Below are 60948 nucleotides of genomic sequence, written 5' to 3' on the forward strand. Positions count from 1 at the left end.
AAGGACTTATTGAAGTGACGAGATTAGATGTGAGTGATCCAATTAGTATGTGAGTGAGTAAGGCAAGGATATAGGGAAACATGTGTGTAAAGGATAAGAAATCTAAGATACAACACATGCTGAGGAGGTTAAGTTCATACCCTGATAGATCAAGCGAGGAAAAACCGACAGAAACGACACAAATTGTCTTAGAGACAATCTGTCGAACACCTTAAGTGCAGATGAGCACAAGGTGGAAGGGGCACTGTGCGCTTGGTTCCCTGTGCTCTAGGAGATCCAGAGGAGGAAGGAGGTGCACGGCGTGGAGCGGCGTGGTGCTACTGGTGCTGGTGCTGGTGGCGGCGGCGCTGGGGATTGTGGACGGCGGCGGCGCGCGGAGCAGGGCAGCGCAGGGCAACGCAGTCGTGGCACAGGCGCAAGCGCGGCGCGTGAGTGGGCGCGGCGGCGTTAGAGGAGCAGTGCGCAGGCGGTGCGTGAGCGGCGGCGGAGGGGCGGCGCAGGAGTGGCGGCGGCGGAGCGGCGTACGGGCGCGGGTGTAGGGTGGGAGGAAGAAAAACCGTGTGAAGATGACGCATGGGGCCCGCGGAAGGGTTAAGTGAAAACAGAACGAGCGGGCCCGCCAACCCTAAGCACCGGAAGATCCGATGGTTCAGAGAAAAGAGCATCGGTGTAATCACCGGTGTAACTTTGACTAGATCTGACTGAGATGAAAACGTGGTCAACAGTGGCACCGGAAGATCCGCTAATGAGGCACCGGAACATCCGACGGGCCCGCCAACCCTAAGCACCGGAAGATCCGATGGTTCAGAGAAAAGAGCATCGGTGTAATCACCGGTGTAACTTTGACCAGATCTGACTGAGATGAAAACGTGGTCAACAGTGGCACCGGAAGATCCGCTAATGAGGCACCGGAACATCCGACGGGCGTCGGTGCATTGGCAGGAGTAAGGTCCAGAGACGCTGCAAGGGCCAAGACTCCACGCAGTAGCACCGGTTGAACCGATGCAAAGGCGTCGGTTCATCCGCCAACCATCGGATGCACCGGTGACCATCGGTGTAATGGACGGAGGTTGTTCCAGAGATGATGCAGAAACCGAGCCATGAAGACTTTAAGCACCGGTTGAACCGATGCAAGGTAAAAACAGGGCATCGGTTTAACCGGTGGTTAAGGAAAATTTCTGCTGAACTACAAACTCTACTTCTGATCCAAAATTTTAAAACCAAAGCCATAAACACTCAATTTGGACCATTTTCGAGAGACAACCTCACCCCTCAAACACTCATACTAAGTGCTCGCAAGCTTTTACATAAACATAGGCAAAAAAAAAGATCCAAGCGAGGTTTAAACACAAAAAACCAAATGTATGAGCCACTTTGCCTATGAACTTAGAGATTGAAACTTTAAGTTCGATAGGACGTGGCTCAATAGGCATGAAAGCACAATATTGATCTTATCACTCTTGTGGAGATGATATATCATATTTAGCATGAATATCTTTCTCGAAGTGTGATTTGCTCCCTTGTGATGCTACTAACGTGATGCAATGCCAATGTAAAGCTAGAAATTAAACATGGATGCATTCTATATGACAAGCACATGCATTGCAAAAATTTAAATCTATCTCATTCTATATGACAAGCACATGCATTGCAAAAATTTAAATCTATCTTGTCAAGTTTGAACCCTCGGCAAGCTTCTTCATGATGAACCATTCTTCATGCCATGAGCGAAACCAAGACCACCGGCTCATGCAAGACCCATGTTCATCACTATCTTGACAAGGTTAGACAAGCCCCTAGCACATGTACATATTAAATGCATCTATATGACAAGGCAATTATATGACGTTAGAAGCATCTAAAATGTTAAGCTCACTTCGCAACCTACAAAAGGTGCTCTCATCTAGAGGTTTGGTGAAGATATCCGCCAATTGATCTTCGGAGCGAACACCACAAAGTAGTATATCATTCCTTGCCACATGATCTCTTAGAAAGTGATGGCGAATATCTATGTGCTTGGTACGAGAGTGTTGAACCGGGTTATTAGCAATTTTAACGGCACTCTCGTTATCACAAAGGAGCGGGATCCTATCTAATACTACACCATAGTCCAAGAGGCTTTGCTTCATGTAGAGGATTTGAGCACAACAAGCCCCGGCGGCAATATATTCCGCCTCCGCGGTTGACAAGGCCACAGAATTTTGTTTCTTTGAAGACCAAGAGACTAAGGAACGCCCTAGCAAGTGGCACCCACCCGATGTACTTTTGCGATCCACACGGCATCCGGCAAAGTCCGAATCCGAGTATCCCAAAAGTGTAAAACTAGCGCCTTTGGGGTACCACAAGCCTATGCTAGGCGTATGCTTGAGATTTCTAAGGATCCTCTTAACGGCACTAATGTGTGATTCCTTAGGATTAGCTTGAAAGCGGGCACACATGCATACGCTAAACATGATATCGGGCCTAGATGCGGTTAGGTAAAGAAGCGACCCAATCATAGAACGATAGAGAGTTTGGTCAACCGATTTACCTCCCTCATCCAAGTCAAGATGTCTATTAGTTGGCATTGGAGTCTTGATCAGCTTGCAATCATCCATCTTGAATTTCTTGAGAATATCCTTTGTATACTTTTCTTGATGGATGAAGGTCCCTTCCTTTAATTGCTTGATTTGAAATCCAAGGAAGAAATTGAGCTCACCGATCATGGACATCTCAAATTCCCTAGCCATCATTTCTCTAAATTCTTTGCAAAGAGTGGGGTTAGTTGAACCAAAAATGATATCATCAACATAAATTTGACATACGAATAGCTCTTCATTGATGATTCTTGTGAATAGAGTTGTATCCACCCTCCCGATCTTGAAGCCCTTGTTGAGAAGGAAGTCACGAAGGCGTTCATACCAAGCCCTTGGCGCTTGCTTGAGCCCGTAGAGCGCCTTGTACAACCTATAGACATGATTAGGATATCTAGGGTCCTCAAACCCGGGAGGTTGTTCAACAATCACCAACTCATTAATAAAGCCATTTAAGAACGCACTCTTCACATCCATTTGAAAGAGTTTCATGTTATGATGTGAAGCGTACGCTAAAAGGATACGAATGGCTTCAAGTCTTGCAACGGGGGCGAATGTTTCACCAAAGTCCAACCCTTCAACTTGTGCAAAGCCCTTTGCCACAAGTCTTGCCTTGTTGCGAATCACTACACCATGCTCATCTTGTTTGTTGCGGAAGACCCACTTAGTACCAATGATATTCTTGTCTTGAGGACGTTCTTCAAGAACCCAAACTTCATTGCGGATGAAGTTGTTGAGCTCTTCTTGCATGGCTATCACCCAATCCGGGTCCTCAAGAGCTTCATCTATATTTGTGGGTTCCAAGTAAGAAACAAACGAGTAATGTTCACAAAAAGAGGCATATTGACGTCTTTGAGTTCTTACTCCACTAGAGGGGTTACCCATGACCAAGTCAATGGGATGATTTCTTGAAGTTCTTGTAAGCCTCTCTTGTGCTTGAGACGTTGATTCTTCTAGTGATTCGTCATCTTGATCTTGAGCTTGGGCTTGTTCACTTGTGATGTGCGTGTCATCAAATGGAAGTTGTTCTTCAACCACTTGTTCATCTTGCGCATCATGGAAAGGAGGTGAGGCATCATCTTCTTCATCGGATGACTCATCATGGTGATGTGATGGTGTAGACTTGTCTTCATCCTTTGAGTCATCCTTGGAAGTGCCTTCAACTTGAGTGGATGAGGTTTGTAGCTCTTCTACTTCCTCCTTTGGCTTGACTTGCCCAATAGTGATGTTCTTCATGACTCGAAGTGGTTCATCACCTACATCATCACAAGAGAAAACTTCCCCTTGGGAGCCATTAGTCTCATCAAACTCCACATCACAAGTTTCTTCAATCTTGCTTGTAGCACTATTGAATACTCGATATGCTTTGGAGTTTGATGAATAACCAATAAGAAAACCAACATCACATCTACTTTCAAACTTGCCTAGGTGCTTCCTTTTCTTGAAGATGTAGCATTTGCAACCAAACACCTGGAAGTAGGAGATGTTGGGCTTCCTCCCAATGAGAAGCTCATAGGGTGTCTTTCCCAAGAAGCGGTGAAGATAAACTCGGTTGGATGTATGGCATGCGGTGTTGATGGCTTCCGCCCAAAATCTTTGTGAGATGCCATAGTCATCCAACATTGCTCTTGCAAGAGTGATCAATGTCTTGTTCTTCCTCTCCACCACTCCATTTTGTTGGGGTGTGTATGTTGATGAAAATTCATGCTTGATCCCCAAGTCGTTGCAAAGCTCTTCTACTTGAGTGTTCCTAAACTCCGTGCCATTGTCACTCCGGACCTTCACAACACTTGACTCAAATTCATTTTGAGCTTGCTTGACAAAAATCTTGAAGATCCCCATAGTCTTGCTCTTGTCCTCTAAAAAGAAAGTCTAAGTATATCTAGAATAATCATCAACAATTACAAGACAATAGAGATTACAGCCAAGACTTTTGTAGGTGGTTGGCCCAAAGAGATCCATGTGTAGTAGCTCCAAGCTTCTTGATGTTGACAAATAAGCCTTCATGGGATGTGATGATGCAAATTGCTTCCCGGCTTGACAAGCACTACACAATTTGTTTTTGTCAAATGTAACATCTTTAACACCAACCACCATACCTCGTTTGAAGGCCTTCTTGAGTTGGCTCATGCCAATATGAGCAATGCGGCGATGCCAAAGCCAACCCATGGAGTTCTTGGAGAAGAGACATGTCGCCAAGCTTGCATCATTAGATGAGAAGTCAACAAGGTAAATGTTACCATGTCGAAATCCTTTGAATATTAAACTCTTGTCCTCCTTGCTTGTCACTATAACCTCACTATCACTAAAGGTGCATATTAGTCCTAAATCACAAAGTTGAGCAATAGATAACAAATTGAAACTAACCGACTCAACAAGCAACACATTAGAAATAGAGAGATCCTTGGTAATGGCTACCTTACCCAAACCTACCACTTTTCCTTTTGAGTTGTCACCAAATGTGACATGTTCATAATCGCCCACATCTTCATCTAGTGAGGTGAACATCTTTACATAGCCGGCCATGTGTTGTGTATATCCGCTATCAAGCACCCAATGCTTGCCACCGGCTTTGTAGTTCACCTACACACAAATGAATCACTTTTGAGGTTTGGGAACCCATGCAAGTTTGGGTCCTTTGACATGAGTTACTAAAGCTTTAGGAACCCATAGTTGGCGTGGTAGCTTTCCCTTAATTTGAGTGCCAATAAACTTTGCCTTAACCTTGCCACTTTTAAGCTTGCTTAACAAGAAATGATTTTCATTGAATTGAGACTTGTAATTAGGAGGCAAGGTAGGAGGTGGACGAGTAAGAATTGGACACTCCCTTGTGTGATGCCCGGTGACTTGACAATGTTGACAATATGAGCCAACTTCCTTGTTGAAACATGCCATGAGCTCCGGCGACTTGGGACAATTTTCCGGAGGGTTGGGAAATGATCCAAGTCCATTTGTCCCAAAGTGCCTTGCATTGTGGAAGAGAATCTCCTTGTGCAAGTATTCTCCTCTTGTCACATTGAACATGCATTTGGTCATGCTTTCAAGCTCCTCCTCAAGTCGTTTCTCCCTATCATGGTTAGTCTTTGAACAAGAAGGAGAAGCATGATGACAAGTAGTAGGGTGAGGCAACTCCACAAGATCATCACAAGAAGTAGCTATATTGACTTTGATGACTTTCTTTTGAGATTCTTTAAGTTCTTCATCCAAAGCATCAAAGGCAAGGTCAAGTTCTTGATATTTCATATTTAGGTTAGCATAATCAAGCTTGAGCTTCTTGTTGCATGAAGTAAGTGACTTGTTAAGCACAACTACTTCCTCATATTTAACATTTAATTCATCATGCTTAACAAGTAGCTTGTCATGCTCCTCTTTAAGTTGCTTGCTAGGAATAATACTTGTATCATGAGTTTCTACTACCTCATTGTTGACGTTCACTAACGCCCCCGATTTGTATACCGCAAGCGCATGGTTCATGGTAGCTTTTCCCTTAGAGTATTCCCCCAAGGTTTATCAATCCGTGGATCGACAATGAACTTACTAGGGTTTTCCATCTAATCTAACGGATCTATCCTAACATGAAGCATTAATTGCATATAAAAGGTGAACCTTTGATAGATATGAGTGATGTACGAAGGTTGATCTCATCCATGAACATCGGTAAGGATAAAGCATGACCGAAGGCATGACTAAACCTATCACACGCATTCTAGTTGTAGTTCTAGCTAAACGAGTAAGATCAACATGCATCTCATCCAAAGCCTCTTTAAATCAAAACCTCCAATCCGATCCCTCGATACCCAACCTACTTAGTGGCAACGGCCTGTCACGACGCCACCCCTTTCAACGGGATACCCTGAAGCAAGTCGAACCCCCTTTGGGTAGATCCGGTATGAACTCCTAGCCACCATAGCTACAAGAACACCCCATGCAATCTATCTCGAGAATAGATCTAGGAATAAGCGCACCCAAAGCAAGAACGAAATCGAAAGAGGAGAGACATGATCGCTAAATAGATCGGATGACATGAAGACATTACTCACATAATAGATTCGTTTGGATCGCCACCACCGCGTATACACCATTGACGACTCCAACTAGCTCATGAACTCCACCATGACACAACCACGTAGGGAGGCCATGGCGGCTAGGGATGGCCTAAGCCATCTCCTAAACAACTTCGAAGACTTGCAGCGGCCGTCGTCTCCCTCCGGTCTTGGCCCTAGGTTTTCGTCGAGTTCTGGTTGGATGGATGCCTCGAGTTGAATAAGGTGCGAGCTATTTATAAGCCGAGGAAGCCACCGGACGAAGGGGAAGGCAAACCGCCTCAGAAAAGGGCTGGGCCGGCCGGCCCCATGTGCCTAGGCCGGCCGGCCTACCCCTTTTCGGGTTCGCCTCGGTCTCATTTTTGGCGTGTAGACTCCTCGCATCTTCTAGAGTTTCTGTCCTTCACGATTGCACCCCTTTGGACGTTGTTATCTTAGAGATATCTTCGAGGAAAGGATAGGGAATCCTTCCTTAAATCTTCATTTGCTTTGCTTAATCCCGAAGTATCTTGATCTCATCTTCGTGGGCTTGGTCCTTTGGGCTCTCTTGGAGGATGGATGTGCATGAATGTGCTTCGAATCAACATGGGCTTTGGTCCTTCCTTTGGGCTTTGGCCTTCGTCTTTCTCCGTGTTAGCGCTCGATCATGGGCCTCGTCATTTCATGCTCCAAAATAGGCCAAAAACCTACAAAAACGAAGTTCCTCCAAAACATATGTGCATATGTGAAAATGACCAATAATTAGGCCGGGGTTAGGACGGTTAGTGATTTTGATATTGAATTCATACCATTATCAAGGATAAACAAGGGATAAAATGGGTACTTAAGGAGCGCCAACATTCCCCCCATGCTTAAACCTTTCTCGTCCTCGAGTAAGTCCAGGAGCTTTGCTTATAAAGAAATCAGCATTGCCCCTCAATGTCCTCTCTGCACTTAGTCATATATAACAAGACATATTGCTCTCTCAAGTATTTAGCATTTAAGTTCATGTTTTGACCGGCTACTTTTTCATTATGGAAGATAGACTAGCAATTAATGAACAAGCCACAATAATTAATAAATGCAATGCTCTCAAACTTAAGCGAACTTCAAACCTTTACCTTGTTTCATCGTGAAGAGTTTTCAAAAGAATGCATATCAAACATAAGTGAGGTTCTCTTGCAAAAGATCATGGAAATACTCATCTCATCAAGTCGCTCAAGCCTACATTAGATTGTTTTCAACCTATTCTACTCATATATAAAAGTGGAATGCTTATGTGGAGCTTGGTAGGTAAAAATAATCCTAGCAAAACATTATATCTAAAATATTGTCAAACTAAGAGAGAGATCTATTGGATTTACTGAGACTCGTCAAAAAGGCCATTGGAAAATAATGTTGGAGAGGGGGAAAGATGAAACACACACATTTAGATAGGTGGACATGTGCAAGTGGCAAATGGATGATCCTGAGACACAAATGAAGTTCTCGTTATCGGATTGCACATGGTTGGAAGATTTGAGTATGGAATAATTCTTCAAAGTAACTTGGAAAATTAATGAAACCAAAAAGAACTAAGGAGCATTTTATTCTTCTCTTTTTTTTCTTTTCTCCCCTTTTTTCATTTTTCTTTTTTTTCTTTCTTTCTTTTTGCTCCTTAGAACTTTTGATAACATAGAATACTTACCCAGCCATCCCCCCATGCTTGAACGAATGCTCGTCCTCGAGTATGAATAGTGGGAGAACCAACTAGCTAGGGTAAGTATCTCAAATTCACCTTCTTCGTAAAACCGCTTGAAGGTGTGTTCCAGGATCAAAACCTTTCCCTCCCGCATACTGTCACTACACGAGGATAATCGGTAACGAACAACAAGAACACGATAGTTGATGTACTCTAGGTAAACCATGCAAGAGCAAAGCAAACCCAAAGCCAAGTCGCGATTCTATTAGGCATCAAAGTATCTCCGGGGAGCCTTGTCTCCCAAAACTTTTCTTTATATGGTGCCCTTGATTCTTTTGATTCCGTCGAAATGATAACCCATACTCAAATTGGGTTGTGGTCAAGGAGGTAATCACAAAAAGATATTTTTGGTTTAGGGTGGATATCCAGCGAGGTTTGCAAAATTCCCGAAGTGGAAACTCACAATGCATGGATAGATAGGCTAGCAGAAAGAAGGTTACACAAAAAAACGGAATGACCAGCTTCTTAGTCTCATACCAAAGAAATCAATCTTAATCCAACTCATCAAAATATAAGTTTACAATCTAAAGATTTCATCATGAAAGAATGTGTATGTATAGGCTTTGGTAGGTAGAACTTTGCAAGAGATTCACAAATGTAGATAGCATAGGAATTAAGTTTTCAAATTAAACAACACAAGGTGTAAGGTCATCGGTAGACTTAAATCAAAGAGCAACATATAATATGTGGGTTTAGAATTTAGTTATTTAACCTCCACAAATAAAAGAGCCGGTATTTAATCATTTTAATTCCATTTAATTGAGAGCAAATGGTCAAGTCATATACAACATAGCGTAGGTAAAACAAAGCAGCAACTTTCATCATTTTTCCATAAGCATAAGGCATTGCCAAAATGTATCATTGTGGTGAGCACAAAGTGATGGTGATCCTACACTTATTGAAAACAAAAATGAAACTAGGTTGTCCTCCTAGAAGCCATGTGATAGGTTGAGAGATATATACAAAGGTTGCATCTTTGGTTGAAGGCATATATGTACAATCATTTAGAAAAAGAGAGAGTTGAGGAAGAATTACCGTCCTTCTCGATGCTCGTAATGAAGTGTAGCGCGGCCTCCCCCATACTTAAGCATTGTGCTAAGCATGGAAGAAGAATCATAAGCATCTTGTGGCAACCGTGATTATCTTACTCCATGAGATCTTTCTTCCTTGTCCACGAAATCCTCCCCCATGCTTAGCATGATGTTAGGCGTGGAAGGAGAAGATGGACCATCTTGAAATTCTTGAAGTCCTTCCCTCATGTGTATGAATATCATCTTCAATGTGTCTTCACCTTTGTTGCCTCAATTTCCTTCAACTTCTTCTTGTACTAAGTCATGGTCCCAATCATTGCTTCTCATCGTCGTCGCCACCTTCAATTCCTCGTTGTCTCATTGCTGCCTCATCTTCACGAATTTTTTTTTCAATTTCCAGAACAGAACCTGTACTGAAACATTGCTCCATTGCGAAGTGCACGAATTTTCCTTTTCAACGAGTCCTTATTCGCCAAAAATTGATTCCGAACAAGAGAGTTGTGTCCATTTTATCCCAGCGCTGCAATCTGTCCCGACGAATTTCAGAACGCGCAACGTCCAATGTTCTTGCCATATCTCCTTGTACGGGTCTTCAAATTCATTGATCTTGGATGCATTGGAACGGGAATTTCATGGAGCTTCTGAATATCAACTTTTTCTTCCTTGTACATCTCTGTACATGTTCTCAAATTGATGAAAACAGCTGCGTCCTTCTCGGGTTTCGACGATGTTGACGATCTTGATTGAAATTCTTTTGGCCTCGAACTCATGGGAGCGCTTCTTCATGCCTGCAAAACATTTTAAACACACACTACCCCTGAGTTGACGGTCGGGAGTAGAAACAAATGCCAACAAACCTACCATTCTTAAGATCTCAATTTGTGGCAAAGTTAGCTTAGCGAAACTAGTGAGTGTACGTGTGTGCTAGTGTAAATGCAAATGAGAGGAAGTTATATAAACAAAGACAATGTTTACACCTAGTTCTAAACACCATGTTTACAACTAGATTGCCGAACTTCTCTATAGCCACAAAGACTTATTTAACCAAGGTCAAAACACCATGTCTATCCCAAGATCAATAGGCCTTCATAGCACAAGAAAAAATAAAGCGCATTGCAAAGCTTATAAACCAACCAAATGCAACCTCATAGCTTGGTAACTAAATGATGATGGTCTTCAATCATGTCTAAACACCATGTTCACACAAGATTGCAAAAACAAAAATGCTCACGTGAAGCATTAACATGGATATGAAAGCTTTCATCAATAAAGTTGAGACCAAGCTAGCAAAATGAGTGCATGAACAATGTAATGGATGCAAAGTGCAAATGCAAAGTTAGCAAAAGCAAGTGTTACCAAGGTTGAAAGGACCTTTCGATGTTGTTCCGCAACTAGTTTATTCAAAAACAATTGCTAAGAGTGACAAAAAGCCTTCGCGACACTTCATAAGAAGTGAGGCTTTTGTCAATGAAAAGGTTATTTATCAAAAAGGACCAAGCGACCGAGCTAACAAGGTTTTAGAAGTAGGTTTATGGGTTTCCTATATTGTTGGCTTAAAACAAAATTTTTGAAGAGAGAGAGTGTTGGGTATAGAGATTCTATCTAAGGTGGTTTCAAAAAAACTAGAGAGAAACAAAAGTTAGATTTTTTTTGAATGAAAAACATATCCTATGGTTTTAGGATTGCTCTATGAGTGGTTTTCCTAAGGGTTTTAGGATCTCAAAAGCGAGGCTAGTCAATGTTTTTTAGAAAAGGGTTTTTTTTAATGCAACATGCAATGCAATGCAAGGGTGAGACGAACAACATGGTATGCAATGCAACACGGGGTGAGTGAATAAAATGATATGACATGATGAGGTGGTCTAAAACAAAACAAAAAGTTAGCCTAAGTTAACTAGCCACAAGTTTAGAATCAAAGGGGTGGTGCAATGCTTCATAAATCTCTCTAAAAAGACACAAATAAAAAGACTCTAAACACTAATAGGCACACAAAAAGGTCTATAAGTTTCCCAAGAGCAAATAACAAAGTGCTCCCTCAATAACATTTAGAATGAACAACATGAAGTTGTGGTTTTTGTTAGAGCAATGGTACAATGTTATTTGATATTCCGATTAAAGAGTGCTATGTAGACGGTCATATTAATATATAAAATAAAAGATCGGGTTGCCTCCCGCAAAGCACTTCATTTAAAGTCATAGAGCTCGACTTTCCTACATACCTTCTCATTGATGCGAAGCCATGGTCCTTCATGCAAGAGGTGAAGGTGTTCCATGCAGCTCTTATTCCACTTCCTATGTTGGACATGATCAATCACGCTTAATGGAAAACTTGCCCAATCGTCTCTCACATCATGGTCACCTCCTTCTTTGTTGTCCTTCATCGCTACCTTTCTTTTCACGGATTTTCCTCTCTGTCCAGATTGGAAGTTGCACCAACCAATTGATCCAATGCAAGGTGCACGAAATCTTCTTTCCAACAAGTCTTCATTTACCCAAAACGCATTCCAATTGAGGGAGTTATGCCCCTTTTTCCCCGTTACTGCAATCTGCCTCGTGCTGATTTCAGCACGTGCATCTCCGATGCTTGAGACATAGCTCCTCCCGTGGGTTTTCAATTGTATCGATCATGGATGCATTGAACTGAGGACTTGATGGAGATCCTGAATATTCAACTTTCTTGCATTGCAAATCTCTGGACTTGTGCACAAAATTGATGAGGCTTAGCGACGTCCGTTCTTGAAACTTGAATATGTTGATGATGGTGTTCAAAATTTTGGGCACAGTTTCCCTCCTCATCATTTGAGTTTCTTGTCCTGCATGGTTAGTGAAATTCGGGGCTTCTCCCGACATGTGCTCTTTTAGGGTCATGAGCTTGACCAAGCGCAAAGCAAGATCGAGATTTGCAATTATTTGTAAACATATGCAACATAATCACATCCTCAATTAATTTTCATCAACAAGACATGGTGTAATTAAATGCAGCATGTGTTTCTTGCATAGCGCGGAGCTCATTATTAGGCAAAGGTTCTTTAAGCATGAAATCAACCTTCTCAAGAAACTCTAGCCTATCATCATGAAAAGAACAAGGCATAGAATTTAAACTTTCATTCCGACTATTGGTTCGAGCATGAGATTTTTAACGATTATCAACAAAACCAATAGAAGCTTGAGAATTCATTGTATACCTTAGCCTCGGAGCTTTTTCATACTCATTGGAGTCATGGTGCTTTGTGCGAGATGTCATCTTGATGCACTCTTCGTGGTCCGTCGTGATTTGCTTCTCACGTCTCCATGTGTTGAATGTTGCGCTCTTGTAATCCGTCGTGGTTTGTTTGCAACATCTTCATTTGTCTAAGGTCGACCGCTTGTGCCTTCATTTGCCAATGTCATTGGGGTTCTTCCTCTGCTCCAAGCCTCTGAATTTTATCATGTACGCTTGATGAAAACACCGTCCAAGCTCCTCTTCATTGTTGTCATCGTCATCTTTTCTATCTTGTTCTCATCGCGTTGCTCCTGCCTCTTCTTCGTAGAATCTCTCCTGTACACTCAACAGAACATATACCAAAATATAGATCTATTGAAAATTTTATGAAATTACCTTTCCAACGAGTGGTCACTCGCTTTAAACGGAGTCCAAACGAGAGAGTTATGACCGTTTTACTTTAGCGCTGCGTGCTGTCCAGAAAATTTCAGAGTGCACGACTTTTGATGTTTTGGACATAACTTCTTGTGGGAAACTTCGATTGACTTCATTCTTGATTCGTTGGAATCGGAACTTCATGGAGCTTTTGAATATCGAAAAATATACTGCAATTTTCTTCTGAGGTCGAGCAGAATATTGATAAGAATAGTATCTTCTTGTGAATTCATCCGAAGATGTCAATGATCTCAATCATGTGGTCTTTGGAGCATCTTGTCGTGCATCCTTGGCTTCAAGGTCATCACCATTGATTTACCAGAACATAGCATGGCTTCAATGATGTGTCTTCTCCATGATTCTTGTTTTACCCAAGGTATCGGGATTAGTGGAGGCTCCCGTGCTTTGTGTTGATGATCTGAGCGGTTTTCTTCCCTGATAGCATCACTCGACTAGAAGTATATCGAGCATCCCACTGGAGAAGATAGGTGGTGTCATGATTCTTCTAATCTTGTTGCCTCCAGCTTTGGTCAACTTCAAATATCATCTTTTGTGCACTCGGCCTTCCAATCATCCTTTGACATCGTTATCACTTTCTCCGTTGTTTGCTGCTGCACCTTTCTTCGTTGAATTTCTCCTTTGTCCAGTGCAGAACATGTACCAAACTCCAAGATCATTGTGAGGTGTATCAAATCATGTTTCCAACAAGTGGTCATTTACCCAAATTAGACCTCGGATGAAAAAGTTATGCTTGTTTTACTCCGGCGCTACGCTTCATCCCGAGAGATTTCAGAACGCGCAGCGTTGAAAGATCTTTCCATAACTCTTCACCCCGATCTCCAAAATTAACGATTTTTGATGCGTTGGAAAGAAGACTTGACGGAACTTCATAATAATCTATTATTTCCTCATGGCACATATCTGATCTTAGACGAAAAACTCATCACAACAGTGACACTTCATAGATGATGATGATCCAATCGCACGATTTTCTTTTCGGACATGCTTCATACCTATTGCTTGAGCAAACAAATCTTCCCAAAAACATTAGTCTTTAAAATCAATTGACACGGTGGCGTACCTTATTTATCATCTTTTGCTTTAGGGAGTGGGGACTCGATAGCGGATGCTGGGCCACTAACAAAAGTTAGCACCTACCACTAAAGAGCGAAACTTGATGTTATTCACATCTTGTCGAAGTGGATCTAGGGTTTTCGATGTTGATGTCGAGAACTCCTCGATCGTCTTGTCGTCGATTGTCGAAGTTTGTTGGAGCGGGTTGTGGACTTCTCGAAGCCCAAGTTTGGTGTCTAGCTTTTTCCACCTGCTTTCAAGGACACGAACAAGAAAACAAGGGTATATGCAATAATAAAATTTAGGGTTAGCCCAAAAAATTAGATAGATTGCCCTAGGGTTCGAGTTGCCGATCCCCGGCAACGGCGCCAGAAAAGCTTGTTGACGTTCACTAACGCCCCCGATTTGTATACCGCAAGCGCACGGTTCGTGGTAGTTTTTCCCTTAGAGTATTCCCCCAAGGTTTATCAATCCGTGGATCGATAATGAACTTACTAGGGTTTTCCATCTAATCTAACGGATCTATCCTAACATGAAGCATTAATTGCAATAAAAGGTGAACCTTTGATAGATATGAGTGATGTACGAAGGTTGATCTCATCCATGAACATCGGTAAGGATAAAGCATGACCGAAGGCATGACTAAACCTATCACACGCATTCTAGTTGTAGTTCTAGCTAAACGAGTAAGATCAACATGCATCTCATCCAAAGCCTCTTTAAATCAAAACCTCCAATCCGATCCCTCGATACCCAACCTACTTAGTGGCAACGGCCTGTCACGACGCCACCCCTTTCAACGGGATACCCTGAAGCAAGTCGAACCCCCTTTGGGTAGATCCGGTATGAACTCCTAGCCACCATAGCTACAAGAACACCCCATGCAATCTATCTCGAGAATAGATCTAGGAATAAGCGCACCCAAAGCAAGAACGAAATCGAAAGAGGAGAGACATGATCGCTAAATAGATCGGATGACATGAAGACATTACTCACATAATAGATTCGTTTGGATCGCCACCACCGCGTATACACCATTGACGACTCCAACTAGCTCATGAACTCCACCATGACACAACCACGTAGGGAGGCCATGGCGGCTAGGGATGGCCTAAGCCATCTCCTAAACAACTTCGAAGACTTGCGGCGGCCGTCGTCTCCCTCTGGTCTTGGCCCTAGGTTTTCATCGAGTTCTGGTTGGATGGATGCCTCGAGTTGAATAAGGTGCGAGCTATTTATAAGCCGAGGAAGCCACCGGACGAAGGGGAAGGTAAACCGCCTCAGAAAAGGGCTGGGCCGGCCGGCCCCATGTGCCTAGGCCGGCCGGCCTACCCCTTTTCGGGTTCACCTCGGTCTCATTTTTTGGCGTGTAGACTCCTCGCATCTTCTAGAGTTTCTGTCCTTCACGATTGCACCCCTTTGGACGTTGTTATCTTGGAGATATCTTCGAGGAAAGGATAGGGAATCCTTCCTTAAATCTTCATTTGCTTTGCTTAATCTCGAAGTATCTTGATCTCATCTTTGTGGGCTTGGTCCTTTGGGCTCTCTTGGAGGATGGATGTGCATGAATGTGCTTCGAATCAACATGGGCTTTGGTCCTTCCTTTGGGCTTTGGCCTTCGTCTTTCTCCGTGTTAGCGCTCGATCACGGGCCTCGTCATTTCATGCTCCAAAATAGGCCAAAAACCTACAAAAATGAAGTTCCTCCAAAATATATGTGCATATGTGAAAATGACCAATAATTAGGCCGGGGTTAGGACGGTTAGTGATTTTGATATTGAATTCATGCCATTATCAAGGATAAACAAGGGATAAAATGGGTACTTAAGGAGCGCCAACACTCATTATGCCTAACAGTCAACTCATTATTTGAGGCCTTAAGCTTGGCATATTCAATTTCAAGAACTTTACATTTTGATTTGTACTTCTTGATCACTTGTTGGTACTCTTCTAGGATGTTTTGCACTTCATTAGGAGATAAGCAATGTTCACTTTCATCACTAGAGGAGTCTTCATCATTACTCACCTTGGAGTTACCTCTTGCCATGAAGCACATGGGTGGTGGAGGTAGAGGTGCCTCATCACCATCATCTTCATCATCATGCATGGCAATCCCCACAATCTTTTTCTTGGATTCTTCATCACTTGAGTCATCATTTGAGGATTCACCATCCGTGATCCATTCACCAAGGAAAGCCTTGACCTTCTCTTTTCTTGTGAAAGACCCTTTCTTCTTGTGGTCCTTCTTCTCTTACCTTTTCTTTGAAGTCTTGTATTGATTGTCACCATCTTCTTGTTTCTTGTTGAGCTTTGAAGGCTCCGGACAATCATATGAGAGGTGACCATATTTGCCACAATTGTAACAAACTTTCTTGACATTGTCCTTGCTCTTCCGGGTACGAAACTTGTTTTTCTTGGGGTCATAGTTGTACCCTTTCTTGTTCAACCTTGACATCATCTTGGAGGTCTTCCTCATGAGGAGTGCTAGCTCAACATCACCATCTTCATCACTTGAATCTTCATTAGCTTCATCTTCGCTTGAGCTTGGTGATGGAGCTTTGCACTTGTTCTTTTTCTTGGACTTATGATCACTTTTAGCTTTGAGTGCAAGATCTCTCTTGTCTTGCGGTGGATCAACTTCTCCCAAGAGGAACATCTCATGAGACCGAATCTTCCCAACAACATCACTCACATCAAGTGTTTCAAGATCCTTCTCATAGAGCAATGAGGTGACGATGTTGTACTTGGGCTTGTGTAGACAATGTAGAATCTTCCGGATGATATCACTAGTAGACAAAGGAGAAATATCAAGAGCGTTAATGTCCTCAATAAGCACATTCAATCGAGCATACATTTGTTCAACCAATTCATTTGGAAGCATTTTGAATTCATTTAGTTTTTCCTTAAGCACTTGATATTTTTCTTCACGAAGGTTTTTAGAACCTACATAAATAGCTTCAAGTGCTTCCCAAATTTCATGAGCGGTCTTTTTGCTGTGAACACGAGCAAAGATCTCCTCACTAAGAGCATCAAACAAAGCATTCTTTTGTTGATGGTCCAGACACTACATCCACTACACCAGGACATCAACATGAACCCCTACATGACCAAGTTGAAGAAGAAATCCAGGAAGAACCAGCTGAAGTTGAGGGGGAGGCTACCTCAGAGTGTCAGGCTCCACGACACATTCAGCGACGCCATCCACCTCAACAAATGATCGGTAACCTACATGAATGCACCACTAGGCATAGTACTCGGCAGATCTCTCATTTTGCGCATTCTACTTTTTTCGCCTCTTTTGAATTCCGAGATGTTGGACACACTCTTTCTGATCCGAATTGGGTAAATGACATGCATGAGGAGTTGGAAAATTTTGAAAGAAACTGGGTTTGGGTTTTGGTTGATCCTCCTCCAAACTGTCATCCTATAGGAACCAAGTGGGTTTTCAAAAACAAACATGGCAAAAATGGTTTGGTTGTTTGAAACAAAGCGATGTTGGTTGCTCAGGGGTTTTGCCAAAAAGAAGGGATAAATTATGAAGAAACCTTTTATCCTGTTGTCCGTTTGGAAGCCATGCTTCTTCTTGCTTTTGCTGCTTCGAAAGGTTTAAGCTTTTTCAAAAGGATGTCAAAAGTGCTTTTTTGAATGGTTTTATCGAGAAAGAGGTTTATTTTAGGCAGCCCCTAGGTTTTGAAAATCCCAAACATCCCGACCATGTTTTCAAGCTTCAAAAGGCTCTTTATGATTTGAAACAAGCCCCTCAAGCTTGGTATGCTCATTTGAAAACATTTTTTCTTGAATAGGGCTTTGAAATGGGGTCGGTTGATAGAACTCTCTTTCTCCTCAAGCAAGGCAATAATACTCTAATTGTTCAGATTTACGTGGATGATATCATCTTTGGTGGTTCGTCTCATGCTCTTGTTGCCTAGTTTGCAGATACTATGAGTAGGGAGTTTGAGATGTCGATGATGGGGGAGTTGAACTTCTGTAAGGATCATGGCCCAAGAAGGGGGGGTTGAATTGGGACTTTTTCAAATTTCTATCAAGTCCTTAACCTAGACTAGTATTGCCCAATCTATAAATTTGAAACCTAGTCACTAGAGCATGCTAGCACAAGGTCCTTAGGTAGGTAAACACACTATCATGATCATGTTGCTTAAAAGATATCACACTAGCAAGATCAAAACCTAAGCAAAAGATCACACTACCATGCAAGTTGTCCTAGTCAAACTACAAGCAATCAAAGACAAGAGTAACAACAAAAGGATTTACTTGCTTGAAATAAAAGTGAGAGACATGAGACAACCGGATTTTTTCCCGTGGTATCGAGGAGTTGACGCTCCCCCCTAATCCACGTTGGAGCACCCACACAAGGGTATAGCTCCCTTGCTTCACCAAGGAGCAAGTGATCACTAAGAATGCTCTTTCTCCATCTCCGGAACGGCGAGCTTCACACCGTGTACAATCTTCTTGTCTTGGGGCTCCCACAAACACCAAGAGCTCACCAAGAACCTCCCGATCACCAAGACCGGCTAGGTGCCGTCAAACACCAAGAGTAACAAGCTCCTAAGCCTTCACTTGACCTACACTCAGTTGGCCCTAGCTCAAGCACACTTGCTACACTTGCAAAGGATGGATTCTTCAAGGTTGAAGCACAAACAAAATGCTAGATCTTCTCTTGTTTGCTCAAAGCACTTTCTCTTCTTCTCAAGGGTGGCCTCAAGTATTCAGGGTGTCAAAGGCAACTGAAATGAGCCATGGGGTGCCCTTATATAGAGTGGAGAGAGTTACATAGCCGTTGGAAGTCCACTGCAGAAAAACCGTGAGCACCGGAAGAACCGATGGGTGTCAGATTTGAGGCGTCGGTTCAACCGGTCTCTCTGTGTCCAAATTGTAGCCGTTGGGGTTCTGACACAGTATCCAGGCTTGCGTCAATGCACCGGTGCATGCTCCGTAGGGGCATCGGTTCAACCGGTGCTGAAGAGTTTCACTGACCAACACAAACAAGCTCTCTGGAACATAGGACGTCTAATGCACCGGTGCTTTGATTCTGAACCGACGTCTAATGCACCGGTGCTTTGATTCTGAACCGTCGGTTCAACCGGTGCTGAAGAGAAGTTGAAGTCCACCAAAACACGCTCTCTAGAACAAGGCACATCTAATGCACCGGTGCTTTGATTCTGAACCGTCGATTCAACCGGTGCTATAGGGATTTCTGATTTGATATCTGCTGGCATCCAGAGAGATAGTCCGACAGGGCATCGGAACTTCCGGCAAGCATCGGATGCTCCGATGCTAGGGGCACCGGTTTAACCGGTGCTTCTGTTTTTCTTTGTTTTCAGCTGAGTTGACTTGGATTCGACCGTGACTTTGATTGTTTCTTCTTCCAAGTGTTGTGTTGACTTCTATTGACCATCTTGGGCTATTTTTGAGCGAGTGTGCATGATTTCTAAGGCCAACTCAATTTTGATCAAGCTACTAACTCATGAACCCCTCTTAATAGTACGGTCAAGAACTAAAAACTATAAACCCTATCTAAATCAAGTGTCCTTCATCTCCTTGTGACACTTGAGACTAGAAAGGTCCTTAATCTTTGAAAAAGAGTCCTTGGCACGCATGGTTGTTCTGAATTGAGGGGTCTCTTTTCTCATTCCATATGAGACTTAACTAATCATTAATATTTCCTTCAAAACATACGTTAGTCGCATACGGTTGTCATTAATCACCGAAACTTACCATTAGCATCTATCGGCCTAGATGCACTTCAACTTCTTCCTCGGCCTTTAGATCAAGCAAAGCAAGGAAGGCAACTTCGTGCATCAAGGCAAGTACATGAAGGACGTGCTGAAGAAGTTTGACATGGCACATGCAAATCCATTGTCAACTCCCATGGCGACAATGACAGCATTGGATGCGGATGAAGATGGAGAGGCGGTTGACCAGAAGGAGTACCAGAACATGATCGGCACCCTCTTGTACCTGACGGCGATGAGGCCAGACATACACTTCGCCTTGTGTCTGTGCGCTTGTTTTCAGGCTTCACCAAGAACCTCTCACCGGCAGGCGGTGAAGAGAATCATGAGGTACCTTCGTTTCACGTTTGAGTTTGGTCTTTGGTACTTCTCTTCTTCTGCACTCTCTCTTTGTGGTTATTCTGATGCTGATTTTGCTGGCTGTCGTTTGGATCAAAAATCAACTTCTGGAACTTGTCAATTCTTGGGTTCGCCTCTTGTTTCATGGTCTTATCGCAAACAGTCTAGCGTTGCTCAATCAACAACTGAAGCTGAATATGTTGTTGCCGCTAGCTGTTGTTCTCAACTTCTATGGATGACTTACACTTTGCGAGATTTTGGTTTGACCTTTTCTGGAGTGCCTCATTTCTGTGATAGTACGAGTGCCATCAGTGTTGCCAAAAACCCCGTGCTCCACTCCAAAACCAAACACATAGACGTGAGGTACCATTTCCTGAGAGGCCACCAAGAAAAAGGCGATATTGAGCTTCACCATGTTGTTACCCAAAACCAGATAGCCAATATCTTCACGAAACCTTTGGATCAAGCCACCTTTGCTCGCTTGAGGGGGAAGCTTGGAGTTTGCTTCCCTTTCTAAGTTGGCTTTCTCGATTCTTGTATCATATTGTACACTTGCCTTTTCATTTTGGTTTTTATACACTTGATTTTTGGTTTGGATCTTCTCTTTTTGGTTCTTGTATACTACTTGTATCATCTACATGCATTGCATTTGTATATCTTGCATTAGATTCATACAGAGCTTCTCTTATATACCTTGAGTATTTATCTATACTCCTATGAACTGATGCTTTAGTTTGTGGTGTTTGTGCAATGCATTGCTTATGCTCTTGATGATATGAGATATCTTGTGGGCTAAGCTTTTAATTGAGTAGCTTCTGGCTAAGTTTTGCTCTTTCTTAGGTTGCTAGTCTTGTGATAGCTTATGCTTGGATGCCTGTTTCTTTACACATGGCTTATCATTGTGCATGCTTTGCATTCCTTGGGGTAGTTTTGATGTTGAGCTACACTTGTGCCAAGGGGCACCTCATAAACCTTGGTTGCATTCATGTTTTATCTTAAATTTGGTCAAAAATATGAAAATGCAAACGAAATGTTTGATTACATGCTATTTCAGTTGCTAAATGAAAAATCATTCACCAGGTTGATCTGCTGTTACATGTGCTTGCCATAGAAGTAGGCTCATGGTTTCAGTGAGTTTGGAAATGAGTAGGAATACCTTGCATGTGTTAGCAATGATCTTATGTTGAGAACTTGTCATCTTTGTATGAGCTCTTGTGAACTAGTTGATCTCTGTCAGAGTGATCTTTTAGCTAGTTGCTTGCTCATGTGGTGATATCTATGTTAATCCTGCTAAACCCTCACTTGTATGCTTTTGCCTCCTAATTATATCATAATATCCTCATGATTGCTCTGAATGTGTGCTTTTAACCCACTTCTCAAGTTTTAGTTCACTTGTAGCATATTTCAATGCTTTTGGTCTATTTGAGAAGCTTTTAGGTTGAACCATTTCATGGCATGCTTTGCATTCTCTTTGCATTGTTGAATCTTGATGGATGCATTGTCAACAAGGGGAAGAGAATTGCACAAATCATAATTTGGGAGAGATGCTTTTCAAGGGGGAGCTTTGCTTGCATTGCTTTTGAAAAGGGGAGCTCTGTTTCAGGGGGAGCTTGTATTACTTGATCGATTCTATTTTATCACATGATTGGTGTTGAGCCATTTCTACCTTTTCTTAAGGGATCATGTTATTTTGTCTCAGTCATGTCAAGCCTTTGCCCTTGTCTTAGGGGACTGAGAAAGTTTGAGCTTTTATGCTCTTTGTTCGATTTGTGCTTGATCGATTCTATCTTGTCACATGATTTTTTGTGCCCTTTCAGCCCTTTCTTTAGGGATCATGTGATTTTTTTTGTCTCAGTCGCGTCGAGTCGTTGCCCTTGCCTTAGGGGACTGAGATTTTGCTTCTTCCGGATCATTTCTGCCTTTTCACTTGGCTTCTGGATCTTTTGGGAGAAGTTCTGTTCATTTTCTGTTTAACATTCAGACTATCAGATTTGTGCAGAGTGTTGTCAATGCACTCATCAAGGGGGAGATTGAAGACCAGTGGTGATCATCCCTGTGTGATGAGTGATTGACAACTGTTGTGTGCTTATGTTTTCCTTGGTTGTGAAGTGCAGTTTCAAAGTGCAACGTGGCGGTTGACGGCGCGTGGTGAAGGCCAAGTGACAGGTTCAGGGATGAACGCGAGTAGACTTGGGCCGAGGGACCCGAAGATGCCGAGCAGGGTCACGGGCGGCCCACATGGTGCACGGATCGAAAAGGAAGCATGAAGGAAGGATGCGGCGACGTGAGCCGAGTCGGCGAGGATGATGGCGAGTCAAGTAGGCGGCCCGTGCGGTGGGCGCGCGCGAACGACTTGAAGGCGTCATAATGGGTACTGAGGCCCGATCTTCTGGTAGGTAGATGATAAGTCGAATTGTGGAGATCACGACGTAGATGATCCAAGGGCTCCGACCGAGCAGATCGTCTCCCTTGCAATCACAACACCACTGCTCCAATGGTTATCAACCGAGCATAAAACCTGGATGACCTCGCCAAGAAGGCTCATCCCTGCAAGCGATTCGAGAACACAAGCAAGAACTGGTAAAGGCAATCTAAAATTGCAAGTTGGGGTTTCACAAACCAAAGTAGCAGCCTAGTCGGTCCGGTACAGAGGCGAAATCTCACAAACAAAGTGTGCAGAATAAATCTAAGCAAAACCCAAGTTTTGGAGCAGTACATGGTGATATTTATAGAAGAAAACAACTCTCCTAGAAGGCTATGGTCGCAGGCCACTTCTTGGGGAGGTGGAAGGCCAAGTGGTTCAGCACTCATGGAGTCCCTTGAAGTTCTCGCGTGTCTTCTCAGCTTTCGTGCAGCCTTCAGTAAATCAACCATAACTCTTTATTGGGAAGTCCAAATGGTGCTCCATTTGTTGGGTTGGAAAGTAGACTTGATAAGCTTTCAAAATATGAACCCAGAGGTGACACATGTTGGTACAGAATTCCATGTGAAGTAGAGGTACTTGTCATGTAGACTCAGTCTTGTGCATGTAGTTGTTGTCTCTTTTGTGCAGAGTTTGAAGCTGGTGTATTTGTTGATCCCACGTTCCTAAGTAATAAGACATCACAAGAATTTAGTAGCATCTCGTCCTCATGAATATTAGGATGTAACATAAGAAACAAACACACCTCAAAATTCAAACGATGTGCACGAGACCTTGTCATTGGTCCTTCTAATGAACTTGGTGTAGAATTAGTGACAGGGAGTGTATCCGATGCGCTGATGTCCTCATCATCCTCCCCCTCTTGAACTGGAGTCGTCCTCGACTCAAGCTCATCTTCATTGCCCAAGTAAGGCTTCAAATCTACAATGTTAAACATGGGACTAACCCCGAAATCTGCAGGCAACTCAAGCTTGTATGCATTGTCATTGATCTTCTCAAGAATTTTAAAAGGGCCATCAGCTCAAGGCATTAATTTAGACTTCCTCAACTCAGGAAAGCGGTCCTTTCGCAAGTGTAACCAAACAAGATCACCCGGTTCAAAAGTTAAATGTTTCTTACCCTTGCTTCCATAAGATGTGTATTTGGCATTCATTTTCTCAATGTTTGTCTTAGTTAACTCATGCAGTTTGAGAATCCATTCAGCACGTGATGTTGCATCAGAATTTAATTGCACAGATTGTGGCAACGGTAACAAATCAATTGGGGCACGGGGGTTGAAACCATACACTACCTGGAATGGACTTACCTTTGTGGTGGAGTGTACAGCCCTATTATAAGCAAACTCTACGTGAGGTAAACACTCTTCCCACATCTTCAATTTTTTCTTCAACACAGCCCGCAACATAGTGAACAATGTGAGGTTAACAACTTTTGTTTGTCCATCTGTTTGTGGGTGGCATGTAGTTGAAAACAGCAACTTGGTCCCAAATATACTCCATAAGCACCTCCAGAAATGGCTCAAGAACTTGGTGTCACGATCAGAAACAATTGTGTTGGGCACCCCATGTAGACGAACAATCTTCCTCAAAAACAAATCAGCAACCTTTGTAGCATCATCGCTCTTATGACAAGGAATGAAATGTGCCATTTTAGAAAATCGATCCACTACCACAAAGATACTATCCCTCCCCCTCTTTGTTCGAGGTAATCCCAAGACAAAATCCATTGAAATATCCTCCCAAGGCACACGGGGAACGGGAAGAGGCATGTATAGACCATGTGGATTCAAGCGGGACTTAGCTTTGTTGCAAGTAGTGCATCGTGACACGTAGCACTCAGCGTCACGTCTCATCTTTGGCCAAAAGAAGTGGCCAGCAAGAACGTCTTCAGTTTTCTTCACGCCAAAGTGACCCATTAGACCACCTCCATGTGCCTCCTGTAAAAACAAAAGACGAACAGAACTAGCCGGAACACAAAGCTTGTTAGCACGAAAGAGCAGACCATCAATGAGTGCATATTTGTTCCAGGTGCAGCCATCTTTACAATGTGAAAAAGCCTCTTTGAAGTCCAAATCAGTAGCATATAAATCTTTAATTGTTTCTAAGCCAAAAATTTTGTGATCCAATTGGGACATCATGGTATATCGTCGAGATAAAGCATCAGGAATGACATTATCTTTATCTTTCTTGTCCTTAATCACATATGGAAATGTCTCAATGAATTCCACCCATTTAGCATGACATTTATTCAATTTAGCTTGGCTTCAAATGTGCTTCAAAGATTCATGATCAGAGTGTATAATAAACTCCTTGGGCCAAAGATAATGCTGCCGTGTTTCAAAAACACGCACCAAAGCATACAACTCCTTATCATAAGTGGAATAATTCAAACTTGGCCCACTCAATTTTTCACTAAAGTATGCAACAGGTTTACCTTCTTGTAGCAGTACCCCACAAATGCCAATGCCACTAGCATCACATTCCAACTCAAAAGTCTTACCGAAGTTAGGAAGTTGAAGCAATGGAGCACATGTAAGCTTCTCTTTGAGTGTGTTGAAAGCATGGTCTTGTGCTGGACCCCATTGAAATGCAACACCTTTTTTTGTCAACTCATTAAGTGGGGCAGCGATGGTGCTGAAATCCTTCACAAAGCGGCGATAAAACCCTACAAGACCAAGAAAACTTTGCACCTGTGTGATCGTCTGAGGAATCGGCCAACTCATTATGGCTTCAATTTTTCCTTCATCCACTTCAATGCCCTGTGGAGTCACAACATATCCAAGAAAAGAGACACGATCGGTGCAAAAAGTGCATGTGGCAAGGTTTCCAAATAAGCGTGCATCGCGTAAAACAGTAAAAATAGCGCGCAAGTGGTCCATGTGATCTTCAAAAGATGTACTATATATCAAGATATCATCAAAATATACGACCACAAATTTCCCAATGAAAGCTCGTAAAACCTCATTCATCAAACGCATGAAAGTGCTAGGTGCATTAGTTAAACCGAAAGGCATTACTAACCACTCATACAAACCAAACTTTGTTTTGAAAGCTGTTTTCCATTCATCGCCCAACTTCATTCTAATTTGGTGGTAACCTGAGCGCAAATCATTTTTTCTGAAAATAATAGAACCGCTCAATTCATCAAGCATATCGTCCAACCTTGGAATTGGATGACGATACCGAATGGTGATATTGTTAATAGCTCGACAATCAACACACATGCACCATGTACCATCTTTCTTTGGAACCCAAAGAACAGGAACAGCGCATGGACTAAGGCTTTCTCGAACGTACCCTCGATCCAAAAGTTCTTGGACTTGTCGCTAAATTTCCTTGGTCTCCTCTGGAATGGTCCGATAAGCCGCACGATTTGGCAAAGTTGCACCAGGGATCAAATCAATTTGGTGCTCAATTCCTCACAAAGGAGGCAGCCTGGGGGGTACCTCAGCCTGAAAAATATCCTTATATTCCTGCAAAAGGTCAGTAACAATAGGGGGCAAAGAGGTGGGCATATCATCAAGTGAAAATAAAACATCTTTGCATATCAAAGCATAGCACAAAGAGTCGTGTTCTGAAATTTCAGCAAGGTCTGATTTTGTGGCAAGCATAACACCACCCTTCAACTTTATCCCTGTGGAGTTAGAACTATGTGTGGGTTTTTCTTTCCTTGGTGGGAAAACCGTGTGAGCAACCTGCTGATTTTCAGATTCTAAAACATGTTTCTTCTCATTTTCAGCTAGCTCTTGATCATATTGCACAATTTCAGCAGGGGTTAGAGGCAGCAAAGTGATTTTCTTCCCCTTGTGGATGAGAGTGTATGTGTTACTTCTACCATGATGTGTAGCATCTGTATCAAATTCCCAAGGACGGCCTAGCAGAAGAGAACATGCTTGCATAGGCACAATATCAAAATCAGCATGATCATGATAGGAACCAATAGAAAAATGCACCCTTGCAGATTGTGTCACCTTCACCTTACCACTATTGTTGAACCACTGAACATGGTAGGGGTGAGGATGTGCTCGTGTTGTCAAGCCAAGCTTCTTGACCAGATCTGAACTTACCAAGTTGTTGCAGCTTCTACCATCAATTATGACACGAACACGGTAATCGTGAACAATGAGAAACATCTGAAATAAATTGTGGCATTGAAGCCTCTCTTCTTGCTTGATTTGAGTACTCAAAACACATTGCACAATAATGGTTTTATAACTTGCAGTAGTAGCGGTTCCCAAAACTTCGTCCCCCATTTCATCTGTGATCTCATCATCTTGAGCTGCAAGGTTAGTGACGAGTGCAACTTCATCCTCAACATCATTGGCACTAAGATACCCACCATCATCGGTTGCAATGTAGACTCGCTAACTTGGGCAGTCCTTCATGACATGTCCCATGCCCTTGCATCGGTGACACACAATGGGTGTTGTACGTCTCGTGGAAGTGGACGAAGAAGTGGACTTCGCTGGTGCCTGCAAAACAGGAGACTTGCTCACCTCCGGAACACGTGGTGATGAAGATGGGGCTGGTGTACGTGTACGAGCTGAAGATGGTGCAGTTTTGGCTTGTCCCGATGTGGATCTTGTTGCTGAATTAGCCCCAAAATTGTTCCTTGCAACTTGTTGGCGACCCTACAATTCTTTTTCAGCCAACAAAGCAAGATGGAGCAATCTATTTGTTGTGTTATAGTCCTTATAATCAACAATATCCTGAATTTCTCGGCGTAAACCTGAATGGAAACGAATCATTTTATCCTCATCACATTCCTGCACACCACAACGGAGCATGGTGATCTGCATTTCTTGATAGTAGTCACTAACAGAATTATTTCCTTGATTTAAATGCTGCAATTTCTTTTTCAAATCACGTTTAAATGTTGTAGGAAGAAATCTACCACGCATAGCACGCTTTAAATGTTCCCAAGTGTCAGGTTCCAAACCAGAATTGACAAGCTCATTCCACCATAAAATGACATATCCAACGAACTCACAAGTAGCAAGACGAACTCGATGATTTTCAGAAACCATACGGGTGTTAAATTTCTGCTCAACTATCATCTCCCAATCAAGATAAGCATCGCCATCATATGACCCATCAAAAGAAGGAATGGTAAACTTAACCTTAGAATAAGGATCAGCTCGACCATGGTTACCTCCCATACCTTGGCGGTGGCGATGTGGACGATGATGGTCGCGCCCACCATCACATCCATGGTCAGCATTGCTAGCATCATCATCCTCTTCATCTCCATCGACAGGCTCTTCATCTCGTTGCTCAAGATTGCCGACGCGAGTGGCAAGGTTTTCAATGCTTATTTGAATGTCCTGAAGAGCTGCAATTGCATTCTGTTTTCTCTTTGTAAAATATTGGTCAGTTCATCCCGTGACACGCAATCGGTAAAATCAGTAGGGGCAGCAGCACCTGACATGATTAGTGAACAAAGAACAAGAACAAGGAAGGAACCCTATCAACTATGGGGGTAGTAGAAGTGGGATCGCACACACTCAAGCACCGTACCACGTGCTTGCAAGTGTTCTTACCAACGCAGCAGGGAGTCAACCGGTGGTTGGTTCGTGATAAACCATTGAGCATGGGCGGATTGCAAGGAGAACCTGTTCGGATCAGAGAAAGGTGGAGCTTTGGAAGGCTCAATATGTAGCAAGGGTTAGCAAATATCGCAACAGAGTTACAAAGTTGAATAAATATCGAGAGCACAAGTCACAGTTGCTGGTGCTTAGCGTGTCCCTAGACCTAGGACAACGAGATAAAAAGAAAGGACCAAGCACCAACGCAAAATGGAACGAACAGATTGCTTCCTATTTTCTTCCTCCCTTTTTTTTTGTTGACCTCTTCTCTCTTTTTTTTCACGTCACTTTCTTTCTCCTCAAAATTTTTTTACCTCTCTCTTTTCTTTTGACCAATTGGAGCTCTTGGAGGCTCTCTTTTCTCAGCTGGCTGTAACCCGTATCTTGCTGTGTGTAACCTTCTCTTTCTCTCTTTTTTATTTCTGCTTTCTGAAAAAGAGACACAAGACGTGCAACAAAAACGCAGCAAGAAGATGTAACCTTGACAGCGGCAAGGTGCAGCGATAGGATTTGCTAGATGAACAAGGAGGGCTGCGAAATGAAGGCGAATGATTCAAGGCGGCTTGCAACCTATCTAGGGCTGAGCGTGGCAAGAGTTAAAACAAGGCGGCTCGCGGGGCAAATCGAGTAGTGCAGTGACTCGATTTGTTGTTGGGAGTGGTGGAAATAGGATAGCGGCACAAAAACAAAGCACGGGCAATTGAACTAAGACCAAGAACACGTCGCAAGACCAGCAACAAAAACTTGACCAGGGACACAAACTCAACAACGCAAACTAAAAACGATATTGCGATGGCACAAACGGTTTGTAGGACAGCGGAAAACAAGTGGATTTTTTTGTGGCTTTTGATGGACTATAGGTGATGAACACAATTTGAAATCTAAAGGAAGATGGAGATAATACCTAGCGGTAAACCTGCGAATCTGATACCAGATAATGGGTACTGAGGCCCGATCTTCTGGTAGGTAGATGATAAGTCGAATTATGGAGACCATGGCATAGATGATCCAAGGGCTCCGACTGAGCAGATCGTCTCCCTTGCAATCACAACACCACTGCTCCAATGGTTATCAACCGAGCACAAAACTCGGATGACCTCGCCAAGAAGGCTAATCCCTGCAAGCGATTCGAGAACACAAGCAAGAACTGGTAAAGGCAATCTGAAATTGCAAGTTGGGGTTTCTCAAACCAAAGTAGCAGCCTAGTCGGTCCGGTACAGAGGCGAAATCTTACAGACAAAGTGTGCAGAATCAATCTAAGCAAAACCCAAGTTTTGGAGCAGTACATAGGTGATATTTATAGAAGGAAACAACTCTCCTAGAAGGCTATGGTCGCAGGCCACTTCTTGGAAAGGTGGGAGGCCAACTGGTGTAGAATTAGTGACAGGGAGTGTATCCGATGCGCTGATGTCCTCATCACGTCAAGGCGCGACGGGAGGTCTGACATGTGCCGGCATCAGAGAGGTCGCGTGGTGGGCAAGCGGAGACGGACGATTTCGGTGGTTTGGGCCTCAAAACCATTAGCGGTGGTTGGTTTCACGGTTTCGGCCGCAAAACCGGGGGCGAACTTGGCGCGGTCAAGGTCCAAGCGGAGGGCATGTGGCATTGTCTCTGACCTTACTTCGAGGAGAAGGGAAGTCAAAGAGGAGCCGTGCCCGTCCGATGTGTCTTCGAAAATCTGGACGGTTTTGCCCCTGCGTGGGTGTTTATCTCAATTAGCTCTATTGAGGTATTTTAGTCTTTTAGTAGAGAGATTGAAGGATAAGAAATAGGGTTAATTGGAACCATACCATTGCATCTCTTAAGAGTTGGAGAAACGCTACTACAACTTCTAATATTAGAGATATGCTACTTCTATACGTCTTTCAACACTTTGGACCCACCTGTAGGGTACGTATCTCTTTGACTTTTTCGTATGGACTATATTGACCATCTGTAGATCGGTATCTCTCATCCCATGTCACACTCAATCGCCTGTACGTCGCATTGATCGCCTGTACGTCGCGTCGACTCCAGGGCACCGCCGCCCCTACGCATCCCGCCCGCGAGCAGCACCTGAGCGCGCCTGCCGTGCCTGCGCCCTGTTGCCAGGGCTAGGCCGCCCCAGCGCCTCCCGCGCCTGTGCCTGTCGCCAGGGCAGGGGCCTGCGCCCGCGCAGGCAGGCGACTGCGGCAGGCAGGCATCGCCTCCTCTACTCTGGTCAACTCCGGTGGCGGCAGGGTTCCTGAGCGGCATGCCGTGACGTACTGGAGCAAGGTGACGTACGGGAGGGAGGGAGAGGGGCAAATAGGTGCATATGTGAAAAATACCAAACTCGTATACGCTGTGTGTGGGTCCAAAGTGGAAAGAGATGTATTCTTGTAGCATATCTCCAATATTAAGAATTATATGATATATCTCCAACTTTGAGAAATTGTAATGGTACCAGGTCCCTCTCTCGGTGGTTCTCACGGTGCTCATACCCACTCTCCTGTTCTTCTCCCTTTCTTTCTCTCCCTCACCTAGGGTTAGATTTTTTTTTAACGAAAGATTGAGACTTGGAGCTGCGAATCCGCCAGGAATGGAGGCCCTTCCCTCCTAGTGTCCTCCGCGATTTTGTTTTGAATCAATTCCTTGTATCCCAGTGTTTTCCTCTTTTTGAATTTGTTTTGGAGATGTTTCTGTACTCTGGGAAGAGGTCTGGTCGAGCAACCCCTCTCCTCTTCTCTGTCTTGCGCAGGTCTTGAATTCTTGATGCAGATCTAGTGGCGCTGGTTCGTGTCTTGTTTCCTCCCCTTGTGGCTTGTGGTTTTTGGTGCAGGAAAGAGTGCAAGGCAGCAGAGCTTTTGGCGTGGCTCTGGAGCAGCGTGGAGGACAACCACCCAACCAGGCACCCAGCGACATTAGCAGCTGCACAGCACGCGCAGCAACGAGGAGGCCGCCCAGGCAGCTGCTAGCTCGGTGAGTGGAAGGTTGAACCACGCCTACAACATGCTTGGTGGAATGCCGCACTAGGCAAGCAGCTACAGCGCCAAGTGGTAATTTACTTCTTTGTTTATTCACAAGCAATGATTGTTCTCAAGGTTAATTATTTGTTGTTAGCTTGCTAGATCTTTTTAGCTAGAATTCTCACGATAGTTTTGCATGTTTAGTGCTTTGTCCTAATTAGCTTTTGTTAGATCTAAGTAAAAAGGAAAAACAAAATAAAAATTAGTTAATTTGTGTTAGTGCTAGTTAAATTCATTTCTTGTCATTCTAGCTTTTGTTTTAACTGCCCACTAACCCTTTTGCTCGAGTTCTTGAGATGAGTTCTCTTTGGTGGTTTTGTTCCTAGCTACTTTTGTGCGTTTGCGCGTGTGTGAATTCGAGTGTACTTTTCACTGCTTTGCTTCCGCGTGTGTTTTTCCGGCTTCGCCGTGTGGGTATTCCTAGTATCGATAGCCGTCCTGAGCTATGCGGTACTGGTACTCACTGTTTGAGATGTGTCGGGTGCAATAGGGATTTTTTATCTCCAATTTTTTGAAATCGGATTTGAGGCTCCAATCCCCCCCCCCCCCCTCGCCTGTTTGGTCCTTCACCAATTACAGTACCATGAGAAGTTTCTGCACAACTTTGGACCGTGACAGTTTTAAGGCGGTTTCCATGAAGCAAAAAAAACTGTAGTGACCATTTCGCCAACATGGAAATTAAACCCATCGTTTACTTATTCTCACTTGCCGGAACAAGATTACATATCTCTGAAGATGATGATTATGCATCTTCAAAGTCACCTAGTGGTCGCAGCGAACCTTGCAGGGACAGTTGATGACACACTCCGACAAGGATGGCCAGTACAATCCGTCTTTTCTGCAGCGGAACCTCGATGCACTAGCATCATGGGGTGTGCAACCATTGAATACGTCAAGGATGATTTCAGTTTTGTTGGCGCCAATTGTTATCTTGCCCTTCCTATCACCTTCTATCATGCTCTCACCTGACACATCACAAAGAGCTCTCAGTGTGAAAGAAAAACATAAATGATGCATGCATATGCAGTGATAAGATTTTCTTTTTTCCCCTCCTTTTTATAGAATGAAACCAAGAAGCAGTGAAATGGCTTTTTTTTATAAAAAAGAGAGAGAGATTGACTCGTCAATGAATTAATTACCACTGATGAGTGCAGGAATGACAGAGAATGCCAAGAGAAGCAAGGCAAGAAGCAAGAGCCCTTGACTGCTGCGCCTGCTCTTCATCATCGTAAACATTGTCATTCACACTGATGAGTTATGAGGTATAGCTATATGTGTGCTCTTCAACTAAGTTGACTGATGAGTATGTGAATTCTGGGTGCTCCGTGGTTGATACCTGTATATATAGAAGAAAAAAACAATAGCATGGGATCAATACTTGCCATACTTGTGACTTCCTTAATTTCCTAGTAACGGTCAGCTTTAATAACTCCACTGCTAAACATGGCATAGGTTCATTCAAATTTGTCTAGTCTTGTTCTCACTTCCAAGCATGGCTGATTTGATGCCAAACACTAATGTGGGCATATCTTTCATATAGTCCTCCTAATCTTCAGTTTAAAATTGCTATACTAAATTTTGCAAAGTTTTTCACCGATCTAAACAGGCCCTAAGTGTTCTAGATGTCAGCCGGAACCGGGGCCGGCTCTAGGGTGGGGGTTGGGGGGGGGGGGCAAGAGGTGCGACCGCCGGGGGCCCACCGAGCTAGGGGGGCCAAGATAATACATGTAACTAGTAGTATTAGTATAGTTAATTAACTGAAAGTTCATTATGCCAAACGTCCAAACCAGCCTTCCTGAGCAGCCCATGAACATGACTACATGAGACCATAAGCCCATAGGCCATAACGTGACGTGAGGGTGAGGGAGGCAGCTCCCAGGTTTTGCAGGGTACTGTCGCTTTGTTTGCCGCCGGCCGCCGGCCGCCACAAGACGCAAGTGCGAGACGCCGAGACCCTGCCCTGCGTGTGCATCCCTGCAGACTGCGACAAGCAGATCGTCGAGAGGAGAGGACTAGAGAGACAACGCTGCGATCTCATCTGATTCTTCTCCGCAGCGCGGTCTCAGCGTGCGGCGACTGACATGGCAGCAACACGATTACAGTAAGTAACTGTTATCGCCATAAATCAACAGGATTAATTTATGGGCCGAAAGCAAGATGAGCTTAAAGCAGAAGATTGAAGAAGACTTGTAAATCGGCTCCTGCGTGAGCATCTGGGCCACATGGGCCATGTATCCTTAGATTTAGTTTAAGAATAGAGATAGAGTCCAATCGGGACAAGATTAGTTTAGATTGTTTCCCAAGTCTCCGAACTATAAATATGTACCCTTTGTTATTCGTAAAGGAGGGCGTCATCACGTCTCACAAATAACAATCTCGGCGCATCGCCACCCCTAATCCTAGGGTTTCGTCCAAGTAAGCGCCATGCTGCCCTGATCGCTTCTCGCGATCAGGGCAGCGTTGTTCTTGCTTTTACCTTGGTATTACTCGTACTGAAGCGTTTTTTATGGTGAGTAATGCTAGTTATCTTGATGTTCGTAGCATGGCTTTTAGTAGATCTATCGTGCCTTGTTGTTTATCATCTACGAATACCATGTTGTCTCTGTGCAGTCACATTTTGATCTTATGCTAGTTCTCGTCACATAGAATTAGTTGCACAGAGACAACACCCTTCTTCTTTTATGTTTAGTAGATCTGATCTGTTACGGTTTGCTCTTGTTCTTAAGAGTTGGCGTAATATCTGCTAGGTTAGGCCTTGCAAACGGGTTGGACGATCCGGTGATGTAGTAGATGCTTTATCTTAGCCCTGATAGGGATTGTTCCGGGAATCGGCTCTTGCTAGTTCTTAGGCCTCTGTTTTGGGTTATGGTTTAGTTGTCTGTTATGTTCATTAGCCTAGTCACGTGTAGGATGTTCCGATCTAGCAGTGAAGCCTTTACCGTTGTGGATTAGATCAATTAGATTTAATTGAAGCAGCTTTACAGTTATTTGCTTTATTCATCAATATCTGGATGCAACAGATCCCATCTGACACCGGGACTCGATCGGCTCTTTAAAGCCGATGCAAGAGTCGTCCCGGGGAGCCGACCACGGTTCGGACTTATGTTTACACGTGTCTTTTTATGCAGGAAACTGTTTGGAGCACGTTCGCACCCTCCTGATCGGGTATAGGTCAGGTGGCACGCCCGGCTTTCCATACATTCTCCAGGCGCGTGATGGAATTGCGGGCCGTCGACGAGGGAGCAGTGTCTGCTAGCGCTCCGGCGACCTCCCGGCTCTTCGTGTTGCCTGTCGCTGCTCGCCGGTGGGTTTCGACTGACAACACATTCTGGCACGCCTGGTGGGACACTTCTCGGCAACAACGTCCATTGCAATAATGACTGGAGCTCAAGATCAAGAACCCGCTCCCAAGCCCGTCACGTATGAAGAGCTCTCTCCTGAACACAAGAAGAAGTATGATGAGATCAAAGCTCTGCTGGAAGCCGATCTCATCGGCTCTTTCGAGAGGACCCGTAACCATGGCATCAGGTGGCAGGGGTTCTCACCAGAAGGCGCTCTCGACAATGTAGACCTGTCCGTGCCTTCAGAGGAGCGCACCAGAGCCCTGCGTCAGGAGATGAACTACATGGTGGCCCATGCGCTTCATCGGCACTCTCAGAGCCTGATGAACGAACTCGAGCGCATGGCGCATTGCGTCATCCAGGAGATAATCAAGAACCAGTACTCTCCATCGGTGCCAACCCTAGGGAGTCACACAGAGGAAGCTGCACTGCATTCTAGACCAGTATTGCCGTTCTCATTTGCGGCTCCAAAACCACAAAATTCGCCGATCTACGTCGTCCACAAGATCGGCGGAGATCCTGGAGAAGGCCAATTCCTCACCGAGCCACCCAAGGAGATTCCGCACGGCTACACGTGCGCCTACATCCCTGACAGCGTCAATTCAACATGCTCGGTGCAGATGGTAAACCCAGGAGCTTCTGGAGCAGACGCGGAGAAACAAGCGTGGCTGGCAAAGTACGCTACTGGGCCGAGTGCTGAGCCATCGGCCCCAGGAGTTCTTAGAGTGGAGCAGGTCAGTGCAATACTGAGAGACCAGCTCGGTATACTGCCCAAAATAAAAACGATCGGCTATTCCAAGCCGTATCCAAGTGACTATGACTTGATCCCACTGCCACCCAAGTATCGGCTTCCTGAGTTCACCAAGTTCAACGGGTCAGAGGGGGCCAGCTCCATCGAGCACGTGAGCCGATACTTAATGCAGATTGGGATGATCTCAGTGTCAGATCCGTTGAGGGTCCGGTTCTTCGGCCAATCCCTTACAGGCCCAGCTTTTGGATGGTATGCATCACTAGCTCCGGATTCGATTCGAACTTGGAGGCAGCTTGAAGATCAATTCCATACCCAGTACCACTCGGAAGCTGCAGAAGCTGGACTTGAGCTATACCAGGACAAGTTCAAGCGCCATGTAAACATGGCCCAGGCGGAAGAATCTGATGACTCTGGCGAGGAGCAAGAAGTGGCCGTGGCAGAGTGGACTCGGGGGGCAAACCCTGTCCCGTGCAAGTGGGTCAAACAGCAGGGGCTTGTGAAGGGCTTCGACTTCGACGTGACCAAGGCAGAGCAGATATTTGATCTGCTCCTCAAAGAAAAACAGCTGAAGCTCCCAGAGAATCACAAGTTACCGACAGCACAAGAGCTGCAGGGAAGACTGTACTGCAAATGGCACCACTCGTTCACTCATTCCACGGGTGAATGCAAGGAGCTACGTCGTCAGATACAATCGGCTATCGAACAAGGTCGGTTAATCCTGGCTCAACACACGATGAAGGTTGACACAAAACCTTTCCCACAAGCTAACATGGTGGAGCTGTCAGATTTCGGATCCAAGGGCCAGGATTTGGCATTCCAGATCAACATGGTGGGATCCATGCGCCGCCATGACAAGCAGAGGAGAGAGGCCGCTTCTGGCAAACGGCTGCAGGATGAACGTGAGTTGGAACAGTGGTATGTGACTGAAGAACAGGTGCGTTACATCCGCAATTAGCTTCCAGCTTCTAATCGGTTTCTAGAAAAATACCAGTACCAGTACAAGTTGTGCCGCCGATACGAATCGGAAGAAGACGAGTACGAGCACCGCTCAGGAAGGACATTGGGGAGACGTCAGGCTATACGCGACCACTGGCATTGCCCGTTCTTCAGGTACTGTTGGAATTCCGGCATGAGCCGATTGCCTACTATAGATGATTGCTTGGAGTGCAGGCCTCGAGAACACCAGCAGGACGAGACATCAGTGTTCCGGCGCTTAGGGCCCGGAACACGTCATGATGACCGTGTGAGGAGGCCAACCAGGGGTGATTCCGAGCAAGAAGAAGAAGAAGACAGGTACCACCGTCCACGGTGGTGTCCTGACGGGCTTAATCGCTCGCAAAAGCGCAGAGTGCAGCGCTTGCGCAATCTGGAAGAGGCAGAAGCAAAGTACCTTGACGGGCTGAGAAAAGCGCGTCTGGATCTCGCGGAACAAGTCAGGCAACCACGAAGGGAGGAAAGGTGCCCTCCCAGAAAAGAGTGGCACCCCAAGCAGACAAAAGCCGATGAAAAGCCATCGGCTGATGTGAACATGGTGTTCGTGCTCCCATCGGAGTTTCGGGGACCCCAACCGGAAGAATCGGCCATCGCACAGCTGGATCTGGGCCCACGGCCGATCATCTTCGAGAAGCCCAGAGAGAAGAGCTACAAGCACCTGAAGGGATTGTATCTCAAGGGCTTCATCAATGGCAAGCCTGTGAACAGGATGTTGGTCGACACTGGTGCCGCAGTCAACCTGATGTCATATTCTGTGCTGCGCCGATTGGGTCGTTCTTCTGCCGATCTGATCAAGACCAATGTGATGCTCAATGACTTCCACGGACAACCATCAGAGGCAATGGGGGTCCTTAATGTGGAGTTGACAGTGGGCCGCAAGATGATCCCAACTTTGTTTTTCATCGTCAACAGCAAAAGTACATACACGGTATTGCTTGGGAGGGATTGGATTCACGCCAACTGTTGTATCCCTTCTACAATGCATCAGTATCTCGTCCAATGGGATGGCGATGAAGTAGAAGTGGTCCCTGCAGACGATTCCAGCGAAGTCTCACTCGCAGATATGAACGCCTGGGACGCAGATGGACAAGAGCCGATCTCAGGGATCGCCCTGGAAGACTGTGATCGGATCGAGGCGACAAAAAACGGACTGAGGCTGGTCTTATCCACTGGCCTCACAGAGTAGACGCATCCTACCATGCGACGGGATGTAATAGAGATAGAGAGGCCGGTCCCAGCGACCGGCCCCAAAAAATAGAAAAATCCTGTTTGGGTTCGGAATTGTTACATCATGTACACACGATGGCCTGCTCTGGCAGTTGGCCACTCATCGACTATTTGGGTTCGAATGATAATGGAAGTGTAGAAGCGGCCAGCCCACGCGGTTGGCCAAATAATTTTTCTTGTCATCTCCCTGTGTTTGCCGCTGATCTCGTGGATAACGAAGACTCGCTTGCGTTCGCAGCTGATTTTTCAGACGACGGCAAACTCGGATACGAGTTCACGTCAGCTGATGATTTGGAAGAGGTTGACATCGGTCCTGGGGATAAGCCACGGCCGACATTTATCAGCAAGAAGTTGGATCCGGCCTTGCGAGAGGAGATGATTGCACTGCTGAAAGAGTACCGGGACTGTTTTGCATGGGACTACACCGAGATGCCCGGTCTGGACAGAAGCATCGTCGAGCATCGGCTCCCGCTCAAGAAAGGGTTTCGGCCGTTTCAGCAACGAGCACGTCAGATGAAGGCCGAAGTCCTAGAAGAAGTCAAGAAAGAGGTGGAGAAGATGCTGGATGTTGGGTTCATCAGGCTGTGCCGGTATGCAGAATGGATCTCTAGCGTGGTACCAGTACAAAAGAAGGATGGCCGATGGCGTGTCTGCGTCGATTTTAGAGATCTCAACAAAGCGACGCCAAAAGACGAATACCCGATGCCGGTTGCAGAAACATTGATCAACGCAGCTGCTGGCCACAAAATGATGAGTTTTATGGATGGCAATGCCGGTTACAACCAGATCTTCATGGCCCCGGAAGACATGAACAAGACCGCGTTCAGAGTACCAGGCGCAGTCGGCTTGTTCGAGTACTTGGTGATGACCTTTGGACTGAAAATGCCGGTGCAACGTGCCAACGTGCCATGAATTATATTTTTCATGATCTCATCGGCAAACTGGTAGAGATCTATATTGATGATGTTGTGGTCAAGTCCAAATCGGCTGGGGGCATCTAGAAGATCTGCGTCAAGTTTTGGAGTGAACTCGAAGATTTGGGCTTAAAATGAACCCAAAGAAGTGCGCCTTGGGAGTATCGGTCGGTCAATTTCTGGGATTCTTGGTGCATGAACGGGGAATCGAGATCGGCCTGAAAAGTCAAGAAGCTGTGAAGATGATGAAGCCACCTACTACAAAGAAAGAGTTACAGAAGCTCATCGGTAAAATTAACTTTGTTAGACGATTTATTTCTAATCTGTTTGGACGTATTGAACCGTTCATGGGTTTAGTAAAGATCAAATCCGATGATGAGTTTCGCTGGGGGACAGAACAGCAGCAAGCTTTCGATGAAATTAAAGAATATTTGTCCAAGCCTCCAGTGTTGGTTCCTCCTCAGCAAGATAGGCCGTTCTACGTGTACCTACCCGTGGGTGACGCTTCCATTGCTTCGGTGTTAGTCCAGAAGCACGACGGCCAGGAGAGGGTGGTTTTCTACCTCAGCAGGCGCATGTTAGACGCCGAGACCAGGTACCCTGAAATTGAGAAGCTTTGCCTTTACTTATTCTTTACATGTACAAAGCTTCGTCATATTTTGCTCTCGGCGGAAACAATTGTCATATGCAAATCGGATGTCATAAAGCACATGCTGTCGGCTCCTGTCCTGAAAGACCGGCTGGGAAAATGGATGTTTGCATTGTCAGAGTTCGATATTCGGTATCAGCCTGCGAAAGCAGTCAAAGGACAAGCACTGGCGGATCTTGTTGCAGACAAGATCAGCACTGATATTGCTGCATTGTTTATTCATGCTTAGGCTATGTTTTTTGACGGATCGGCTTGTGATGATGGGTGCGGTGTGGGAATTCTGTTGGTCTCACCGCGTGGGGCGACTTACTCCTTTTCCATCAGAATGACTGCCCCATGCACCAATAATTTGGTGGAATATGAAGTCGTTCGCAAAGGGATGGAACTGCTCCTCGAAGCTGGTGCAGAAGCGGTGGAAATTATTGGAGATTCAAAGTTGGTGATTTCTCAGCTCACGGAAGAATATAGATGTGAGAGAGAGGCTCTTTTTTCGATATGGATGCAATGCCATGAGTTGATGTCACAATTCAGGTACATCAATTTCCACTGGATACACAGGACTCTGAACAATAAAGCCAATGATTTGGCACAGATGGCTTCCGGGTACAGGGAAATAGCCGATGGAGTTGACGTGGAGGTTCAATTTCTAGAACCCGGAGACTGGAGAGCCGATATCTTCAATTACTTGAAGGATTCGGCTCGGGGGGCACCCAGAAGGATAAGACTCAAGGCCATGAAGTATGTTCTGATAGGGGATGACATGTTCTACAGGACCTTGGAAGGACTACTACTTAGATGTCTGGGACCTTCAGAGTCAAATCGGCTCTTGCATGAGGTTCATGAAGGAGCCTGCGGTACTCACCAATCGGCTCATAAGATGAAGTGGCTGATTAGGCGATCGGGATATTACTGGCCCACTATGCTTGAAGATTGTTTCAAATATTACAAAGGGTGTCAGGCATGTCAGAGGTTTGGCAAAATTCAGATAGTGCCAGCATCAGTAATGAATCCTATCATCAAGCCGTGGCCATTCAGAGGTTGGGCCATGGACATGATTGGTCAGATCAACCCGTCGTCTAGCAAGGGTCACCAATGGGTCTTAGCTGCTACAGATTATTTCACAAAGTAGGTAGAGGCAGTGCCCATGAGATCAGTAGTGTCAAGAGATGTGATCAGCTTTGTCAAAGAGCACATCATCCACAGATTTGGAATTCCTCAAACTATTACGACCAATGGAGGATCGGTCTTCATATCGGAGGAGTTCAGAAAGTTTGCCGATGACATGGGGATTAAGCTGATCAGATCATCTCCATATTATGCCCAAGCTAATGGACAGGCTGAAGCATCCAACCAGAGCCTCATCAAGCTCATAAAGAGAAAGATCGATGAATATCCTAGGCGCTGGCATGAGGTGTTATCAGAAGCTTTGTGGGCATATCGTATTTCATGTCATGGGTCCAGCAAAACGTCGCCGTACCATTTAGTCTACGGCCAAGACGCTGTGTTACCATGGGAAATCACGGCAGGATCAAGGCGAGTTGAGTTTCAGAATGATCTATCCGTTGAACAGTATGCAGCCTTGATGAATGACAACGTGGAGGACCTGACAGAGCTAAGGCTTTGGTCGCTGGAAAAGATCAAAGAAAATAAGGCTAAAGTTGCTCGTGCGTACAACAAGAGGGTCAAGCCTAAGAATTTCCAGGTGGGAGACTTGGTTTGGGAGGCAGTATTGCCATTGGGAACTAAAGATAAAAAGTTTGGTAAATGGTCTCAAACTTGGCACGGGCCGTACAAGGTTGATCAGGTTTTGCCTGGGAATGCATACATGCTCGAGGAATTGGACGGTGTCAAGTTTCATGTTGCTGTCAATGGCCAACACGTCAAGAAGTATTTCCCGAGCATGTGGGAAGGCGAGTAACGAAAAGCCGATGAGATCCATCTGGCTGCAGTGTAATAGGCCAACACGTTGAGTTGGCCGCAAAAAAAATCATGACAGGACAACACGTTGAGTTGACCAGTAAAAAAAAGAGAGAAAAGAAAAGAGATAGGCCAACACGTTGAGTTGGCCGGTAAAAAAATTAGTAAAATATATATAAAAGCAAGACAGCCGATGTCTAACCATCGACTTAAGATGTTTTTAAACAAGTACAAGTTTCAGGTTAACAGGCAGTACTAATAGTCTCTTGAGCCTATCTACTGGTTCAGGAATTCTTCTATGGCGTGGATGGCTTCTGTTCGGACGGTGTCTGCTCGTGCTATGATTGCTTCGTCATCCTTGTCATCGCCTGTTACTATCTGCCGACTCCAGGTGCTTATCTCTGCAAACTCTGCTTGTATCTGCTCGGTTATTTCCTGGGTCTCTTGTTCGGAGTTTGCGATGGAAGTTTCTTCGGCCTGGATGAGTTCCTTGGTGGTGTAGACCTTTTCTTCGAGTTCGACCAGTTCTTTCTTCAGGAGGTCGAGTCGGTTCATGTTGGCAGACACGTCAGCTTTGATATCTAGAGTTGCCTTCTTCTGGTTGAGGGCCTTGCACTTTTAGGTAATGTCAGCTTTCAGAGAAGCTTGAGAGCGACGTGCTTTCATCCTTTGTTGTGCTTTATTCACTTCTATCCGAAAGAATAGAAGGTTGCTTGCTGGCCAGAGCTTTATTTGCAATGGCTCCGGGAGTTGGGATTCTATTTGCTCGAAGATGTTCTTTATCTTGCTGGAATCATCAACTAGAGTAGTGATCGGAGCAGATAGAAGATTCTTGATGAGTTGAAGCTGATGTGCCAAATTAGTCGATTGCTGCGAAGATGGTGTTTCTGCTCCAGGGATAGTCAGACTCATTGATGCCGGGTCAAAGGAAAGTAAACCTGAAATGTCAAAATCCTATGGACATATCTGGAGTTAGAGCAAAATGCATTTATGGAGCTATCGGCTGATTCAGAATTGGTTTTGTAATGTTACCTGTTCTGAAGAAGTGTTGGGCGGTTCAGGAGCAATCGTCCTGTTAGAGCTTGTGTTGACATCGAGAACATCAACTGTATCGGTTTGTTCTTCGTTTGCATCCATCAGTGCATCAGGAGTTGCAGCCATCTCATGTTGTTCCAGGCTTTCTGCATTGGGGATGTCTTCAGCTGCGTCCCGGAAATAAAATTACAGTCAACCATGGTATATATGTATGAAATAAAGAAAAAGTTTTGAATGATGAGTTACCTGGTTGGTGTCAGACTCTGATGGATTTGGGGAAACTGGTGCTGGTTTCTTGATCACTCGCCTCGTGATCATTTTCCTTTTCTTGGTCAAGACTCGGGGGGGCAACGCTTGCAGGAGTTTGTCTTCATTTGGAAGCCGACTGAAGTAAGTCTGGCTGAACAGTCATTATCACTTTCTTCATAGTTGGTGATCCCTTGCAGAAGCGTACATCAGGGGCAGTTGGAAGAAAGTGGTATGGCTCCCCGTTGCTGGTCATAGGTTCTAGACCATCTTGTTGCTGCAAGCAGAGTGAGTTAGAATTAGACAAATGGAAGGATGGATGATCTGGAAAGAGCAAAATGCATAAGTTTAATACCTCTTCCTCGGGGATTACATATTCAAGATCGATTTGCTGTAGTCGAGGACCTAGAGCTTTTCTGAAGACATGAGTTTTCCACATGTTCCACCAAGTATCAAATCTGATTGATGAAGAGGTGAAGGACAGATCGGCTGGTATTGGGATGTGGAGGTCATCAAACATGTTGTAGCATCTTGAACTGGTGAGACCATCAGGCAGATCGGCTCTGCTCTCCACCAAGTGGTGAATATGGAAGTGGGGAGGGACTTGTCCTAGGCCAAATTGCCGAGCTGCTATGACTGGTTGGTAAGATTCATAACCTGGCTTGATAATTCTATTAGAGGTGCTGATGCCAACAGGGAGGAAGCCAGGTCGGATCATTAAAGAGTATAAATGCCGAGTGTTGTCGTCATCGGCAAAGTTATCTAATCTGAAGGCAGTTGGGTTCTCAAAGGATTCAGATTCAGTAAATGGGAAATAGAGTGGATTATCTAGTCCTTTGTAGAAGATTCTGAACTAATTTGCTGCATCTGCTGAATTCAGCTTGCTGCCAGGAAGACTAAATAAAGCTTGGCCATAGCTAGTACATCTAATTGGTTTGCCACTCTCATCAGGGAAAGAGTTCTTGGTTAGGCCTTGGAAGTTTGGGATATGATGCTGAAAGTACAGTTGTGCCCACAACTGAATAAACCAAGGGCCTCCAGTTCTCAGTTTCTTGTGGTTAAGCAAGTTAGATGTCATTAAATGGAGATATCTGTAGGTTTCTCCAAGAAAGAGTTTGCCTAGGCCGGTGTGATTACCATGGGCCAAGTGATAGGCTAAGGGAAGATAGTTTTTAGTTGGAGCTAAAGAAAGACCACAGAAGATGAAGTGTTCTAGCCAAAGATTTAAGAAGGTTGTGTGTTCCTTCTCAGTCACTGGACCTTTTGTTTTCATGTGCTGACTCATGTAAGTACCCCAGTTTGTGCAGTTGACCTTGGAGGAAAGTTTGAAGGGGACTTCTGTCATTTTGTGAGCAGCAGGATTAGGAGAACTAATGTCTAGGCTAGTGATCATGGTGACATCCAGCAGAGTAGGGGTCATGGGTCCATGACCAAAGAGGGAACAATTCAGAGTATCAGACTAGAAATAGCTGATGGTTTTCAGAAGATTTTCATCTTTGTCAAGTGGAGACAGTGATAAACTAAGTGCATCGGCTATGTTCAAGTCCTGCCATAAGGGCATGTGAGCTTTTGCTACTCTGTTGTACCATGTAATCCAACTCTCAGGAGGATTAGGCCAGGCTCTTAAGCAGTTGGCCCAGAGGTTCAGATCGATGTTTTGACTCACAAAAGGGATCCTATTTGCTTCACAAGAGATCAAATCTATGGGGTTTTCATGGGTTTGTGGGCCAAGACAGAAAGATTTTGGGTTGGAGGGATGCGGTAGAAGGATGTCTGACACCTGAAGTTCAGAAATTCAGAAGTATGCGTATGGTGTCATGTTTCAAAGTTTTAGTTTCGGAAGCTTAGTAAGCTGAAGAAAACTAAAGGATTAGGCCGAATATTACCTTCAGGCCACAGATTGCCGCATCATCGATTGCAGAGCTTGTCGTCTGAGCTGTAGAATCTGCCATGATTCAGATCTGTTGACTTAGGGTTTGATTGCTTTGGGTTCTGATTCGAATTCCGTGTGCTTGGAAAGTTCTTGCTCGAATTTGTAGAACTGGGTTTTCGAATTATGATCGGGTTCAAGAGTTCGGTTCAAGGTGGAAGTGTTACTCTACTCTTGTGCGGGTTGCTTCTAGTTTGAATTCTTTCGGCTCTTGGATATTTATAGGAGCCTGATGCGTTACCATCGGCTTTTGGAAGGTAATCGAACACACAAAATTAAAGGAAATTTGATTTCATTAAAGGAAAGTTCATTACAAGGAAAGCCGATTTTACAAAGGAATCGATCCTTCGTCTTTGTGATTCTACCCCTACAATGCTACCTACATCTACCAGTCGTAGGTGTCTGAGTTCCTACGGCGCTTCGGGCTTCGCGACGGTGTGTCTCCGCCGCCGTCGTCGTCATCATCGCCGTCGTCGCCGCTGCTGCTGCCGTCGTCCTCGGCGCTACTGCTGCTTCGCCCGCCGCCGCTGCTGCTTCCCTCTTCGCTTTCCTCCGTGGGGGCTTTGAGGAACTGGTGGGGGTTTCCTCCTGACGCCGTGGCGTCGCTGGAAGAAGAGCCGATCTCTTCGGAGGAGTCGGCTCCTTCCAGGAGAAGGCGTCGTCTTCACCGCTCTCCAGTTCCTCTTGGAACAGGAACTGGAGGTCTTCCTCTCCCTCAGTTGTGGGTTCGTCTTCCTCGGAGGCGACCCCGAAGTCGAACTCCTCTGCATCCCAGTGCAGAGGAGCCAGCGCCTCGTAGGCTGCTGTTGGGTCCCATTCGGGGGTCGGCTCTCGGCTCTCTGAGATAGGATCAATGGAGGAGGCGGAAAGGAAAGAAGAGGAAGAGGGAGAAGAGGAAGAAGAGGAATCTCCAAAGGAGTTGGGGCCGGAGGAAGAAGAGATGGCCATGGCTGGTGAAGGATTGGGGTTTTCTGTGCTACTGGCTCTGGGAGGAAGAAGGAGTTTGCTGTGGAGAAGAGCCGATTCGGGTGAGATTAAATAGTGAAAAGATGGGAGTCGGATCGGCAGTTTTCACGTTTTACGATAAGCCAGTTGCAGAGACGTTGCGTCTTCCTCGGTGGTTGCAGTGTGTTTAAAGAGCATTAACGGGAAGATGAAGCGACGGATTGATTTTGGAACTATCATTGCCAAATCCAGGGGGGCATGTGTTATCGCCATAAAATAACAGGATTAATTTATGGGCCGAAAGCAAGATGAGCTTAAAGCAGAAGATTGAAGAAGATTTGTAAATCGGCTCCTGCATGAGCATCTGGGCCACATGGGCCATGTATCCTTAGATTTAGTTTAAGAATAGAGATAGAGTCCAATCGGGACAAGATTAGTTTAGATTGTTTCCCAAGTCTCCGGACTATAAATATGTACCCTTTGTTATTCGTAAAGGAAGGCGTCATCACGTCTCACAAACAACAATCTCGGCGCATCGCCACCCCTAATCCTAGGGTTTCGTCCAAGTAAGCGCCATGCTGCCCTGATCGCTTCTCGCGATCAGGGCAGCGTTGTTCTTGCTTTTACCTTGGTGTTACTCGTACTGAAGCATTTTTTATGGCGAGTAATGCTAGTTATCTTGATGTTCATAGCATGGCTTTTAGTAGATCTATCGTGCCTTGTTGTTTATCATCTATGAACATCATGTTGTCTCTGTGCAGTCACGTTTCGATCTTATGCTAGTTCTCGTCGCATAGAATTAGTTGCACAGAGACAACACCCTGCTTTTTTTATGTTTAGTAGATCTGTTCTATTACGGTTTGCTCTTGTTCTTAAGAGTTGGCGTAATATCTGCTAGGTTAGGCCTTGCAAACGGGTTGGACGATCCGGTGATGTAGTAGATGCTTTATCTTAGCCCTGATAGGGATTGTTTCGGGAATCGGCTCTTGCTACTTCTTAGGCCTCTGTTTTGGGTTGTGGTTTAGTTGTCTGTTATGTTCATTAGGCCTAGTCACATGTAGGATGTTCCGATCTAGCAGTGAAGCCTTTACCGTTGTGGATTAGATCAATTAGATTTAATTGATGCAGCTTTACAGTTATTTGCTTTATTCATCAATATCTGGATGCAACAGATCCCATCTGACACCGGGACTCGATCGGCTCTTTAAAGCCGATGCAAGAGTCGTCCCGGGGAGCCGACCACGGCTCGGACTTATGTTTACACGTGTCTTATTATGCAGGAAACTGTTTGGAGCACGTTCGCACCCTCCTGATTGGGTATAGGTTAGGTGGCACGCCCGGCTTTCCATACATTCTCTGGGCGCGTGACGGAATTGCGGGCCATCGACGAGGGAGCAGTGCCTGCCAGCGCTCCGGCGACCTCCCGGCTCTTCGTGTTGCCTGTCGCTGCTCGCCGGTGGGTTTCGACCGACAACAGTAACACATCAACAACCATGAAATTCATCATCACTATATAGTGTGATTTTGACACTAAAAATATATTGATCGGGCCCTTATCTTCTTCGTCGCCCAGAGGCCCTTAAAATTATAGAGCCGGCCCTGGCCGGAACTTCGGCGATCACCGGCGAGACGCACACGAAGAACATAGGAACACGCACACGAACACCTGGAAGTTGAGCTGCTAAACGTTGCAGCATTTTCTGACTCTGTTGATTCATTTATTCAGTGCTTACAGCGAGTGGGCGACACTCCCACCGGCCTCGCCATGATCCGCAACCGACGCGCCATCCCACGCTTGCCTTGACCACGGAACGCGTCCAGCGCGCGACGGGAGCGAGCCCACGACTCCAACACCCTAACCAGCGCGAGATAAGCTCGGGGCTAGACTACAAACAAGGATGCACGGCACACGTACACACCACTGGCTCACGCACAGAACTCAACATGCAGGGAAACAAGCTAAGAACTAAAACTAACACCTGTGAACAAGCTTGATTCGCGGACAACATTTCACCCCCTCAAGCTTTGTTCACCCGTCTCCCCATCGACCAGGGCTTGCCAATGCTTGATTGCCGCCGGCGCCTTGTCCTTGGACCTCAGCAGCCTCACCCACATGTACCATGAGAGGTCGTCGATAAGCAACAGGAAGTGTCGCCGGCCTCCAGGTGTCGCCGGCGTGATGGACCCGCAGAGGTTGTCGTGGACTAGGTCCAGCAACTACAGTGCCCGGTACTTGGCCGCCGCCAGGAACGAGGCGCGTCGCTGCTTCGTTGCCATGCAAAATTCGCACAGCTGCTCGACGTGCTCGATGTCGGGTAGGCTGCGCACCATGCCGTCCCGCGCTAGCTTCCGCAACGCGTCGAAGTGGAGGTGCCCGAACCTCTCGTGCCAGCATCATGCCTTGTCCCCACGATGTGCAAGGAGACACACTGGCTTGGCGACCATCATGCGGAGAAGGTACAGGCGCCCCAGGGAGCGGCTCGCACACGCCACTAGCTGCCGCCGCTGGACCCAGATCCACAGCACGCCGTCGTCGATGAACACCTTGCAGCCGCCCTCATCGAGCTGCCCAAGGCTCGCGATGTTGGCCGTGAGTCTCAGGATGTAGTAGACTTCCGAGGGGAATTGATGCTCCCCATTCTTTGCCTCGAACAGAATGGACCCGCAGCCCTGGATAGCGACCACATATCCATCCCCAAACTGCACCGTACCTTGGGCGCCGGTGTCGAGCTCGGTGAAGACTTCCCGCGCCCTGTCATGTGATTGGTGGCTCCAGTATCCAAGTACCAGTGCCCCACATCGCGCTCGCCATCGTTGTCGAGCTGTGGAACCACCTTCTTCTCCATGAGGTGCATGATGGCGGGTGCCGGCGTCGCCTCCACATTGACCGATGCTGAGGCGAAGAAGAGGGCAGGTCCGTCATCCTCCTCTCCTTGGGTCATGTGGGCCTCTTCACGCTTGGGCTTCGACGAGCAATCCTGGGCGGTCGTTTCCCCTGTGCGCCACCGCTGCTGCTCCCGCCTATTGGCATTTCTTAGCGCAATCACTAGGAACGGGTTTGTTAAGCTCGTCCCTGGCAATGGTGCCAGAATTGCTGGGATGGTATGTCTTAACATTTATAGAAAGATCTGCAAGCGCACGGATATAACGTTGTAGCATTTCACCCGGAAGTATTCAGCATATCGTTATTTATATTTTCCCAAGGGATGGCGAGGTTGTGTAAAGATATTTACTAGTTACATAACCATGACTTTATGAAATAAAGTGCAGACTACTGATTATACAGGGGTAAGTGATAATAAAGGATAATCAGGAGTAATGTGACACACACAGAACAACCAACTCTCATGAATAAAGAATAAACAAGCACACCTAAGGTTAGCGGGAGCATAGGCAAACAGATCCTAGTATACTATTCATGTTAGCAGATAAGTTATGTTAGCCACATGCTTAGAGCTGCAGGTGTCGGAAAATTAGGGACATCGGGGAGAGTGACCCGTACTGGAGAACATCCAGTCCCATTTCATCTTTGCATGAACTCCTACACGATACCCAAACATCGGGGAGTACGCTAACTGAGAAGCAGCTTTCCGGTGGACCGACAGGGCTGTCACCACCTGCGGTCTAGCCCAGTCAAACCGTGGAACACCACACCCTTCGGATGGACAGGTAAGATGCTAAGGTAAGCCTGAAAGCACAACAAATAAATATCCTTACCCAGATCATCTGGTCTAAGCAAGCAACTAGTATAACTTGATAAAGCACAGATCAAGTCTAGGCAAGCTAAGAACATAGCAAGATAACCAAGAACGAACTCAGTATGAATAGCATAATGAATGTCGGAATACAAAGCCATATTAGAGGCCGAGGATTGCTCACTGACCCCGAGGACGGCTGGATTCACTAAAGATGTGAAGTACTAGCCTAGCTCCACTACCCCAAGGAGTACAAGTCACAAGAGAGTGTGAGAGAGAGAGGCCTTCAAGTGGTGTGTGTGGAGTGTGTGGAGGGAGGCCCCTTATATAGCTTGGATAGGTCGGTTCCCGCCAAATCTATACATGGAAACACTGAGAACCATCTTCAGGAGGATCAGCACCGTCTTCCCGCCAAAGTGCACCTGGACGGGAAACAAGGCATGTTCGGCCGAACCATGGGTTCGGCCGGCCCTACCTTGGCGCCCCTGGCCACCACCTTTCTTCTTGTGTCTGCCTGGTGGGCCCTGATGTTGGTACGTCGGTGCCGGGGTCCAGTTGGTCGGTTTGGTCTGTGAGGTGGGCCTCTTTTGCATGTGTTACGCAGGACGCGATCTTCTGTGACTTTGTCTGCGTATTCTACGTGTTTTCTTCTTATTCCGGACTTGTGCTCTTGAAAACATAAATCTTCGAAAACAACTGTGGAACTAGGTTAGTGATACAAATATGCGAGTAAGAGGTATAGTTTTCCTTCTTTTATGAGTATAGTTGATGGTCATATTTCGCACTTAACGACCATCAACAATGCCCCCAAGCTAGCCTTTTGCTCGTCCCAAGCAAAACAAGGCGCTTGTTGTTGATCAGGAGTTGCTACGATGTTGAATTTCCAACTCATACTTAGGCACAACCAAATGCTTCTTACCTTGATTTTGAATAAGTTGGCCTTTGTTCTTACCTCTTACCTTACTCCTGTGGAGTTTATAGCTTCACCTCATCTTTGGCGGTTGAGTGTCAGAACAGTATCATAGAGTGCTAATATTTCTCTCTTTAATTCAACCATCAATCCGGAGGTTTTTGTAAAATTTTTCAAAAGAAATTTATAAAGTTCCTCGGATGATCTCTCAGATCGCTCAATGTGTATAATTCCTTACCAAGGCTTTTTATTATGCCTTTCTTCCTCATCCTACCTCTAATGGCTGTTTTTGTGGAGCTGTAGGTATGGAGGATTTGAAGGCATACATGCTTCTCATATTTTACTAAGTCAAAGACCGGATCCAAAGGAAAAACAAGTCATAAATCTTGATCAAGATGTGCAAGTGTGTGGATATTTTTGGTAGATGGTGTATGAACTCTATTGTATGAACCATCTCTCGTTTTCTTTTCTTTTTGGATAGGGGCTATTTACCTTCTTTGGGTATGCATCTTTTATTTTCTTTTTGCATAGCCCCATATCCTTGATATGTTTTTGAGAGAGTGGTGTCATACATGGACATGGAGTTTTATTTTTGTGGATGGATGGATGTTTGCTTACTTCTAGTGTAGAAGCATAGCATGTGGTGGAAACGTGTACGTGAGTTTGATTATGGGAGTATGAAATGAATCTCACTAAGGGTCACAACAATTTGACAAAGCTCAATGAGATAGAAAGTTGCATATGTAGAAGGTTTTGCAATGAAAACAACATATGGCTTTGGATAGGAATTTCATATCATCGAGGAACTTTATTATATTTTTGTGTTTTCAAAATTAAATACTCCGGATATCAAGCATCACATAAGAGAAGATCATAGCAGCTCTACTTAACCACATCATAGCTCACAACAACTTAGATTTGAATCATGCATTTTGCTACCCACAAGTTTAAAGTTTAAAGTTTTGGATTTTTAATCCAACAAACCAAAAAATTAGGTAGAGCATAAAGTTGTAACTAAGCATATGAAGGAAATTAACAGAGCAACTATTCATTATCTCAACAAGAAAAACTCACACCATGCTTACTACACATATTAAAGAAATATTTTTGGTATTTTCTAGGTTTTGCAAATTATTATTTATTTTTAGTTATGCAAATTTTTATGGGTTTTCTAGATTTTGCAAATTTTTATGGGTTTCATGCAAGGTTATGAAAGCAGTAAAAGTAAATGATACAAGTTACCTCTCGTGTGGGTCCTGTCCCAAGCTAGCTTCAGGCTCACTATGACTGATCGGGGTTGAAACCTGTCCAGCGGCAGTACGCCCTCCACTCCTCCTGTCGCTGCAGTTGCAACTGCTCCATGTCGTGGAGTCTCTCGCCAGTGTGACGCTGCCATGCTTGGGATATATCGATGTGTTGGTGCAGTGTCTCTTGTATGTTGGGTGATGGCGCCGAAACCTCGGGACGAGGCCGCCCGTCTAATGAGGTTCGGGGCTCCGCTGGAGCTGGAACTGGTGGACCGGCGGCCTGGTGCCTGCCGTGCCCACTCCTCAGTGCTGGCACTGTGCCATGACGAACCACCGGCCTCATGCTGATGTGAGTGTTGTGGCTGCTGAGGTGGTGGTGTTGGTTCTACTTCCCTTCTGGCCCTGCTTCTTGTCATTCTGCCAGCCAAACCAGAAAATCTATGCCTACGAGCTCCTTCTCATGGAATGAGAGGGATGGTTAGCGAGTGGCAATTATACAAATGGAACTCCGCATTAGGCAGCGGAATCTCATTTGTAAAGCCCAAGTAGAAGAAAATCAAAGAGTCAGCCGGGCCTTTCTTGAGTGTGTGACTTTGGATCAAATAAGTCTCGTTGATATACGCACGGTCGCCCTCAATGAAAGGAATGAAATTCCCCTCTAAGGCGTCGACACGTGTAGCGATATGAGTAATCAAAGAAGTGCACTCAATAGGACCCGTCATCTTAAAATTCGAAAGCCATTGCTTAACCAAAACTTGCACGGGGGAGATTTTAATTTTATTGACCATGGTATATAGTATGAGCAACTCATCGTTGCACATGGGTCGGACATCATCTCTTGGAAAGAGAGTGATGGCTAACCACTTGTGCATCAACTAAAGAGTCAGATTATGAATATCGTTGCACCGAGATGCAAACATGCCATGGACAACTTGACCCGAAATCTGGCCCCAAAATTCATGACGATTAAAACTGCGGAAAGCTTGCTCAAGAGAAATGGGCTAGCGTTTGTTGAAATTGAGATGGCTGGCAAAAGTTTTCCAAGAAAGCAAATATTATTTCCCGGAAAGTCAAAAATAAACTCCGTTTTCCACCTCCCGAAGAGTGCAAAGAAATTGGATGGTGAGGAGTCGAGAACCATACTCCTTATCGGGAATGAAGTTATCCCATCCAATTTCATGCCAAATATTAGAGAAGTCTTCGTACATACCTATTTTGATGAGGAGATCCGAATCGAATGCTCGGGTGTGGACGAAGCTTCGGTTCTTGAGGATGGCGTAGCCTTGGCGTTCATGATCATCTCACAAGTCGAGGTAGGGGCATCTTCTGCGTCAATCTCTACGGCCTCAATTTGCGGTTCGGCTTGTATATCTTCGTATTGTTCTTCTTCCTCATAGTCCATCGTGCTTGGTGTGGGCGTAGGTTCGGGTGTGTACGAGCTTGAGCCACCCTGAGAACGGGATGAACTTCCACACATCATCTTCTTGAATGCGCCAGAGACCTTCCGCCCTAAGCCTTTCATGATGGAGCAAAAGAAACACGTACAACTCGAAACATGTTACGTTAGTGAAACCGAAACGAACGTTCTTATCCGCGAGTTGTTCCTTCTTTCTTGGAGCAAAGAAATGAGAGAGAGAGGTTTCTTGAAATCAAAGTTGAGAAAAAATCCAATGAAAACTCGAGGGCAAAGTTTGAGAGAGTTTGAGAGGGAGTGAGTGAATGAGAGTTGAATATGAGAGCTCAACACCCACCTCTCGGCATCTATTTAAAGAGAGAATGGCCGGGCACCGTTGGAGGAGACCAACCTCAACGGCTAGTGACCGTCGGAGAAGGATGGGCCCACTAGCCGTTGGCAATAGGGTTCGGCCGAACCCTAGGTGGCCCACCCTGCTGACAGCCAGGGCCCACTGCCCTTCTAACGGTCATATTCTTTTTAAACTTTTGGTTCTAGCCAAACTTTGCTTCGAAAAGATGTTCAAATTTATTTTTTCAAAGGATTTTAATGCTCAGAAATATTTTTGTATTTTTGTGAAAACAAAAAGGTTCTAGAAAAGTTTCTAGCATGCATGAGTGTTTTGAAAATTCAAATATGCAGTGGGAAAAATTGGAAAAGGTCGAGAAAAGCAAATGGTGGAAAATAGATATGAGATATGTACCAATTTACCTTCGGCAAGGGCTCATCGTTTTGAGTCTGACGACCGGGACCTTTCTCCTGCTTTGGTTACCACTGTTTGGCTCGTCCTGGAGAATTGGACGAGGAGGAACTCACAACCTTACGCCACATCTTCCTTGCACGTCTTCTCTTTGATCGTGTGGTCGTAGGTCTTGGTAGTTGGGATTCTGGTGCATCCCAAAGTGCCTGCCCTTCGTCATCCTGTTGGTTCAGGATGCGCTGCTCTTCCCTTTGTTTGAATCTGAAGAACATGTTCTCCTTTCCAACGCGGAAGCGGATTTCTCCTCTTCCCACGTCGATCCTTGCTCTGGCGGCCCTCAGGAATGGTCGCCCAAGAATGAGCTCAATTTCGAGGTCGCCTTCTATGTCCATCACTACAAAGTCTGCAAGGATAAAGGAGTCTCGCACGCTGACCAAGACGTTCTTGGCTATCCCTTCGGGATACCGGATTGTAGAGTCTGCGAGCTACACACACATACATGTTGGGGAGAGAGCAGGGTATAAAAGTTTCTCGTATATTACCATGGGCATAATGTTGACGCTGGCCCCCAGGTCTCAGAGCGCGTGATCATAGTATTGATCGAAGATTGAGCAACTGATCATAGGGACTCATAGATCTTCTTCAATTGCTGCTACCAGGCCATCCCAAGTGTCATTCTTCAGGGGATTGTACCTGCCTGCATGGTTAGTGCAGGGAGTTTACCGGGGAAGGTTGCCCCACCCGGTAGACACCATATTTGCAGTTTCAACGGGAGATTCGGGTTGCCCCGGAATCTTCACGGTCTCAGAAACAAGAACAGCAGCAGCGATCTGAGCCAGTTGTGTTTCTATCATTTTGTTGAAACTTAATTGATTTTTAATTGCAAAAGAAAGAGTTTCAACTTTAGCATTTATATTTTCTAAAATTTTATCATTGCCAGCAAGCTTTTTGTTTAAATATTCGTTTATTTTAGCTAGGCCAAAGACTAGATCTCTCAAGGAGGGTTGGTTCGAATTGAAATTTGAGTTGAAATTGTTACCTCCTCCTTGGAATGGTGGGCGTGCTTGACCCCACCCCTGGCCTCCTTGTGGACGGAACCCGGTGTTGTTGTTGATGATGTAGGCTGCTTCTTCCCTAAGTGTCCACCGTCACCACAAACCTCGCACATTGAGTACGAGTTCATGGCATGGACGGAAACGGGCATCTGTTGTCGGTTCCCTTCATCATGTTTCTTCAGCAGGAGGTCCAGCTTGGCGGCCATGTCCGTCTCCTTGATGGTATGCATTCCGCCCTTGGTTCTGGGCTGGGAACGCTCCTCGTTCCAGCCTTGATTGGAGACAATCTTTTTTGTTAAGGCCGTAGCCTTGGCAATTGTCAGGTCCAGTGCTCCTCCAGCGGCAGCATCAAGGTGGTCTCTGGATGTAGTCATTAGCCCATTGTAGAAACTTTGGAGCACGAGCCACTCGTCCATCCCATGATGAGGACAGGCGAGTATGTATTCTTGGAGTCTCTCCCAAGCTTCTAGGATGGATTCCATCCCTGTCTGCTAAAAACTTGAAATTCTTCCACGTAGAGCATTTGTTTTGCCCAACGGAAAGAATTTGGCGAGGAACGCCATGGAACATTTATCCCATGTGCTGACGGCTTTCTTGTTCTGATAAAACCACTATTTTGCTTTCCCCAGGAGGGAGAAAGGAAACAAACGGAGCCTGATGGCGTCAGCCGTAACGCCTCGTATGGTTACGGTCTTGCATAACTCCAGGAAGTTCTGGAGATGGGCGTTGGCGTCTTCATTTGGCTTGCCACAGAATGGGCTAGCCTCCACCATATTTATGAGGCTGGACTTCAGCTCAAAGTTCACGTCCCCAACATCAATGTTGGGTCTAATTGCCACATTGGCAGCTAAGGGGACGGAGAAGTCGCAGAGAGTCTTCTCAGCCATGGATTCGGTTGTTGTTGACGGTGCTTGAAGAGCTGGTTCACTTGTCGACTGTGAGAGCGAAGGAGGGACGATGCGAGGTCAGACCCTTCTCACGAGCTTCTCGGGATTTTCAACGAAGTTTGTCGGCAAGGAGAAACCAGACATACACATTAGCCTGTATAAGCAGTAGCTACCTCTTACTCATATTGCCAGGTTTATGTGCTTAGTAAAATCTTTACACCTAGTGTCATCCCCGGCAACGGCACCAGAAATGCTTATTGGCATTTCTTAGCGCAATCACTAGGAATGGGGTTGTTAAGCTCGTCCCTGGCAACAGCGTTAGAAATGCTGGGTTGGTATGTCTTAACATTTACAGAAAGATCCACAAGAGCACAGATATACCATTGTAGTATTTCACCCGGAAGTATTCAGGGTATCATTATTTATATTTTCCCAAGGGATGGCGAGGTTGTGTAAAGATATTTACTAGTTACATAACCATAACTTTATGAAATAAGGTGCAGACTACTGATTATACAGGGGTAAGTGATAATTAAGGATAATCAAGGGTAATGTGACACATACAGAATAGCCAACTCTCATGAATAAAGAATAAACAAGAACACCTAAGGTTAGCGGGAGCATAGGCAAACAGATCCTAGTATACTATTCATGTTAGCAAATAAGTTGTGTTAGCCACATGCTTAGAGCTGCAGGTGCCGAAAAATTAGGGACATCGGGGAGAATGACCCGCACTGGAGAACATCCAGTCCCGTTTCATCTTTGCATGAACTCATACACGATACCCGAATATCGAGGAGTACGCTAACCGAGAAGCAGCTTCCCGGTAGACCTACAGGGCTGTCACCACCTGCGGTCTACCCCAGTCAAACCGTGGAGCACCATCATATCCGAGGGATCCCGCATACCCTGCATGAGGTCACTAACTTAGCACCCCCGAGTCCCCCACCCTTAGGATGGACAGGTAAGATGCTAAGGTAAGCCCGAAAGCACAACGAATCGATATCCTTACCCAGATCATCTGGTCCAAGCAAGCAACTAGTATAACTTGATAAAGCATAGATCAAGGCTAGGCAAGCTAAGAACATAGTAAGATAACCAAGAACGAACTTAGTATGAATAGCATAACGAATGTCGGAATATAAAGGCATACCAGGGGCCGAGGATTGCTCGCCGACCCCGAGGAAGACTGGATTCGCTAAAGAGGTGAAGTAATAGTCTAGCTCCACTACCCTAAGGAGTACAAGTCACAAGAGAGTGTGAGAGAGAGGCCTTCAAGTGATGTGTGTGGAGTGTGTGGAGGGAGGCCCCTTATGTAGCTTGGATAGGTCGGTTCCCGCCAAATCTATACATGGAAACACTGAGAACCGCCTTTAGGAGGATCAGCACCGCCTTCCCGCTAAAGTGCACCTGGACGGGAACTAGGGCAGGTTCGGCTGGCCCCACCTTGGGGCCCCTGGCCACCGCCTTTCTTCGTGTGTCTGCCTGGTGGGCCCTGATGTTGGTACGTTGGTGCTGGGGTCTAGTTGGTCGGTTTGGTCTGTCAGGTGGTCCTCTTTTGCATGTGTTACGCAGGACGCGATCTTCTGCGACTTTGTTTGCATATTCTTCGTGTTTTTCTTCTTATTCCAGACTTGTGATCCTGAAAACATAAATCTTCGAAAACAATTGTGGAGCTAAGTTAATGATACAAATATGCGAGTAAGAGGTATAGATTTCCTTCTTTTATGAGTATAGTTGACGGTCATATTTCGCACTTAACGACCGTCAACACCGCCGCCGTGGCCGTTGTGCTCCCGCTGCCGCAGGCCATCCTGCTCCCGCTATCGCAGACACGCCATCCACTGCTCCTCCGTGAGGTAGAGCTTCCCGTCTGCGCGCAGCGGTGCCGGCTCATCGTCGGTCACCACCTTGAGGTGCCCGGTCACCGCCTCAACCGAGAGCGTGTCGATGTCGAGGAGCGTCTCGATGGAGACGACGAGTTGCCTGTATCTTGGTCTACCGACACACAGGTGCTTGGCCACAACCTTGGCCTCCGGCTCCGGATCACCGAGGATAGACAGCCGCTGCACGATGTTCATCAGGCGAAGGGCGAAGTCTTCCACTGACTCACCATTGCGGAAGGTGATCTGTTCGTACTCCATGCACAGGTTCTAAGCAGTAGACTTCCGCACCCGTTCATCTCCGATGCGCATCGTGCAGATCGCATCCCATGCTGCCTTGGCCGTCGGCTTGGTCGCGAGAGTGGGAACCTTCTTCGGCGGGACGGCGTTGCAGATCGCCTCCAGCGCGGTGTGGTCGTCATGGAACTCGATGTCGCCGACCTCGATAGCTTCCCAGAGGTGGCGCACCTGCAGTTTCCACTTCATGAGCAGCGACTATGAATTGTAGTTCGTCTTGGTTAGCTGCGGCAAGTTGCCGGCGCCGCCGCTCTCCCAGATGACGCGCTCGATGACAACCTCCTGGCCCGGACGTGCATCTTGGGTGCGCGAGCGGCGTGGGGTTGAACGGCTCGGCAGTGGAGTACGCTGTGGCAACTTCCCTTTCGGCAAGCACGGTGGCGTCTTGTCGCCGCCCGATGTCCCAACCTTGGTTGACGGTGGCGGCGACCGCACCGCGGCGCGGTGGCGAAGTCATCCCTCGGTGCTGATCCCTCTCTCATGCTCTGGTACCAATTATTAGCCAGAACTCCGACGATCACCGGCGAGACGCACACGAAGAACACAGGAACACGCACACGAACACCTCTGGAAGTTGGGCTGTTAAACGTTGCAGCATTTTCTACCTCTGTTTATTCATTTCTTCGGTGCTTACAGCGAGTGGGCGACGGCGCGACGCTCCTGCCGGCCTCGCCACAATCCGCAACAGAAGCGCCATCCCACGCCTGCCTTGACCACGGAACGCGTCCAGCGCACGACGGGAGCGAGCCCACAACTCCAACAACCTAACCAGCGCGAGATAAGCTGGGGCCCGGACTACAAACAAGGATGCACGGCACACGTACACAGCACGGGCTCGTGCACAGAACTCAACATGCAGGGAAACACGGTAAGAACTAAAACTAACACGTGTGAACAAGCTTGATTCGTGGACAACACTAGAAACTTTTCATTTGGAATTCAGACATTCAGTGAAGCAAATATTTACTAACTGGAGCCTTATTGTACATACAAATACACGCACACTACTAGTGCAGCATTACCTTACTGCTTGTACCTATGTTCCCAAAAGAACATGAGAAATTTATGAACCTAATTGTCTTTGGTAGTACCATATAATTCCATGGCATGCATAGCTAGAGCAATCAGCAACCAGAAGCAGACTCCATCTGTTGCCAATTCATTGCCAATCCATTGCCATGCTAGCTAGAGAGAATTGAAATGAACAATCGATCAAGCAGCGGCGAGGGCGGGTGGCGGCGACCGCAGCGGCACGGCTCTGGCCTTGAGCGGCCGCTTCATGACGACGGTGAACTCAAGCTTCTCGGTGAGGTCCACCTCCTCGCCGTCGGCCTCGCGCCACTCGAACTCCCTCACGAGGTTGGCCACGAAGTACTCGAGGTGCAGCAGCGCCAGCGCCATGCCGGGGCAGACCCTCCGCCCGGCGCCGAACGGCATCATCTTGATCTCCTTGCTCCCTGTGAGGTCCACGTCCTCCCCTTCACCGCCGGGAAGGAACCGCTCCGGCCGGAACTCCGAGGGCGCGTCCCACACCTCCACGTCAAGACCCATGTCGACCACCGCGAAGTTGATCGGCGCGCCGGCGGGCACGCGGTACCCGTCCAGCGTCGTGTCCTCGTGCACGGCGTGCGGGAGCAGGTAGTGGCCCGGCGGGTGGCGCCGGAGCCCCTCCAGCACCACGGCCTTCAGGTACGGCATCGCCTGCAGGTCCTCCTCCCGCACCTCGCCGTCGGCAGCGCCAACGACGCCGGCCACCTCGTCCCGCAGCCTGTCCTGCATCGCTGGGTACTTGACCAGGTTCGCCAGGATCCACTGCAGCGCGGTGGCCGTGGTGTCAGTGCCGGCGCCGAGGAACTCGGAGCACAGGCTGACGATCTCGCCGTCGTTGAGAACCCTACCGCCGTCCTCGGGGATGGCCAGCTTCAGCATGGAGTCCACGTAGCAGTCCCCGTCGGCGCCGACGTCCCTCCTCGCCTGAACCAGCGGGAGGAAGAGCTCCTCCTGCCGCCGCCGCAGCGAGAGAAGCTTCTCCCACCGCCGCCGGAACACGACCTTGGTGAGCGCCGGGAGGAAGGAGAAGACCTGGAAGCTGAGGAAGCTGCCGAGGAGCTCCCTCTGCGTGGCCTCAATGTCCCGCACGCGCGCATCCTCGACGCGGTCGCCAAAGCACATGTACACGAGCAGGCAGAACATGGCGTACTGGAACGGCTCCATCACGGCGACGGGACGCTCCCCGGCGGCGCCAGCGCCGGCGCGGACGCGGGAGGCGAGGACGCCGAGCACCCAGCGCCTCGCGGGCGAGAACGCCCGGAGCCGCGCCGGATTGAGCACGCCGGCCGCCAGGTTCCGCCGCAGCGCGCGCCACGTGGCGCCGTAGGGCGCCGAGCTGATGTTGCGGCCGCCGCTTGTGAGCACGGCGCTCGAGGCCGTCACCGGCGGGCGGGACGCGAACGCCGCGCCGCGCTGCACGAGCGCGCGGTGCGCGGCGCCGCGGGAGGCGACGAAGATGCCGGGCAGCGCCCTGCCCAGCGGCGCGTAGGTGAAGACCGGGCCGTGCTCCCACGCGATGCGGCGGAGCACGGGCTCGAAATCGAAGTCGCGGCGCGCCAGGAAGAGCAGCGGGCCCAGCACAGGCAGCGGCGATGGCCCCGGCGGGAGAGGCGGGAGCTCGTCGCCGGCAGCGTGGCCCTTGGCCCCGGACGAGCTGCGGGCGCGCGCGCGCAGCAGGACCGAGCAGAGCAGGCAGAGGAGCGCCGTCAGGGTGTAGAAGAGCCAGTCCTCCATGGCCGGCGGCGGTGGCAAGGTGCTCATGCTCTCGGCACTCGCTCGCCGGGGAATATTATTTTCGATGCCGGGGAGAAGTGGGTGGCTGGGAGTGAGGGCAATCTGTTCACTGTTCGGGGATGATATTTTGCAGCTGCCTGTGATGAACGCTGACGTCGTATGTACGGTGTTTTAGACAAATAAAATAAGAAAAAAGAATCAATTTACTCTCTTTAAATATAGCTAAAATCTAAATAACCTCTAAACTATATCTTGGTTCAATTTACTCTTTAAACTATACTATTTAAATTATTTGACCTCACAATATAATTTGTAATTTTTCAAGAAAATATGATTTTTCTTTTGTGTTTCTTCGCAATGAATTTTAATTTAAAATTTTGCAAGGTAGCAGTATACTGATCAATGCATATTAAAAATTGTTATATTTTTTCATAATTATTTTTGTATAATATATAATTTTAAATTTCAATATTAATTTATTATTAAATATTCTGATTTATCATAAAAATGATAAAAATTATGTTGAACTTTTTTAACATTTGTTATGATGCGTACAATCATTCTGTAAAATTTTAACTTAAAATTTCATCTTTTAATGGAGAAATAAAAATGACAAATTGTATTAGGGGACAATTTGAACTAATAAGCGTAGTTTGGAGGGTAAAATGAATGAAATGATAATTTAAAGGGTTATTCGGATTTTAACTATAGTTTTTTGATATTAGACAATACAACTCAGACACTCACAAACGGACGCATACTAGTAATTTAGAATTTTTTTCCATAAAATAAACTTTGATGCAATTTGTTCAAGGAGTACTTAACATGTATGCAAGCATGGGGTTGTTCGTCTCGTTTGGTTGTCTTGACATAACGACACGACACGGTTTGATTTGGGGGTTCATCATACGACGATCAGATACGCCA

The 60948-nt window shown here is 46.0% G+C and overlaps 1 protein-coding gene, 1 long non-coding RNA gene and 1 other non-coding gene across 3 annotated transcripts; 2 read left to right on the plus strand and 1 right to left on the minus strand.

Moving 5' to 3' along the window:
- Positions 1-30613: 30613 nt before the first annotated feature.
- Positions 30614-32619, plus strand: LOC120711404. The gene is made up of 2 exons (XR_005690274.1): positions 30614-31192; positions 32317-32619. It is a non-coding gene; the product is annotated as an uncharacterized LOC120711404 (long non-coding RNA).
- A 21965-nt stretch (positions 32620-54584) lies between these two features.
- Positions 54585-54693, plus strand: LOC120639385. Its single transcript, XR_005661388.1, has one exon. It is a non-coding gene; the product is annotated as a small nucleolar RNA R71 (small nucleolar RNA).
- Positions 54694-58141: 3448 nt separating this feature from the next.
- Positions 58142-60162, minus strand: LOC120711405 (cytochrome P450 89A2-like). The gene has a single exon (XM_039996907.1). It carries the CDS (start codon positions 60046-60048, stop codon positions 58450-58452), a length of 1599 nt encoding a protein of 532 aa, XP_039852841.1. The 5' UTR covers positions 60049-60162; the 3' UTR covers positions 58142-58449.
- Between the last annotated feature and the right edge of the window lie 786 nt (positions 60163-60948).

Source organism: Panicum virgatum, chromosome 6K (genome assembly GCF_016808335.1).
Source record: "Panicum virgatum strain AP13 chromosome 6K, P.virgatum_v5, whole genome shotgun sequence".
NCBI lineage: Eukaryota > Viridiplantae > Streptophyta > Magnoliopsida > Poales > Poaceae > Panicum > Panicum virgatum.

Bases quoted from the DNA above. Each gene is read 5' to 3' on its own strand.
- LOC120711405 (XM_039996907.1), bottom strand. From the start codon at position 60,048: ATGAGCACCTTGCCACCGCCGCCGGCCATGGAGGACTGGCTCTTCTAC.